Here is a 67,459-nt window from a genome sequence, read left to right as displayed (position 1 = left end):
ATCATGATTACATCTCTCTCTCTCTCTCTCTCTCTCTCTCTCTCTCTCTCCAGAATTGTTCCCTCACTCTCTCTCCCCTCTCTTTCTCCTAAAATCCCTGTTTACCCTTATTTTTATAAAATTTCCTTAATTCCCTAATTTTTTTCTTATATCAGTCCCCCTAAGTTCCCTTATTTTCTCCCTCTTAAGTTTCCCTACTTTTTCCTATTTTCCCTTATTTTCCTAAATTTTCCTTAATTCCCTAATTTTTTTCTTATTTTCTGTCCCCCCCCCAACCCCAACCCCCTCTTCCTATCTTTTCTATTATTTTATTACAATATTTCCTTTTTTCCCTTTTTCCAAAATTTTCTAATATTTCCCTTTTATTCAATATTTTTCCCTAATATTTTTCCGTTATCTCCCTATTTTGGCACTAATTTTTTCTCTCGTTATTTACCCCCCATCTTGTATCTTAGTTCTCCTTATTTTTTGAAAAAAATTGTTTATTATTTTGTCTTAATTTGTCTTCTTTTTTTCTTTATTTGCCAAATTCTTCCATTGTGGTTTCTTATTTTCCTGACTTATTCCTACTACACCTAATTTTCCCTCAATTTCCCCTTTGCTTTCCACTAAATGTTCCCTTTTGTTTCTCTTTTTCCTAATTTAAACCTCTTTAAAAAATTCCCTTTTTTCTAGTTTTCCTAAATACTTTTTCCTGTTACCCGCTATTCTCTTCAAATTTAATTAATACTTCCTTAAATTTTCATTTTTTATTTTATCTTTATTTTATTTACCTTTTCCAAACTTCGCTCTCACTAACTAAACCCCCCTTCTCTCCCTAACCAACTCTCACTCTAACCTTTCCCTAACTACCCCAAATGAATTCCTATCCCGCCAACTTAACCCTTTTTAAATTTTAAAAATTTCCCCCTTAACTTTTTAATTACCCCCCCTCAGCCCTTTTCCCTCCATGCACCAGTGGCATTATCAAATGCCCTTGTCTTCCCAAAATAATCCCCAGCTTCCCTACTCCCCTCCCCGACTACCCCTCCCTTCTCCTATATATATAGCCTACCTTACCCACCTCAAACTCCACAAACGAAATCCCCTCTACGCTCGCAATCTTCATTGCCCACTGCCTACGCTCTCTCCGTGCTTCGTGCCCCGTACTTCGCCTCTACCATCTACTACTAGTTCCACCCTTGCAATCATTGTTTGCCTTTCCCTCGTGGCCCTTTCGCCATCACTCTATGGACTCGTTCTTTGTGCCACCCCCAGATCAATAAACTCCCTCCTCTAATTACTCCCGCATGGTCTCTATGATTGTGCCTTCACAGTCTCTGTGTTGCACAGTCTCGACGGTCTATGTGCCGCGCACTGTCTCTATTTATTTCTAATTTCCCTCTTCAACCTCCCCTCCCAAAGTTTTAATAACTATGAACAATCCCCCCCCCCTTAAACCTCTTAATTTTGTTTTACCTCTCTAAACCTTACATTTATTAAGGTAGACCTCTTTATTAGCAATTTTTAAATTTCTTGACCTTTTTATTAGTTCTTTCTTATCATTCCCCCCACCTTCTTTTTTCCCTCCCCTCTTTATCTCTAAATTTTACCCGTATATTTTTCCCCTTTTATTTTCTCTTCTTGTTTTCATAATCTCCCTTTACAGCATTCCCTTATCATTTCCCCAAAAAATTAATCCCTTTGTAATCCACCTCACTATATTCACATTCCCTTACATTGCCCAGATATTCTATCTTTCCTTTTCACTTTTTGATTTAACTTTAAACCTTAAAAAATTCATTACGCTTTCTCCCTAGCCCTACATAGATTGTCTTCCCATCCTTCTCTTATTCATTTATGACTCTACGCTCCCCCCCCCCCCCATCTCTCATTTTTCCATTTATTCTTATTTGGGGAAAGTTTTAAAAAATGGCAAGGACTCCAACCCTTGCTATTAAGAATAAAATTTGTACACAATCCTTTTATATACCCATCCCTAATATACTTCATTTCATGATGCTGGCACTGCTCTAAATTATTTTATATACCCATCCCCAAATTTTTTGTATACCCATCCCTAAGGAGATGGGTATAGATACAATAGTCAAATAAAAAATTTTGTGGGAAAGGGACGTTGGAGAGAGAAAAATGGAAAAAGTCAGAGAGAGAGAGAGAGAGAGAGAGAGAGAGAGAGAGAGAGAGAGAGAGAGAGAGAGAGAGAGAGAGAGAGAGAGAGAGAGAGAGGGCGGGGGGGGGGGGCATGTATTGTTTTTGCATGCACTTGCCCCAAAAAATTCTCACCAAATATTTTCATCTGAAATGAATCGATGGGGTGAGGAGGATGTTTGTGCTAGTGTCTACTTGGAACGTAATTGGGAACATAGTCTGTAGTCCTTATGACAAACAAATGGAAGGGCACTACAAACCCTCACAATGGAAATTTGTGTTGGAATACTATCCTCAAAATTTTGATATGATAGTTCATTGCATGTAGCACATGAAAGAGAAAGTTAATGCCATCTTTACCTTCATGGTTAGTCATGATGCTCCATAATGATAAGGAATGAATACAAGAAGATTATGAGATATTCCCTTCGTGCCTTCTACTGGCAAGTTGGAGCCATGAAGTACACCAGTGGACTAGATTCATAGGTAAACTACATTTAAATGTTATGTTGTACTATTCTCTTCCACATGGTTTGATCAATGGATGGGCTTCGAACCAATGCTATAAGCAACAACTTGTAATTATGTTTTTGCCTATGTAGATGGCTTTAGAATTTTATGAGAAGGTCTATTGCAAAAGCTTTATCTCTAATGGTGCAGCCATTGATGCACGTAGATTTATAGATGTCATTGAGAATCATAGATGTGGAAGAGAAACTCCAAAATAATTTTTATCATCCTCAATTATGTGAGAAGATTTATGTGAATGTGCATGATGAATGGGTGCCATAAGTAGACAACTTCACATAACTAATAAGCATATTCAAGGCTATGGGTTGTTGAACCACAAATATATGTATAAAACAATGAGGAGGTATGTGGATGAGGATTTGTACTTGCCTAAGTCATCAGGCCTTGTCTAAGATTTGAAATTTATGTCAACATGGACATATTCTATTTTAGGTGGAGAAGAGGAATGAGATGAAAGGAAATCAAGAGGAACTAGATGCAAGGTGACATGATGCATTACCTTATCAACCTCATGAATTATAATTGAATTCGAACTATCAACATTCGCTAAAAGAAGCATGAGGGATTCCCAAGAATATGAATATGTACCTACACAAAGTGATCACCACAGTATGATGATGCAAATGACATTATACATACATATCTTCATCAATCTAAGGAATGAGCATGAAGATTACAATATTTTGTCCAAGAGATGGAGAGCATCTAGAATTGTAGCCCATGAGTCTTGAGGAGTCTCTATAAAGAGATGAGGCAAATACTACACAGCATATTGCGCATCTGATCTCATAGCAATTCTTATCTTATTGAATCTACATGATACCTATGCGTGGCTTGACATAATTGTCACCTCTCTATTTTGATAAGAAACCTTGTTTTACTATAATAAGAGACTTTTTGAGACATAGACCCAATGCATTCCTACATAGGTTCTTGTTTACATTACTTCCAAAGGGTATCACAATCCCAAAGTCCATGAAAGAGGGAAAGCAATCTAACAACATTTTGTATGGACAACGAATCTGTCTATGCTTGTCCAAATGATTTTATTATTTACAAGGATGTCTATAAGCATGCCTCGATCTTCTGCAATGTGAAGCAATAGTATGGGTAAGATACGCAAGGAGGTAAGATACCAAAGAAGGTATTATGACATATTGCTATTATCTCTAGGTTAAAAAACATGTTTTGATGCACTTCATTGGGCCAACTAATGGACTAGGATGCTCAAAATTGTTTAATAAATTTCATATTAAGAATATCTGGTGGGAAAGCATGGTGCCACACAGAGTACAAGTAGCCTAGATGAGCCTCACCATTTATATATTGGATTGGCTATGGAAGGTGTTACTCTCTTTGGATGCCAATTCATATGTCAGTCTGCATGGCCATTGATAGTTGTAGGGTTTCAATATTTTTGTAAACTACAATATTCTTCGGTGGCTTACTATAAAGATGCTAGCCCTAACAATTGCAAGTCAAGAACGTGGGTGTGTATCTTGCAGCGTTCGTGAATAAATTTCAAGCTTCTTAGCATGGGACTTAGGTGTGTGATATCTCATGAACCATTTGCAGGGAAGACATAATGTTATAGGGGATTTGATTGTGGACCATGCATGAATGTCATGGGTTAACATGATAAAATTGCAAGGATATTATGCTTACCCATTTTGGCTCATCCCTACCACATCCTACTTTATTTGTTGAGCCTAATATGGCTGAAGCATCTTTAATATTGAAGGTGAGGGATTGATTGGTGGAATGGATAAAGCATGACACTCTTGTACCCACCACATGGCATGGAAGGGCTTTCTATTTTCTACTCTTTCTTATCAAAAACATTCAAAGATAGGCTATCTTTTGGAGCCTATGAACATATTTAAAAATGTCTCTAAAAGCACATGGAGGCATAGGATAGGAGATAAAGATAATTTGAAGTGATTAGAGGACTTGAGGCTCATTAGAATAAAGATTTTTTTAGTAGGTAGGGGACTGACATAGGGACCCACTATTTGACAATTGCTCTCAAGACTTTTAGCTCATGCTTCACTTCTGACCACAAACTTGTTCTTTCTAAGATGAAATTGGGATGGGAAAGAATCCAAAGAGCGTGTGTTTTAAAGCAAATATAAACTTTTTTTGGTTGAAATCCATAGAACAAAATGTCCAGATAATTTGGGTAGAGATTTGGTCTAGGTATAAAATTATCTTAGTACACGAGTTATCCATAAAAAGAACACAAAGATCCCTAAGCAAAGCATAAAAACCTATACCTTTGGCAGGAGCATGGAGATAAAATACATGGAAGAGGAAATCAATGTATTAGAGGGAGAGGCATGATAAGGTGATATCTCTATTAAATAGTTTAGCCATGAAAAGAGCACAAATATTCCTAAGAGAAGCTCAAAAACTTGTAGCTTGAGGCAAAAAGAGAAGGAGAAAAGTTGAGGGAATGGAGACGGGTGACAATGGTGATGGGGAGACAGAGGGGGTGGTGCTTTTGAGGGTGACATTCAGTTTGGTCACCTTCACCTCTCAACTCCCATCAGTCTCAAGGATATTTCTTTTCATTTGCATACGTCGCACATGATCTCTTGACAAAACTTTCGTGAGCCTTTTTGGATCAAGCGCCTTTTCACCAGACATGCAATTTCGAGTTCACAGATGAGCTTCGATTTCCTTCTTCGAAGCCAAAAAATCCGAATGTGCGCTCTACTCTCCCACCAAGATATGGAGCTCTTGCCAATACCCGAGGAGGTCAATGAGGAAGAGAAGGAGCTATTGTACGCCCCTCTTATGTGCATGCAACTCATAATCCATGCGGGGGCTTCTTTAGCTTCCCCCCCCGGATCATGTTTTGCTCCTAGCACTGCCGGTGCAGATGGGCCCATGGCCGTGGGAGACTTACACAAAGCCCCAACCGCTCCCTCTCCCTAGAGCAAATACGAATGTGGAATCTCTAGTGAAGAATGACTACTCACAGGAGCCCCTGGGAAGTTAGCTAGAACTATTCAACTAGCCGAGGGGCACATGGAATGGAGGGGTGATGTCTCTGAACACACTCCTACTAGTGAAGCAGGAACCATACATGGAGATAAAGATGGAGCCCTAGGAGGACATGCAAATAAGAGCAGAGCCAAACCTTTCACAATTAGCGAAAATACTTCAAGAAAAGACGGATGAGCAAATAACAACTATCCTAAGAAGACTTCGAGTGAGTCGGGGCTCTCCGGGCCCATCCAAGAGAAAATTAGAGGTTTCACGCCACCCCGATAGTCACAGAGTCCAAACATGCTACACAATAAGATGCTGTTAGAGCAGCACAACTTGATGGAGAGAGTGAAGCTGCTGGAACATGTAAGACAATAATGGCCTTCTTGGATGACACTTTGTTGCATGACTCTGTGCTGTGGTTGTGCACACATGCTCTAGTTGGCTTTCTACTAGGTGTTAAACCCCCATTGGCTTTTATAGAATCTTGGATAAGAACCAATTGGGTCAGAAAGGGTATGAATCTTCTAAATGTGAGGTTCTTTAAAAAAGGCTGCTTTCTCTTTCTTTTGTAGAAGTCTGAGATGGCTGCAAGAGCCATGCAACATGGTCTTTGGACCATTAGAAATCAACCCTTATATCTAGAGTGGTGGACTGAAGAATTCTCCCCTAATGCCCCTAGGTCTACTAGAATCCCTATGTGGGTAGAACTCCCAGACCTACCCTTGTATCTGTGCCATCAATTGCCCTTTCTCTGTTGTGGTTTGGGTGAAGTTCTGGGAGTAGAACATGAACATTTCATTAATCCCAAAGGTAATCCTCATATTTGCCTTAAGATGGATATAGCTGAGGAGATGCCTTACCATTATCAATAGAAATGATAGCATCTATAGGGAGCAACCTTTAACTTACAAGAATCTTCCTCATTCTTGTTTTTCTATGTGGTCTTTCCACTCATGTGGTCAAAAATTGTCCCTTAAAGAGGGGCAAGTCCAAAGAGTTAGAGCCCCCTATGGGCAAGCAAGCTGTCCCCACTGAAAGGTGGGTTCAAGCACCTCCATTGAACAATCAACATGAAGATCAGGTTGTCAACAGGAATAGTGGAAAAGATGAGGGTGCTAGTATTCCAGAATCAGCAAACAAAAATCCTTTTGAACCTTTCATGGTGGATAAAGAAGATGCCATTGAAAGTAGCTGCAGTAAGAATGGGAGACCTTTAAATGATAAATTGCAACTACAAGATTTTTGTGAAGGCTCTAGCTATTAGAATACAAAGCAAGATGAAAGAGTGGATTCTTCTTGAACAAAAAGGGTTCATTAAAGGATGTCATCTTCTTGAAGCCATCATTAACGTCTGGGAAGGGTGTGAGAATGCCAAAGAATCTAGCCAGAATATATGCTTTCTTAAGGTTGATTTTGATAAGGCATATGATAGGCTGGAATGGGATTTCTTAATTCACTTGTTACTAGACATGGGTTTGGGTCCATCTTTTGTTTCTAATGTCAAGCTCCTTCTCACTAATGCCTCAACTAAAGTGAATGTCAATGGGAAGATGAGTGAACCTTTCTTTTTGAAAAGATCAATCAGACAAGGTTGCCCTTTGGCTCCTTTGCTTTTTTCTATAGCAGAGCAGATGCTCTTGGTTGGGTCCTCAGAAGTCAAATTCAAGAGGACAGTCTCCAAGGGATTGAGCTTATGAATGGTAACCAACTTGTCTATCAACAATTTGCAGATGACACTACTCTTACCCCTAGAAACAATGAGCAAGATGTAGGTTGTGTGATGGATTGTCTTGATGTTTTTTGTAAAACTTCAGGATCTTTAATTAATCATTTCAAAATAGGGTATGGTACGCTAAGTGGCAAAGAACAAGGGGTTCCACAGTAGCAGCTGTGGTGTCTCAAAATCCAAAAGGGCATAGAGTTTAGACTTTTGGACATCTTAATGGGCTTTGAGATAACAATGAAGCAAAGGTGGGACTAGGTCTTAGTCATATTTCAGAAAAAATTGGATAAGTGGAGAAGCTTCCAGGAAAACTTGGTAGGGACGAGATTGGCACTCAACCACTTTTTGTACCCTATATCTATTTTTTATCTTTCTTGCTCATCTCCCTATAAAACTAGGTTAGACATATTTATCAGAATGTGTAGATCCTTTTTGTGGGGAGTGTACCAAGGTGGAGCGCAAGAAGCCACCCAAAAAGGCTCTTTAGAACTGTAGGCGATGGGCCCATACTCCGAGAGCATAGGAGAGTAGAGAGTGACTTTGCTCCCCCTCCACAGGGGAGCAGCATGCGGAGACCCTAGAGGAGGAGACCTCCTCTGATGCAGTCCACCCAGTGATAGGAGAATAGAGCACCCAGGGTTCGGCACTACAAAGGGCTCTGGAGTCCACCCTTAGGGGAGGCTGCCCTAGCTTCTCCTCCGCCTCCCCCACTTCCTCTAGATCTCCCCCCCTCCCCCCCACGCCTATCTCTTCCCCTACCCCCCCACTCCTTGCCTGCTCCCCCTGATGCAGTGTCTCCTCTTGACTCCTCTGCTTGGGACCAGCCCCTACCTCAATAGTTATGGAGGCTTGGGCCCTAGAACTACCTAGAGATTCCTCATGCATACCTCCTTTTGCTCAAGATGATTATCATGAACCTACAGCCATGCAAAGGGGATACCATCGGAGTGGTGGGTTCTTGTAGCGTAGATCTTTTGCACGATGTTGGAGTGGATGGCCCCCTAGGGTTTTGACATTTTGCTCACGTATGGTGAGACAGCTATCTATCAGCTTGGCTTCTCTCTAGAGAGGCCCGACATTGGCATGGGCATGACAATAAACAACAAAATCTCCAAGGCAAGTTGGAGCTACTGCATTAAGCCCAGGGAAGAAGGGGGGCTAGGTGTTATAGACATTTCAGATGTTGCAAAAAACCTTTCTGCCAGTTGGATAATCAAAGCTTTACTAAATCCAGAAGATGGTTGGGCTCAGCTCTTATTGAGAAACATGAGACACATCAGACCTTGCAAGGCTCCTAAATGGAAAAATTATCCTCATATTTTAGCTATATTCAACTGTGAACCCCACAAGGCCAAAGGAATTTCACTATGGAAATCTATTTGGGGTACATTTGAAGAGATAAAAGCCTTTCTTCAATACTCTAGTAAAAGTGCCTTCATGGCCATTGACTCAGTTTGGGTTTCAACTATATTAAGAAGTTCTATACTAAGAGAGGAACAATTTGCTTTGCCATCTTGTCTTTTTAAAAAGGGGTTACAATCTTGGGGGCAGTTATGGAATAGAGAGCTCTTCAGATGGAAGACATGGCCATAAATTAGAAGGGAATTCTCTCTCACCATCTAGAGTCAAGGACTTGTCATGGGGAGGTCAGAATTATGGAAGGGAGAAACTAGTTGGAAAGGAGGCTTTGTCTTGTGTATACATAAAGAATTTAGTTGGGTAGGATGCTCTTCAACTCCAACCTTTGACATGGATGACCTTTTTAGAACCCTTAATGTTAAATGGAAACCTAAAGGATAGTAGAGTTGCTTGGTATGCCAGGTTTGACAGAATTTGGGCTAAAACATTTCCAAAGAAGATGTCTTGTCTTGCTTGGCTTCCATAAAGCAGTTTGAACTAATGCTAGAGGATTCATAATAGGAAAGCAAGATGGCAAATGTCAAAGATGTCTTGACTCTATGGAATATATTTTTCATCTTTTTGTTGCTTGTCCTCATGCCAGAAGAGTTTGGAAACTAATTCACATTGAGTGTGGAGAACCTATGAATTGGAAAGCTATTCTATTTGGAGATGCTTGCAAAGTAAGGCATGAGCCTTGGTTCCAAATAAGGGCTCGCGCTCGATCTCTAGAAATAACTTCTAGTTTAACCATAAAGAGCTTTGTACTGATGTCTTGTTTGCTTCATGGTGGGACAGGAAAAAAGACGCCTTGATTTCCATATAAGTGCCTACAATCTGGAACACTCCAGATTGAATGTTAATATCCCAAGACACAACCACTACTACTTTATATTTGATGAACGTACAAAGTTGCCTAACTTCTTACAGAGGAGGACTACTATAGCTGGCCCCTGACCTCTGAGACTCTGACCTGAGACTATACCCCAAGAAGCACCTACAAAACTGTCCTTCTGTGCTTGCACCAACCTATTGAAGATCTCAGACTGAGGAATTCTAACCTACAAATCACATAGTACTATGTCTTGCCATGGTTCTTTATTTCCAATAGGTCCATTTTTACCAATCCAAAATCTTGCCAATTTGGCCCAAGGTTGTCTACATCCATGTTTTATAAACCATTTTGGCACACAACACCCTACACTTTTGAGCCATTTCTTCAATATGCAATTCCCCAGCCTTCTTTTATGTAGTAATAAGGTTCCAATGAAATGCATGCCACTACTTTCTCCACAGAAAATCCTTGACAATAGGGGTCAAGGCCTTTGATGAGCAAGTCGTTCTAGCTATTCCAAAACCATATATCTATTCCTTAGCTTTGCCTTTTTAGTCTCTATTCCACTTACTTCATTTGTGTTTGTTGCCCTTCTCCATCCCATTTTCTTCTTGCTAGAATTAGCCCTCGCCATTCTCGTTGGATCTCTCAATTGAGCTGCCTTGTTTGATGCTCTCCTCCATATTCTTTGCTTTAACTTGTGCATGATCCTCTATCGATCTATACTCCTAATTCATTTACTCACCTCTTGTAAGATGACATTCTTTGACTAGATGGCCTAGTCATTAGGAAGATTCTTGTGCACAATCAGTAGTGCCTTGGGATTATACTTGGCTTGAAATAGATAAATCCGATGGAATGCCCATCTCAATATAGATCCTAGGGTGAGCCTTGGGATTTCAAGAAGGGTTCTTTTTGCATTTCTAGTACTTTTCCCCTATAGAGCTACTCAAATTAATTGCAAAAAGCTCACAATAGATCCAATATTTCCACCCAAATTGGGTGTTCTCATTGAGCATGGAGCATTTGGCTAAAAGGTTGATGACCAATTTCAAATAATCTAGAGCCTTTGGCTCTTAATAATGGTTGTCATCTTTGCTTAGTTGCTAGTGGCATGTCCTCTACTACCATTGGTTACACCATTACTACTAGAAGGACACATGTCGTTTGTGCACCCTCGGTCCATGCAAACTTTTGGGAGGGATCCTACCCCTTTCATTGATGTACTTGCTTGGTCTTCTATGTGTGAAATACGAGTTGGGCATGGTGTTTTTCTTTCCCTTCTTGAAAGAAGTGAAAGTCCTTGGCTTTCTAAAGTGGCCACTTGCTCTCTTGAGAGAAAGTCTCCTTTCTATCTTAATGAGCATGCCTACATATGTGTTTGTGTTGACAATGGGGGATTTTGGTAGGTTTGATAGAAAAACATATGCACTCTTTTCCCCCTCCTTTGATGTCCACAAGTCACCATCATCCATGGCTACCTATCCTTGTCTTGCTCTCTATATTTTGTTCAAAGAGATATCCAAATTACTAGAAGGAGCTTCATGCACTATGGCAAAATAACCTAATTTACCTATAGAAGAACCTCCAATGTGATCTATCTCCTTCACCACCCTTGTTTGAAGAAATCAACTTTTCAACTCCTGGTAGCTATAGCCACCAATAAGGACACTTTTCATCCCTTCTGCTCACAAGTCTCTTGTTGTTGGCATTTACCTTTTTGAGAGCTAAGCAAGGTGCTCATGGAAGTTGTTCTATAAGAGGAGTTAGGAGATAGTTTAAATCCACATTTATAGAAGCTTTATGAGAGATAGTTTAAATCCACATTTATAGAAGCTTTATGATTTGTGAGTGCTATTTTATTCATGGATTCAATACTATAATCTCATGTGCAGAAACATTCAGTTAATTCCATTCTTTTCCAAACCAAGATTACCAATGAGTGTCCATATGTGCCAATATGCCATTGAAAAATAGGAGCAATAGACTTAATCATAAATAAGCATAAGCATAAATATGGTATACCCATCCATTTGTTTGGAGGGAGGCTTCAACATAGCCTCATATACAGCCTAATCTTTTTCAATTGCCAGGGCATGACATCCGTCTCAATCACCATAAAAGAAAGTCTATTGTAGTAGCTAAAACATCCACAATGGTTTCATCCTTCCCTATGTACAAAGACAAAATGTGCTTTGCAATAGACGTGATGTCTTTGGTATCCCCCTTACTAAGGCTTGATGCCTACTTCCTTCTTCCTTTAGCTCACAACTCTTCTATACCAACTTTACAATGACCAATGAAGACAATATAATAAGAAAGTCTATCATTTGGGTTTTTAGAGATCTGTCAAGCTTTTGAGCATTCAAATTATTGTTATTGCATGGAATATTGTGCATCTCCAATGCTTGGTACGTTTTCTTTAGGTGGGCTAGTTGCTTCTTTTAATATTTCGTATTGTATTGTATTGTATTGCATTGTATTGCCTAGCATTATTCTTTGCATCTCCTCCATGGCTATGCACTCCTTTTGATTGGGAAGTGGAGGGAAGTTGATAGGAGAGCTCAACTCCTTGGAGTAGTCGACCCTAGCTTTTCCACACTATTTTTCTTAACCTTCATCTCCTCGAGAGGGAGAGAGAGAGGGGGAGGAGAGTGAGGTGTAGCAACCTAACCTATAAATGTGTCTCTTTATGTTAAGACTTTGCCCAAAGTTTATTCACAAGTACTTAATTCTAAGGTCACCCTAAGACCCATGTTCACCCCAACTATAAAAATGATTCTTTTAAGGCCCCACTGAATCGAGTCTTTGTTAAGACTTCAAGCACATGAGGTTTACAAATTTAATAAAATTTTGGCACGTTGGACGTACTTTGGAGCCATCATCAACTATTTGCACACCATTAGGGTGTTGTATTTAGGCAATTAAGTCATCTAGTTCAAATAGCATGTTTAAAAGTCGTCATTAGACACATTCTTGTCTTACATCAAAGATTGGATTTTTAAAGTTTTTGGGCAAAAGCTAAGGTAAGGGTTCCATGGGTGAACATAAATAAAGGTACAAGAGGGAAGGATACTAGATGAGCAATAGTTAGTAAACATACATAAATTCATATCTTGATTGCCCTATCATTATGAGAATGAGATGACAATTGTGGCAACTAAAGTTCAAAGATACAAAGCTTGCTTGGCATGAAGAAGATGTTGGGTATAGTTTGTAATAAATTATTCAATCTGGCAAATAAGGATCTGAATAGTCAAGGCGAATTGGCGAGAAAGCAAGTGAAGCACGTAGCATGGTAAACCTCAATATTGTCCTTAGGGCCTCTCACAACCAATTTCAGGGAGGTAATGTATTGGCCTATGATCCTTTGTGCACATGTTCATGAAAAGTGCTCGATTGTGGCTTATGGATCAATGATTTCCTTGGACTATGCAAAGACACTCTTTACGGGAGACAACAGCTCCTAGGTTGGCAATGAAAATAAAAAGCATCTATGTGCAACAATTAGGGATATGGATCGCGGCTCTCAGCCAATTCCTCCATTAGTTTTTTCATTTATATAACCCATCCACTTATTCCGAAGGCCCTTAATCTGAACAAGTTATCCCATACATACAACTTGGCCCAAGGAGAAAATTTGAAAAGCTTCAAAATTCCATAAAAAGGAGGAACGTGAACTCAACTCATAAGGGCCTTTCTACTAAGCTACATGAAGATGTATGAAAAAAATTCAAGTAAGGGCGTTTCAAAAGGGTTTTGAAGTGAAAGAGTCCACTAAAAGGGATTTAAATTCTTAGCCTCATAAATAAGAAGGGAGGGTCCCCTCCCCTTATAGATAGAGGAATGTCATTATTAACTCTCCTCTTTACCTCTCTCCTTTCCTTTAGCATGCCATTAATTTAGTACACTTTTGAAACTTTTTTTATTTGGGGGGACCTAAGCAATGATGTTGCAAAATACCAATATAAGCGGGCTCATATTGGAGCCATTTCGTATTAGAAAAGCAAGAAAAGCTTTCACATTACTTGTTCATGGGCCTCAATATTTTTGGAAATTTGAGGATATATATAAATCAATGAAGAATACAAAAGAGAATATTATCATGGCATTGCATAAAAATTAGATGCTATAATTTGGAGCTATGGCATCACAAAGATGCTTCACATTGTTAACCTTTGGTAAAAACATATATAGAACTACGTATGAAGATTATTTCTCTAGGTCTATGTGTGGGGAAAGTTGTGTGCTAGGAAGTAGTGCAATGTTTTTACAAGAGGGTTATTTCACATTGGGAAACTCAACGCAATTTTTTTTGCCTTTAGAAGTGTCTAGATATTAAGGTAACAAGTAATAGACCCTCAAACCTCCATATTATCCTTATCAGTTATAAATGTGACATTTGCTAAACCGACGGCATACCATATTTACAAGTTGATTAGACACTTTGTTAAGAACGGTTGTACTAGCCAAAGGCTATCATTTTTATACATAGGACTCTTAATGGGGACTCTAAAGCTGCCAAAAAATGGCCAAACCATATAGGCCTGTGCTTCAAGAGCAACTAGATCAAGGCCATGTGACCTAATTAATCAACATAAGATTTGAGGCACCAAACTAGTTAAGTCCAAGAATGAAAGCGTTTTTGGAGGTGAAAAAAAAAGAACTAAAATAAGAGTTGTGAAGTCAAATAATCATTTGCCAATGAAAGCGGGCTCATTTTAGAGCCATTTTGTATTAGAAAAGCAAGAAAAGCTTTCACATTACTTGTTCATGGGCCTCAATATGCTTTACATTATCTATGCGGTTTTGGGAATTTGAGAATATAAATACATCAAATGGAAGAATACAAATTATGATGGCATTGCATCAAAATTAGATGCTATAATTTGGAGCTATGACATCACACATGCACTAAGATTCCTCGCATTGTTTTGCTCATGTAACCCTTGGCAAGAACATATAAAGATAATAGGAAAGTGTGTCTGAAGAACATTTCTCTAGGGTCCATGTGTGGGGAAAATTGTTGTGCGCTAGGAAGTAGTGCAAAATTTTTGCATATAAAGACTATTGTTAACATTTGTAGTAGAGGGTTATTTCACGTTGGGAAACTCGACGCAAAATTTTTGAAGTGTCTAGACATTAAGGTCACAAGTAATAGCATACCATATTTACAAATTGATGAGACACTTTGTTAAAAATTGTTGTATATGCCAAAGACTATCATTTTTATACATAGGACTTTTTTTTCTTGGGAACGCTAAAGCTGAAAACAATGGCCAAACCATATAGGCCTGCGCTTCAAGAGCACTTAGGTCAAGGCCATGTGACCTTATTAATCAACATAAGATTTCAGGCACCTCTGAATGGACTAGTTAAGTCCAAGAAATGAAAGCGTTTTGGGTGGTGAAAAAAAAACACTAAAATATGAGTTGTTAAGTCAAATAATCATTTGCCATGAGCTCAGACAACTTACAAGAGATATGGCATAAAAATCGTTGAGGAAGTCAACTCTTAGGCAGGCCACCAACGGTATACAAAACTCACTACTAAATACAAGCCTGGCTTTGATACATTCAATAATCACAAAAAATAGCCTAAACAGAGATTAAAATCCAGGCCAAACATGAAGGCTGCATACTTCTACTTTCCCAAGCATGGAGAAAGTTATGATCACAAGTCCACTACTATCACTTTGAACAGATGGCCTCCAATGCTAATTGGATTGCTCTTCTTCACCCAGAACACAATTGGATTGCTCTTCTTCACCAGTTCCGATCACCCAGAACACATTGCTCTTCTTCACCAGTTCCAATCACTCAGAACACAGAGGAATTTGTCACAAAATGTCTCACAAAATCAACACTCGCTTTTTGACTCTAGACAGTTGATCCACCTTCCTGCAGTACATAATGGGCTTTTAACCTGTACATCACTAGGTTTTAAGTTAAGTCAGTACCAATTTCTCTTCCTTCTCCACTGAATGGAGTTCCTTCCATTGGAAGAAGCAAACACCCAAGATAGACTCCCAAAAAATGGAGTCTGAATCCAACCACCCCTCCCTGGGCAAGAAAGCAGAACCAGCATCAAGGGAGAATTCCACCCATTGTACAGATGCTAGAGCAGAAAAGCATCAACTCTCTGTGTCTAGCAAGCAAACCACCAAGCACTGTTTAACTTCATGACAAGAAAGAATAGTCAGTCTCTGAAGCGAGCCATGTCCATCTCTAAAGTGGGTTTTGTTCGCACAACTGCTGCTGTTGGTGGCCTGCTGATTCCGATCAAAGATGTCTGCAGCGCCTCTTCATTGTCTGCGAAATGGGCCATGATAGCCACCTTCATCTGCTCTGCCAGTCTCACAGTTACACCTGAAATGACAACACAAAGAGCCACGCCTGCAAATGCTACGCAAACACCCCCCACTGCAAGTTTCCAATGTCGAGCGACTTTCCTTCCACGCAACGGAGTTTGTAGAGTCGTAAGTGCAGGGGTTGAGCTCTGTTTGGAAGGCAAATCTTGAGATAGAAAGACCAAAGCAACGTCTCCAAGAGTCGCGGACATGCATACGTTCGGTAAGGAGGTGACATTGCCGAAGGTCACGCTGCCATCGGCAGAGAAGAAAGCACAGAGTGGAACTGCTTGGGCGTATGAAGGATAGAGAGGTACATGAACGCTGATAGAGCTGTTTGGAAAGGTAACAGGTACTTGGGGAAGATTGGGATCGTCGGTGGTAAAGTTGGGAGGTGAGTAGCTGATAATACCCACGACAGGGCCCCCGAATTCGTATTGCAAGGGCAGCGAGTACACGGTGAAGTTGAAGATCTTGCGATAGATCAGGAGGAGAAAGCTATTCGAATCAATTTCAGCCCCCTGTGGTATGGAAAACTCATTGAAAGTGAGGCCTTGTTCCTTGAGAGTATCAGACTCGAGTCGAATTGCTTCGGCCTTGATTCCACTGAGGAAGGGAGTCAAACTGACATCGAATACGGTTCCTGCGTCTACTTGAGAGACGGCAAGAAATGCGTACTTGCGTAGCGAGCTATCCACGCCCTCTCGTCTAACGGAATTCACAACGGAATCGGAGATATCGGTTCTGTCGCCATTGTTGGCAACCTGCACAGATTGTGTGGCATTACTCGAAGCCACAGAGAGGCTTACAAGGTAGAAGAAGCAGCAGGCAAGTAGAAAGAACGAGTAGTGGCCATTCTTATAAGCTTCGCTAAGGGCACCAACACAGCTATCTTGCTCTGCTGAGATGAGAAGCGGAGCAACGGCCTGATCACGGACGCTAGAATCTGTCATGGAACTTGGAGAAAGGAGGAAGGGCCTCTCCTTACCTTCGCCGTGAGTGGCTCCTCCGAAGTGAAGACGGTGTTGCTGAGCTGAGCTACGATGCGCAGCAACAGCGTGAACAAAGAACCTCGAATCCGCCATGGAAACACGTCCTGCTCCACTGAGCAAGCAAGGTGGCACTGCGGGAGTAGTGTGCTAGCTAAGAATGAATGCCCAATTCTTGCCTGGGAGCCAGGACTACAGATTGGCACTGAGGGTGAAGTGTGCTAGCTAAGAAGGAAAGCCCAATTCTTGCCTGCTGAGAGCCAGGACTACAGATTCAGAAACAGGGGTTTTGTAGAAGAAAGAGTAGGAGAAGAAAGGGCAAGGAAAGAGTGATACGTGAGATGAGGGGCAGCTCCTCCCGTGAGCAATCTGACAAAGGAGGGAGGGAGCTGCAACGGACGAGTACCTACTTAGGATGCTCCTCCTCCTCCTCCTCCTCCTCAGGGGAAGGGCACTGGAACACTTCCCGAGTGTGCAAGCTAAGCTGCTCAATCACCTTTCCAAGAAGAAGAAGCAACAGAGAAACATCATCATGTAGCTAGCTAGCTAGCTGCAGTGAGAGGGCCACTATAATTCTGTACTGGAGATGAGGAACTGCAGATACAAGGAGACAACATGTAGCTGCAGGGCAACACTCTCTTTCAGATTGCAAATAGAAAGAAAGACAGTAAGAGAGCGTGTGAGGGAGCTAGCGTGTAGAAGCAACGTCAATAACACTGTCTGTGAAAGGTGCAGGTAGGATTGGACGGATGGCAGATGACAACATAAAAACGCATGTCTTGAAAAGACAGCACTCTACAATACATTTTGTTGGGCTAGCCTCCCCTCCTTTTTTAGTAGGAATTTTGTCTCTTTGGACAAGCTTGAAATATTATCTTATCAATCCCCATTGACAAGGACTTTCCTATGGGCGAAAAAGGGTCGGCATCCATGATGAGATTCATTAGGATGGTAGCTTTTGGGGCTCTTGAGAGACATTGCTCTCATTCATGATGGGACATGGATGGGCAAGGAGGATTTTCTCGAAGATGGAGAATCGATCAGAATCGATCGGGAGTCCTTTTTTTGGCCAACTTTGACCTCGACAACGGGCTCCAATTGTGAGTCCCGGTTATCATTCCTTTGAGAATGTGATTTTCGATGCTCAGGGTATCTCAACAGAGGCTATAGTGAAGAGTGTGGAGGGGGCCATTCAACAATAGATTGGAAGCCTGTCAATATTGATAGCAACCCTAGAATGTTAGGTGAGTAAGCACAAAAACTATATTTCCATTAGGGCATCTATTTGCTCAATTTTCATGAATCTGATGTCACTGGGAGTTGATGTGCAAGAGCGAGGTAAGTTGTATGACAATGGCACTAGCAAACATTACCTCTAAAAGAAATGCGCAACACACCTCATCACGCTCCCAATACAAAATCTAGGCAACCCCACTAAACTCCCACTGTCATTAGACCTAGGCTCCCCCTTTTTAAGAAAGCACCACATGGACAAGTTACAACTAAAAGGAGCAACTTTTTATAAGATTGTGAAAGAGGATGCCTAAAATAAGACCATTATTTCTAGATGCCATTCATGTTCTCTAGGTTGCAAGCACCACATGCACAAGTTATAATTAAAAGGAGCAACTTTTAGTAAGATTGTCAAAGAGGACACCTCAAGTAAGACTTTTACAAGACCATCATTTCTAGATGCCATTTTAAATCATATTCAAGCGAGTAATATGGACCCTCACTTAGTGGACAATGCACTATATGTGAATCATTGTTGCAAAATCAAAACAAATGTATATAATGGATTGATATTTATTAAAAGACCGTACTGAAGAAGTAAGGGCACTATAGAGGTTTTATTATTTGTGAAACAATGTACTATTCCATAGCATTGCTGTACAATGCCTAGATACAAGATTTCTATTAGAGTTGTGAATTTTCAATCTCATGCAACGATTGGCAATTGGATATGACAATAGAATGAGCAAGATTTTAATCTTTGAATCCATGCACCATAAATCTAGGACTTATTGTTGCCGGTAATCCATTTTGCAACATGCAAAGTTCGCATTTTCATCTACTTATACCACCTAGACGAGAGGAGATCCATGCTAGCTCGGTTGAATCGGATTGGTGTCTTGTCCCTAGGATTATAGTTTTGAGTGGTTTGCAACTGAACCATTCGACAAATCCAATGGATTGTCTGTTGTCTAGCAATCTGTGGAGCCAAAAGAGATTACGCGGGATACTCTAGTTTTAGGCACCTTGGATCCTTCTTTCTTGCATCTTCGTCTGGAACACTTCTCGTGGACACCTCACCTAAATCCATAGTGTCTAGCACGGTCCATCCTTTGCCTTGCAAAGTTTTGCATTCAATAAGTGTGCTGCTTACACCATGACCAATCGGGGCTGGTAGAGGCTTGACTTGCCGATGTGAGATCACAACCCATTTGCTTTTAAGCTGCTTTGGCCGATTTGCTTATTGCAGAGGTTATCTGTCTTTTATTTGCTGCTACTGCCAATTGGTACAAGTTGTACAACTGCTTCAAGTCATGAAGAAATGGAGGAATGCACTGAGAATAGTAGGATAGGTATCTCTCTCTCACCTCAATAATGGATCTCTCACAATGAAGAACTCTCGAGATCTAAAACTAATCTTACATTCTGAAACTAATCTAGGAATGTGAGCAATTCTAGTGAACTACTAATGAGCTAAACTAGGAGAGTTGAACCTATGCTCTGATACCATGAGAAAACATGTGTGTCTCAGGATCTATGGAGCGCTCTAAGGTGGATGGAACCTATGTGGAAACATAATGAAGAGAGTGCTCATGACATGTACCTCAAGTCAATTAGGTTCCAAGATAGATTAGCTTGGATTCATTAACAGAATCTTGAGTGTGTGTGCATTTCTCTCTTCAAAAATACATGATAGGCCTCTTATACAGAGAGTGCCCTTAGAATAGTCAACACTTGTGGGATCCTCTCATCCACATCTCTCCTTGTGGATGTCCTCGATCCACATCCTCACATCTTGTAGTCCACATCCTAGGGTGGCTACTTTAATACATTCCTATACCATACCTTAGCCACTAATTATGTGCTCATAGCACCATATCTCAACAGTGGGTCTTATGTAGAGGCTCAAAATTTAAGCTGCTGCAAGTGTCAAAATTTGCACATGATGTAATGAGTGTAGACAAATTGAAAGCCCAATTACTTTTCCTTTTTGATTCTATCATTGCCTCAAAAAGTCTGTCTACGATTCTCATCATTGCTATGTAGCCTTCAATCATGGTGGGTTGCTGAAGTGTCCAGTCTTCCATTTGTGCATCACCCACTCGCGCTTGTTGCTTGTTGTAGTTGTTTCCTGTGTGTCCTCATGTGGATGCTGCATGTTGCGCTTTAGTTGCTTTGTTGGTTGTCACTGAGTAGTTTGTTGAGTTGTTGTTGGTTTGATTTGCACTGTTTGTTGCTCAATTGGGTTGTGTGCCTTCAAGTTGTTGCACCTATTGATGCTTTTGCTTGAGTTTCCAGTGATTAGGTGATGTTGTTGTGTCAATCTCTATAGTTGTAGCTATGTGTTATTAAGTCTTTTGCTTATTCTTGTGATTGCTTTGCTTGAAGTCAAGCTCGTTGAAGGAGGTTCGCTTGAGGTTGCTACTAGTAGATGTTGTCAATCTCGCTGTCTTGAGCCTCCATGTTGCTATCAGCTTGTGTATAGTAGCTATCGAGTCTTATTGCCCTACTACATATGTGTTTTGTTGCTTGCCATATCTCATGGGTGCTGCTAGCTGTTGCAGTTTGGTTCCTTTCATGTCACGTCATAGCCAGAGCTCAGGTAGTTGTAGGTTGTATGTTGCCAAGTTCTCTGTGTAGTCACTGTAGACGTTGAGTTGCTTGTTGGTCAATTCTTTGAAGTGTCGCTTGTATGTAGGCATCCTACTCGTTAGTTGTTGATGGCTTGTGTCGAAGCAATCTTCCATGTAGCTCTTACAGTCTAATCTCGATAAGATAGGCTTTCCAAGGTAAGAAATAGATAGTTTTTTCTCTCAAAGTAGACTCAGATCTCTCTCTCTTTTTAATGGATCTCTCAAGGATGTGAGACTCTTCTTAGAGTAGAATAGAACACGTATCTCACACAAGCAAAAAATGTCTCTATCTCATGGCAGAAGTCTCTCAAAGAAATAGAAGACACTGCCTCTCTCTCTCTCTCTCTCTCAATCAATCCATAAATCTCTCACAAAAGCTCTTAATCAAATGAATAGGAATCATCACTCTAACATAGAGAAAAGGATGAATGGATTATCTTCAAAGGAATGAACTCTTAATGAGCAAAAATCTCTCACATGAACAAAATTTCTCTCACCGAAAGAGAACTCTCATGAAGAAAATTCAAGAACTCCCAATCTTTCAATCTCTCAATAGGACGACGTCTCAACAGAGGGTACAACCATGCTCTAATACCATGAACAAATATGAAGAGGGAGAGGAGAAGAGTGGAGATGAGGAGAGAGGGCATAGCTAGAGAGCACACCACAAATGACTAACTGTACAATATATTAGTTGAAAAGAATCAATACCTTTAGGTTAGGATTAGGGTTTCCAACCCTGTGCCTTTTTAGCACTCTTTGTGCTAGTGCTATGCACATATCATAACATGAAGTTTGAGATGAATCCTCAACACCCGTAACACATTAAAATGAACTAAGAAACATAAATAATTTCTTGCTTTTCATTGCTATGATGGTTGGTGTAGTGTATATTAAGTTATCTAAGAGGGGATTCAACTCCACAACTACTAATTGAGGCCTTTCTCTGACCCGACTATATCTTATCAGAGTCAGTCCCTTTGCTCACATGCGGTCTCGCACTCATTATGTTTCTTGAGACCTTATCATCCATAGTATAGTGACCAGAGTTCACACTTTTCATCTACATTGGCATTTTATCAATGGGCAAATTGTACACGTTATCTAATTTTGCACTTCACATGCCTTCATTGTAAATCGTTATTAGCTATTTTTTCCTTACCATCTATTTTTTGGCATCTGTACACACATTCAACCTTGTAAAGGTTGTTTCTAGAATAAGTTTCCACATCAAACCTTGTAATAGGTTGGATACATTGCAGTTTCTATCTTCACTAGTAGAGCATGTTATAGTTCACATAGACAATATTTTCTTCATTTTCCCCTACATTTTTGCATTATGTCTACATCTGGTGGCAAGCTCTATCTAGAGACATCTGCTAACATGACAACTCCAAATATGCTACATGGAAGTCTCGGATGGAGGCAATAATTGTTTGATAAGACAAGTGAGAGTATGTAGACGGGACTAAACCTAGAGCGTCTAGCAACCTTGTTTCTTACTTGAGCATAGGTAGAATGGGTACAATAGAATGAGGAAGTCATAAGGGTGTATCTCCAAGAATAGAAGGCTCACCCTATGCCTAGGAAACTATTCATAGTGGAGTCTGACACTACTCAATTGATGACATCAATTAATGATTCCAAGCATGTAATGAGAGGAGTGAGGGTGAGGATTGAGACAATCATTGGAATGCTCCATTCCTGGAACCTGAATTTTCTCACAATTGGATGCATTTACTTGCAACCATAGACATATTAGAGAAGAGGGGAGCATAGATTGCTAACCCTAATTAGAAGGTGCAAGACATAACCATACCACTCAATATGATGAATAGGCTCAAGGCACTCTTGTAGATGATGATATCTTTGATGAGCGATTGATCCTACCAAGTTGCTTGTAAGTTTATAGGTTTGTGATAAAATTTTGAATACAATGATTGCATTAGTTTATCAAGGTGCAACTCACAACTTCACCACACATGAGGTATGGGAAAAACATGTAACTCTTACCCCTACTACTATAAGAATTACAACCGTTAATTGCTAGGTCTGAATTCCATGGGTTATTTTACACTTCAAGTTTCAATTTTAATAACCATGTGGTGGAAAGTCAATTCTTTATCATGCCCACCAAAACAATTGAAGAAAAGGTCATCTTGGGTAGGGTATGGTGCTTGAGTGTTAATTGTCAAATTGATTGAAGAATAGCCATACTAAAATGAAGAACGATGGTCGAACCTCAATAATGTCTCTTTGCAAGGAGGCTAAAATGGCCGTATCTCTAGTATAAGTAAAATTCATGCAATCAACCTTGAATCCCACATTGAGTTCAACAAAACTGTCCTCATCACAAACACAGGACAGACAAAGTACAAGAAGATTTGGGTGAGGGACGATCTACCACAAGCTCAATATTACTTTGAAGGAGAGCAACTATAGATTCCACGAATTTCCCTTTATTGGTGTCTCAATACTCAAGACCTACATTTTTATTTCAAGAAGGGCCATTTATAGAAACAGGTGCTGCCCATGCAAAGGTGGCAACCTTGATGGATACCTAAAGCATAACTATAGTCCAAGGGTACTACGATAGCAACACTAATATTTGGGTACCAAAGCTTTGGCAACGCAACACCCAACCTTCCCTTTCCTACTTCAAGGATGAGTATGAACCTCTACAATTACGATAACATGTGTGGACAACCAAACGGATTGAGTATGCAACAACAACGACAATTGTACATGTACTAGTAGTAGTAGTTACACAAGAACCTACTATAGGGTCTACAAAGGGAGAGGCTATTCTACTTCAAGTATCTTTGATCCAATCGATTGCTCAAGATATCACTACATAGATGATTACAAGGTTATCCCTTCTATCTACTTCCATAGCACTAGAACCACAAGACCTGCTCCTAGAACCTACTATGTTGGAAGAACCTAAAGATCTTAAGGCAATGTTGCTGCAAATGTAGACAAAATCTGCACATTTGTTGGAAAGTCTTCATTGATTTCTTAATGACATTTGTTTCCAACAATCACCAAATTATGATGAAGACCCAGATAGTGGAGACATTCGACTCATTCTCCTCATGGTTGTCAAGAAGTTATGCAACCTTACTACAATCTTGACCAATTTACTAGGTCTAGGACAAGCCAGCATCACATCCACTCTTTCTATCCCAAGGATCTCACTTATTGAAAGAACCTTACATGCATTAAGTCAATCTATCCCAAGGTCTACATAAAACTTAGTTAGTCTACTAGGTCTATGCATGTATAGATCTTGAGTCTAGGAGTCTTAATGTCCAAGTCATCTATCTCAGCTTACCCCCTAGTCAGTCCATTCATTTGATGATTCTTCCAGTGTCTACTAACATCAAAAATTCACACCCTTATGACAATGTATGAGCACTAGTCCACCTTGATTAGTGCACTAGGGTCCCAAAAGTAACATCACGCTGGAATAGGCCTATCCTAGTGCCACTATCAATCGCCACACTCTTACTACACTATAATGTCATAGGGTCACAAGGTCTAGCAATTCATGTCATAGGGTCCCCACTGTCAATACCCACACTCTTACTAAATCCTAGAATATACATTTGGAACTTTACATTACTCACTCACTATTCTCTGGTTGTGTCCCATGCACATCATCATGTTGGGATAGTCCTATCCTAGTGCCCTAGGGTGAAACTCTAGAAGGTCAGGTCATAAGGTACCATCTGTCAATCCCCACACTCTTTATACAACCTAAGAAGTATCCTTAGCACTTAACTTTCAGATATTGGTACAACCTAGGGTCCTCAACACATAATCGGATGGTAGCTAACCTAGCTTGGCTCAAGGAAACCCATTGCCCTCTCCTAATTACTCCCTACTCAAGTGTGACAAGCTAGACTTGCCACTGGAAGTAAGTACATAAGTTCAAGTCAACAATAGATAAAGCAAAATAAAAAACAAGTCATGCACAAGAATAGCCTATCAGGCTGTTAACTTTGCATCGTAGGGCATTGGGATAGAATGGAGCCCAAAATGTTCATATGATGTCATCATATGAATTGCACAGTTAGGGATGCCCCAGGTCATACCACCTTGGATGAAACATCCTTTAGGAGGGCTTCCATCTAGATAGGATGTTGACTTAGCTTGTTAAGACGCTGGGCTAGCTAAGTCAGTGGGGGATGTGTATTGGCCACCACATGATGCAATTATTTGAATCTCAGTGCTTGGGGGGTATGAATACATCTAATAAAGTGTTCCACAACCCTAAAAAAACATTGGCACTTGTCAGGGTGATTGCATCAAATAGGGCACTAACTTAGCATGCTAGGATGGCTAAATCAGTGGGGTGGTGTGAATTGGTCACCTCATGACGCAAGGATTTGGATCTCATTGCTTGGGGGATATCAATATGTCTAAAAAAGAGGTGCTCAACTATGAATCAATACTTTGGTCATCTAGAGTATCAATCTAGGTGAGCGATATGTTCGGGTCCTAAAGCTTCTAACAACACAGAATACACAAACTCACACCACTGGAATTTGTAAGGTAGTAACACAAGGACCTGCATCAACTCTTGAGGCAATCCCACAAGAACCTACCCTCAAACCCAATGCGATGGACCATTTTGAGAGCCCAAGGAGTATCACGATCCCATGTATAGTACAACTCAAGGAGAAAGTCTTCAAGCTCATCAAGGGAGCAACAAAAGAACTGACCCCTAAAAGTGGGGTAGTTACACAAGAACCTTCCTCCATGCCCATGTGAGCACCATCAGAAGTCATTGTACCAAGCGTAGCACCTGTAGTGTTGCCTAGACCTAGTTCTCCTGTCAAGTCAAAAGCCCATAGTACCACAAGAACCTGCCCCCCTTCCCTTGCTAATCCTACCCTCAAGGATTACCAACCTGCTCAAACCATTTTCTCAGTTCTTCCCTCCCTCCCCTCTGATTCCCCTCCCACAACTAACACTCTTCCATATTTATTCCCCATGTCGTCCCTAGATTCTCTTCTTGCCTCGCCATCGCCTCCGACCTACTTGTGCTGCCATCAGCAAAAAATGACCCAATATTTGATTTTGAATATCAAGATCCAGATAATCCAATTCGTACTCCCATGCCAAATTCCAATTATTGGTATGATTTTGATGCGATACCACTTCCTAGTAACCCCATCAAGGATTTTTGGAGCAAATATCCTAATATGAAAACTCGAGGTGGATGGACCTTAGACAGGACCTTGGACAACTTCCCTACCAACCTTCGTCAACATCAAATTAGTGAAGCTTGGGTCAGCAAATTGGATCCCCAACCTTATTGTTGCCGCTCCAAACTCCTTGATGTAATTTTCTTAAAAGAGTACGTGCAGGCACCTCCATGTCTCAGAACCCATCCCAACCTCTTTGCAATTCCACGACGTCACATATGGGAGGCCAACATACACACTTTGGGTGAGAATTGCACCATCAATTGGCCAATGATCGAGCCATACTTTGGTGTAGAATGAAACATTCAAGGCACATTGATCCAAGCACTTCAATGGCATGAGAATCGGGAACATTGACCGCATCCTTAGCCAAAGTGCTATCTTCAGCAAAACATTGGAATACATTCTGGAGGACCTAGCCACGTTGACCACCATTTGCCTCCACTCAATTTCAATCCTAATGAATGGATCAATGGTCAGACTATGAGCCAACTCTATCAAAGAAATCTTCTTAGAAGCAAGCCACATATCTCAGTTTGAACAAATGGTGGATACAAGCTTCTTGAAAACAAAGCAAAAATTATATATTGCTAAGGCTTTATAGCAGGATTGACTAGCATGCCAGAAGTTTCATAGCCACCACTGGGTTACGCGCATGGCATCCCAATTCCACGATCACAATAAGCCATAACCCGAGGATGGGTAATAAAATGGATCCGCGGATATGTTGTCTAAGTGCCAACATGGACTTAGGTAGCACAGAATGTGTGTGTAGAGAAGCGGCAAAGCTCCGCTTGTACTTGCATAATGCTAGGAATAGTCTCTCTTAGGAATCCTCAACATGCAAGTCCTACATGCAACTCCTACTTGCATGTTCTACATGCATGTTCTACATACGATTCCTACATGTAAGTCCTACATGCGACTCCTACTTGCATGTTCTACATACGATTCCTACATGCAACTCCTACTTGCATGTTCTACATGCAAGTTCTACATACGATTCCTACATGCAATTTCTACATGCAACATGAGGGCAACATGCAACTCCTACATGCAATCCCTACATGCATGTTCTACATGCAAGTTCTACATGCAACTCCTACATGCAAGTTCTACATATATCGAGAGAATGTCTTACAATTCCTACATGTAGAGAGAGAAGCTCTCCAACTTGTATAAATACCCCATAACGGAATGAAGCCCACACTCTTTGGGGCATTGTGTTGAGTTCTACTTTGGTATTCCAAGCAATTGTCTCCAAGTGTCCATGCTTCCTTGCACTCCACGTCCAAAAGCATGTTCTAACCTTGTAACTCCTCCTCCCCTCTCCTCCAACCTTGCAACCCATCCTCTCCCTCTCCTCCTCCCTCCTCCTCCTCTCCTCCCTTCTCTTCCCTTCGTTCTGCTAACTCTCCTCCTCCCTTCTCCTCCTTCTCCTCCCCCCCTCTCCTCCTCCTCCCTCTCCTCCCTCCTCCTCCTCCCTTCTCCACCCTCTCCTCCTCCCTCCTACTCTTACACCTTCTTCCTCTTCCACTCCTATGCTCCCCCTAAACCCTTAGTCCCTCAACCCTTAACCTCCATGATCTACAAGGAAGACGAGTTCTCCGCCATGTACTCTACCTTGAACCTTGGATCCTCCTTCTGAACCTTGAACCTCTTCTAAACCTTGGAACCTCCTTGTAAACCTTGGAACTTCCTTTTGAACCGTAAAGCTCCCTCTAACCCTTAAACTCTTGCTAAACCCTTCAACCCCCGATGAAGGCAAAATACATCATTACCCCAATCATGATGATGCATGATCCTTTCACACATGCTGGCACTATGTTTGCTTACCACACTTAAGCCTACGTCTCTTATTGAAATATGACCCGAGGTCCTAAGCTACACTTATACTACAAATGACGACACTGATATATTTATAGGTGACAAAAAGCCTAAGAACCCTGCATATTGAGAATACCATGCTCTTCCCATGGAAGCCGTGGGAAAGAGCCAACACGATGAATATAAAGCCTTTGACATGCACTTGCATAGTAGTATTACTCTATCAAAAAGATGTTTCAAAACAATGAAAAAAATATAACAATGCGAAAGATCTAAGATTGGGCTTATTAAATTTCACGAGCATTAAATTATTCAATCTTATCAAATCAAGTGTTTCTTCTTTAAATATAATTTGAGAGAAAATAATTTTTAAATTCTTAGTATATTAGTTGAAAGAAGACATGAAAATAATAAATTCCACTACTAAAACTTGGGGGGAATAATTCTTATCGAGTTTCATTCCTTTTTTATTAGAGAAATAGCTTTCAATTGATTGCAATAGTGGTTTCTGCAATTCCTTAGATCCTTGGATGACATGACCAATCATCTCATCTAATGGATTGCGAGGGGAATCCAATATCCAAAAGATCCAAACCTTGTAGCCACTAACATTGGGCAAGGTGCACACTATCTTCTACATCTCTCTTCAATATGTAAGTAGTCTAATGAGTGGAAGGCAACATCATGACTCAAAAGCAACTCTAAGTATGCAGGTGCATCAACCAACTGGAGATTCTAGGGGTGATTTCAATTTTCCTCATCGCTTGATATATGGGCCCTGTTAAGGTAAATGGGTACCTAGATTGATGAATGTTTGAGATCCATGGCTTGAAATTGCCAGTTGGCTTAGTAAAATGGGGGTGGTCAAGGTGATTAGTGTATGAAATTAATTATCATGGTATGTTAAGCTATTTTTGTTTTTCCCATTGAAGATGAAGGGGTTGAATTTGATGTTTAGTTTGGTAGCTGCCTAGAAGTTAATGGCAGGCTCTCTACAATGGAGAGATTAGGTCTTAGAGGGGATGCTAACTTGTGGGAAAACTTATGGTAGAGCAATTTTTACACCACAATTGAACATCTATGGTGGTTATGGATTCAATTAGAGCTATGGGTCTATAAAGTAGAAAGGACTCGTGTGAAGTGGTAGACTCGGCTCGACAATCTCACCAGTTTGAATGACTCCTAGAGAGTGAGACAATGGAAAATGGAAAATCTAGCCAAGTGCTTGATCAAGGCAATCTATGGTTGCTTACTGGGCAAGTAATCAACAAGTGAGATATTGAACAATGAGTGGAGTATACATAGGAGCTCCAAGTGGTGTGGAAAAAGCACTCCTCCAATATTTGGAGGGGATGTTGAAGCTCCTTTAATGAGATCGAGCGTCGAAAAATGGTTAAACATTGATGTGAGGTGTGCCCTATATGCAAGCTGACCAGGGAGGACTTATTCCGCCTTTTTTGGAAATGTGAAGTGGTGAGGGTGGTATGGGTTGGAATTGAGAGAGAAATTAGGGTTGTTGGCATGATGCATGGCCTTAACTTGAAGAAGAATTGGAGGTCCATATTAGTGGGGGTGCCTAAAGGATTCTCATCCATTCTATTGTTTATCTAGCTGCTCCTAGGGGGCCGTGTCTTATATGTGAGCTAGTTAGTTTGCAATAATCATGTTTTAGGTAAGAATTGGGATATGGTTATTGTGTTGAAGCCATCCGGGCTCTTACTATAGTATTGGTTTGGGATGTAGCTATGTTAGTCAAAGGAAAGGGTAAAGTGATAGCCTCTTTTCGTTTGAAGGGGATCCCATCTAAATGTAATGAGTACTATCATCATGCTAGTGTAGGACAGGGCAATTCACCATCCTTGTATTTTTAGCCACAATTTAATAATATTAGTCTCTTTTCTTAGGCTTACCACCTAGCAGTAAATAAATCTAATTTTGGAGGAAAAGAAAGAAGGTTTGCCACAATGAAAGGAAGCAATCTTCTCACGTAAAATTGTTCCATAGTACATTGCTAAAGAAACAATCCCTTGAAATATTCGTTTTTAGTTTGAATGGCACTTATGATACGATCTCCTATAACATCATAAAAGCCATTGCTCAAAGGAATATGGAGGGATTTTGAGGTGCAAAGAAGAATTATAGTACAAGTAGATAAAAAAGATCACATTGCATACTTAAAAACTTGAGTGTGGTTTTAAGTAAACACTACGAACTTTATGTCATGCTTGTAGTATAGTTATTATTTGCATAGCATCTATGAACACTTAAAGTAATGGATGCATTTGAGATTGTGGGGGATTTCACACCAAGTGGGATGCCTAACCAGAATTGTTGTTTGAGCAAGCAATCCTCAAGAGCAAGAGCATTGCCTACCCTTAGAGACCAAGAGTGCAATCAATATTTTAAGGGAGCATTTTCCTATCAATGCACTGTGGAAAACTTTATGAGTTACACAAGGAGATTTATTACTTTTGTTAAAGGTGGCAAGTTATTGTTGAAGAAAGTATATATTCACAAACTAATTGGAGGAGACTTTAGAGACTTCTACAACGATTGTTTCATCTAAGACATCCTCTCTCTTGGCATGGTGAATTGTAGACCAGATGGCACAATTTAGAATCGAGATAACCGTAGCCTCTCATTCAGGTGGTCAATGAAAAATTCTATTCAAGCAAGTGATCCTCATGATGAAATTTTATCGAGTTAGAGTATGTTTTTAAAATCAATGCATCATGGACAAGTTTACGAGTCACATGGAGAGATAGCGAGCTATACCAGAGATAGCTTTTTGTTAAAGTTATAATTTTCATGAATAAGACTTTGAGAGACTCCTTTAGAAATTCTATAACAAATGTTTCATTGGGCGAAGGTGTTAGCTCTTTTGGCACGGTGAATTGTAGCTCGGCTTAACAAGTAAATTGAATCAAGGGATCCATTTGAACTTTCTCTTTATACATTATCAAAGTGGAACATAGGGAGAGGGAGAGAGAGGGCTCGTGAAAGGAAATGGCAAGCAAGGGGGAGGCAGATCGTTGGAAAGGGGGAGGGAGATTGTAGGAGAGGGAGAAATTATTTTTGGGAGAGGAGATTAACACTTAGCTTAATTATTTCATAGGGCCATTAACTTAGGTTAATCACGTTACGATGACTGGTGAATTATCACTAATGAGATTTTTTATTTTTGAAACTCCTTTGTGAATTTCCATTTGTACTTAAAAAAAATCAAGTCACGTGTTTCAAATTATCATGTGTGGAGATCATCTTACAATTTAATAACCCAATGCCCTTAAAAAAATCTTTTGCTTTCTCTTTTGCATCCAAAAGTGCTTGTGTTATCACTATACTAGGAGGCAGTGCCCGTATGTTTCAAATTGTCATGTGTGGAGATCATCTTGCAAAAATCTCCTTTTAATAACCCAACGCCCTTTAGAAAATCTTTTGCTTTCTCTTTTGCATCCAAAAGTGCTTGCTTTATCACTATACTAGTCACTATACTAGGAGGCAGTGCCCATATGCAGTTGTACACTATTGTTTATTTATGTTTTCCCACTCACATACCCACACACAAACATTGCCATCTACAAGGAGCACAACTGTGTATTGCTTACAGTGATAGGTTACAGAGGTCATCTTCATGAGAGAATCGGATGTGCGCAACTACCTCAAATGGGCAAATGCCCAAAAGCTGCTCCCTTATTTAAGGGCATTCTCAAAAATATCATTATAACCCCATCAATACCGCCACAGGCAACCTAGGGGGACGTTTAAGGTTTTTGAGCTCTCCTTGAGCCACTTGTCACAATAATGGGCATTGATTTCAAGCAAATCTAATAGTGTGAAAAGCAAGGTGCAAAAGCATAGTTAAGCTTTTGTCAAAAGGATGGGAGAAAAGCATAGATATAAATCTATATAATTCGTAGCCAACACATGATTGTCAACAGTGTCTTTGTCTTCAAGCAACAGTAGAGAGGTCTGGTTGCTTACAGTGTCTTCAACCAAGATTCCAAGTAAGATTCTCTCTTAGTCGATGTGCGTTCGGTATTCTTTGTTTATAGATTTGAGGTTGCGAGACAATTGAATGATTAGAGCTCTATGGGAATATGCTAATCCATCTATCTATCTGTCTATCACTTTGTGCATCATGTGGAGACACTGCGGTGAGGTTGTTGGAAGCCGACCAGCCTCTAGGATTTGGTGTTAAGCAGCTGCAAGTAGCCAAGATGGATTTGTGTTTAAGCAGGTGCTAGCACATAAGTGTAACAAGGGCCTTGAAGAGATGAAGGCGAGCGTGGCATAGCCTTGGCATGTGAAGCTTTGGAGAGCCTCACCATCGATGACCTTATGCTCTCCTCTCACAAGCCTAAAAGTCCGACCTACTACAGTGTTCAAAACCCATTTTGGAGAGGCACGTAAACGCTGGCTAAGTGGAGAGTGAGAATGTTATGTGCTCTACTTCGGTCTTCCTCTAATGATAGTTGTCTTTTAGTGTTGTCCAGAGTCTACTGAACGATCTGAGAATGTTTGAATCATCCCGCTCAAGGACACATGCAGATCCTCTCAGACTCACATTGGCAAGTTTTTGGGATATTGTCTCTAAGATCAACGAAATCACCAAAAGATGACGAGAATCTGAATTTTGCCTATCATGTAGCTCATAGTGATTTTACTGACGTTCGACTACTATTACGACTATTGACATTCACGTAATATGCCAGTTTCTTATACATTCGTAAGACTTATCCTCGGGGCTAATATTCTTGGCACTATCTTAGCACCCTAGGAAGGGCCCATTCCCTCGGATTATAACTCTTTGGGAAAGAAAGCACGCCGCCTCCCTGCCCATTCTATGTGTGGTTATAATAATTATATATGCTATATTATAATATAGATATTTTCAATTACTCGTCCATTCAAAATTTCTTGTTTTCAATCAGAATTCTTACAACATTCTTCTCGTTTAATGCATGTTATCGATGCGAGGGAGCAATGAAATCCAAGATGGATGTAAGGTTGAAGGATGACTACACCTTTATTCATACGGTCCTAGTCCATGCGACAATATTGTATAAATTGCAACGAGGAAGAGTTATTGTCTTGCCTTATTCATATATTTGTTGGACTTAAGCTTCCAAAATATGGACATCACAAAATCCCTAACATTTGGAGGGAGTATGGAGTCCTAACGGACTGTGTGTCAAGTCTCATGTCCACCATATTTACTCATTCGCTTTAAAATTGATAAAATAGTAGGAATCATGATGGAAAGGCAGCCTGGGGTAAATCTAGTTATCATTAAAATGTTTTCCCCCCTATGTCTCGCTCATAGACAAAAGTCAAGACCATAAGCCACTTCGGTGAAGTTGCAAGAAATGTCCGAAAGACACGCTATGAATTGAAAGGAAATAGCCACAGAGATGGAGAGGCACAGCAGCAGACCCTCTTAAGGTGCAGGGTCTTCCAGGATAGAAGGCTTACTAACGTGAGTTATGATCTCTTTGCTTCAAGAGAAGATTTCTTGCCAGATTATGTTTTGAGAGCATTTCTAGTGTGTGCTCTCATAGTGCTACAGATCCAACTTTGTAGGCTGGGCACTGCGCATCGATGCTTCGTCGAGTTGGCATTGGGTGAAATGAAAGTGGGTCACATTACGATGACTGCTTTGGAGTACCAGGCATGAGGATCTGAACACCTGGACTAAAAAATGGCTGCTTGTTGAAGCGGGTTTGCCTGGGTACTGAGTTGGGTGTCAGCACATTTTGCGAAGATGGTGTTCTGATTTTGTATGCGAGCTTTTGGACCTCTTTATGACATGAGCAAATCATGTACATACCAACGGCTGGACGAGGCTCTTCAAGCTGTGGAACTTATGTTCCAGCGAGGGATACCTATAACAAGAGATATCATTTATTGCCTTTTGCAAGGATGCACTAAAAAGAAGGACCTGGCGGCTAGCCTACGGGTCCATTCTCTTATGATTGGCACGGGATTGGATTCGATTGCAGTTTTGGGAGACCACCTTATCCGCCTGTTTGCATCATGCGGACGTTTGCACGAAGCAAACCAGGTATTTTTAAAGATTTCAAAACCAACCATATATACATGGAATGCGATTATTTCAGCGCATGCCAAGCTTGGAGGAAGTGAGAGGGCACTTGAATTATACCACAAATTACAGGAGGAGAGCATAAAACCAGACATAGTCACATTTCTGTCCATTTTGAAAGCATGTGCGAGCATAGGAGCCATAGGGCAGGGCCGGTTGATACATGACCACATTATCAGAACTGGACTCGATTTGGATGTGGTTGTTGGGAATACCCTTGTTGATATGTATGCGAAATGTGGGAATTTAGAAGAGGCGCACAAAGTTTTCAACAAATTGCCAAAACGGAGTTTGGTTTCATGGGGTGCAATTATATCTGGATGTGCCAAGCTAGGGCAAGGTCTGTCTGCCATTGAACTTTATAAGAAAATGCAACAGGAAGGCATACAGCCGGACAAAGTAACATTTCTGGGCATCTTGAAAGCATGTGGCAACATAGGAGTTATGGAACAGATCAGGTTAATACATGACCAGATCATAAGCACTGGCCTTGATGCAGATGTAGTCATTGGAAATATTATAGTTAATGTGTATGCCGAGAATGGTAAGCTGCAGGAGTCCCGCAGAGTGTTTGACAAATTGTCAGAGCGGACCATGGTGTCCTGGGGTGCAATGATGGCTGGATATGCCCAGCACGGGCATGGTCTTTCTGCTCTTGGTCTTTTTCAGAAACTACAAGAGGGGGGGAAGGAGCCAGACAAAGCTATATTTTTGTGCATCTTAAAAGCTTGTGGCAGCATAAGAGCCATAGAACAGGGCAGGCTGATAAATGACCAGATTATCAAGTCTGAATTCAATTCAGATACTGCTATTGGAAATGCTCTTGTTGACATGTATGCAAAGTGTGGGAGCCTGGATGAGGCATTTAAAGTGTTTGATGAATTATCAGAACGAGATGTTGTCTCGTGGGGTGCAATAATTGCAGGATACACCATGCATGGGGATGGTGGTCTTGCGCTTGAACTTTTTGAGAGAATGCAACAAGAGGGCACAACACCAAGCGAGGTAACATTTTCGTGTGCGTTGAAAGCATGCACCACGATTGGAGCCATATGGCAGGGCAGGTTGATACATGATAAGGTCAGTAGAAATGGATTTGCTTCACATTCTGTCATTGGGAACACGCTGATTGACATGTATGCCAAATGTGGGAGCCTGGAAGAAGCGCACAGAGTATTTGAGAAACTGCCCAATCGAAATAGGGTTTCATGGGGTTCAATTATTGCAGGGTATGTCCAGCAAGGAGATGGCATATGTGCCCTTGGGCTGTTCCAGAAAATGCAAGCTGAGGGAATGGTGCCTAGCAAAGAGACTTTCTCGTGCATCTTGAAAGCTTGTAGCAGCATAGGAGCAATATGCCAGGGCAGATTGGTACATGAACAGATTGTCAGTCTCGGACTTGAGCTGGATGTAGTCATTGGGAGCTGTATTGTTGATCTGTATGCAAAATGTAAGTGCCTGGAGGAGGCACGGGATGTGTTCGATGAATTGCCTAATCGGGATGTGGTTTTATGGGCTTCAATGATTGCAAGCTATGCACAGCAGGGGCTTGGTGTTGCTGCTCTTGAGCTCTATGTGAGGATGCAAGATGATGGTATGAACCCAGACAAAGTCACATTTTTGTGCATTTTGAAAGCTTGTGGGAGCATAGGAGTCATCAAGCAGGGTTGGCTCATACATGATCAGATCATCAGAAGTGGATTTGAAACTGACATGAACGTTGGAAATGCTATTATTGACATGTATGCCAAATGCGGTGACCTTGATAGTGCACGCAAAGTGTTTGATGTATTGCCATTTCAAAATGTGGTATCGTGGGGTGCAATTATTTCTGGATATGCTCAGTTTGGCAACTTCAAGCTGGCCCGTCAATGTTTGGATGACATGCAAAACCTAGGACTGAAGCCAGATGATGTGATATTCACCAGTATTCTTGCATCTTGTAGCCATGCTGGCCAACTGGAGGAAGGACGGTGGTTTTTTAATTGTATGAGGAAAGTCCATGGCATAGCTCCTAATGTGGAGCATTATAGCTGCATGATTGATCTTCTTGGCCGTAACGGATGTTTGAGTGAGGCTTTAGATTACCTTCAGAGTATGCCAGGTTTTCCAGATTTTATTGTGTGGATGTCTCTGCTATCCAGCTGCCAGACATATGGCAATGTTGAGCTTGCAAGACGATGCTTCAATGAAGTCCTTCAGTTGGATTCAGTTGATGCTTCTGGGTATGTGCTCATGTCCAACATTTATGCAGATTCTCAAATCTGGGAGGAAATTCAAAAAATTCAAGAGCTTAGAAATAGTGCAGGTGCATGGAAGAAACCTGGGATGGCCTGGATTGAGGTTGACAACAATGTGCATGAGTTCATTGTTGGAGGCAACAGCCACGCACAGATTTATGAGATCTGTTTTAAGCTGAAGAGTTTGAATAAGCTATTGAAAAAGGTAGGGTATTGGCCACGGTTGGACTCTGTGATCAAGCCAATGTCAGATGAGTACATCGAACATGCAGTGTGGGGATTATGATGAGTTACAGTAAGCTTTTGGACCACGAGCAGATCCAAAAATACCATATGTATAGCACAGATGTCCTTTACTTCTTCTATGGTACAATATGACAATCATTACGTTGGCAAGTGTTAGATTGTCATTAAAAAAATCCCTTCGGTGGAGGGGAAGTGTGGAGAGTATTGATAGGTGCATGAGAGTTGCGGGGAGTGGCATGGGCATGTTACTTGCTTACGAGGTATATATTCTGCTACCATGCCATTGCTGCATATTTGAATATTTTGTCTGCTATATACTTCTGCATGGATTCAAGCATCTGCTGCTACTTGAATGCGGAGTCTAATTGTTTATTACTTACTATGTTTTATAATGTACACTTCATGATCAGCTGTGTGGTGGGCAAATTTTTCCAATCACTCAACAGAGGAGGTCCTCTGCAGACACAAAGGCCTTGTAGGTGAGGTATTGAAAGCATCTATCAATTCTGTTGTGATATAGCATAGCAGCATCGTAATTTGAACTCAAGGCTCACGTTCTGCTTCTTTCAAATCCTTCGCTGTCAGCCTCTTCTACCTGTTCTGGCCGCACGAATTGAATTATTTGAGGGTTTCCTATCACCACAGAGAGGTCCTAGAGGCCTTTGCAGGTCAGTCATCAGAATCTTTAATCAGTTGTGTTCATACACTATTGTAGATTGTACGGTGGCTCCCTCTAGTAGTTTATTTTGAACTCTTTTGCTGTCAGGCTCTGTATTTTTGACGGATCCGGTGTTTTCAAGTTAAAACTATGCTTGGGGTTACTTTTGACATACATAGTGGTGTGAAGTTTGCTATACACTGGCAAATGTTATCTGCATGTCATCCTTTGTTGATGGCATTCCACAGCATTTGCAAGTCCTGAAGAATTTTTGTAATCTGAGAGATTTGAAGCAGTTAGGTAAAACCAAGGTTAAGATCATCAATGTTTACCAGGTTTTGTACAACATGGAGAGCACGAATTATAGTCTTGTCCCAACTATATGTGAGAAGTGCAGCAGAAATGAACAGAAGAGAGAGAGAGAGAGATAGCATGCCTCACACACCCACACTGAGAAGGAGAGAAAGGAGAGAGAGGCACAGGAGAACTGCAAGTGATCTCTGAAGAAAACCCTTGGCGAAAACCACGGAAACAACGGGTTGCTTGAGAGCTCGGAACACACAGCTCAACAACCAAGTGAATGGAGCACTAGGGAGTGGATGAACTGCTCCACTACCCTGCTCCTCAGATGCACAAGAGGGCTGGCTCTGCTCCTCTGCCAGGCCCTCCAAGAGATGATGATCTGCTCCACAAGATGCACTACTGGAAGAACTGCTCCAGCTCAGAACATGATGCAAAGAGGGCTGAGGGGGGCCCTATATATAGCCCCCCAGCCCCTCCCTAATCGGGTACAGCAGGCTGGACGACCAGCCTGCATAGAGGCCGACCCACCTGCCTGGAACCAGCCGATTGGAGGCCTCTAGGGGGCCGACCCCCAGGTTTATAACTAGGGCTGCACAAGGCCCTTGTATGAGCTGCAGCCCTCCCAGAAAGGGCCGACTGCCACGTCCCTAGAGGGCCCCCTGCCGTCCCCCATGGCTGACCAGCTCATCAGGGAGCGGACTCCCTAGGCGCCTCAGAAGGGGCTGCCATGCGGCAGCACAGCATGCCTCAAGAAGGCCCTGAACAGCCCCGCACTTGGGCAGCAACCCCTCCAGCATTGGGTGTCTTGCCAACCCTACTCTACCTAAGCCTCACAAGAGGGGTGGGGGCACATCCACATCGGTCCTCACTCATCTACCCTAGCCTCACTCACTGGGCGGGCACACCCACAAACAAGGCCCTCTCTCTAGGTGACATCAGGAGAAGTGGACCTCTGACACCCCCTCTCAGCTCCTGGATGGAATAGAAACGTCAGGGAGCTGGGTGTGCTGCTGGAACAACTAGAGGAATCCATCGTGTGATGATCCACCGCTGAAGACCGCCACATGTATTGTCGAAGAAGTCCCCTCGTGGCTCGAACCGCCTCAGCACGATCACTGGAAACCTGGAACAGTTGCTTCCAGGCCACAGGTGCTAGGTATACTCCTCTGGTCTGTTGGTATTGCAATAATTCTTTCTATCTTAAATGGTGCGTTGCCCTACCAGCTAGATTTAGATTTAGATGCTCGTTTGGGAGAGACTAAAACGAAATCGTTTAGACTTCACAAGCAGTTGGAGCTTGAACGAAGAGATTTGGACTACCTTTTGATTAGCCTTCTCCTTCAGTGCTAGCCTTCGTCATGGCTGAGTTTGCCCTTCACCTCCGGAGTGCCGACAGAAACTCAGTACGAAGACTTTGTATAAATGGATGCTCAAGTATGTGTGGGTGTGTGGATTTGTATGTGTGAGAGCATACTTTTATACTATGGTCTACACCCACTGTTGGGCGCTGATGACGTCAGTGGGGATGTCATAGTAGCTAGTCCCTGCTATGCATGATGGAGTTTATGGTTCTCAATCTTATGAGTGACTCTCATGAGATTGAAACTGCACTATGTTCCTGGATTCATCTAGGTATATGGTACTGATACACTGGGTCAAATGGTACAACAATCCAACTGCTGGTACTCGTACATGACTCCAACAGACCCTCCACACAGATGTCTCATTCCAAATAATCACCTATCTAGACTGAGTCAAACAACTAGGCTGGACTCATGTGGGCTGCCAGAGATAGACTAGGAGGGCCCTCTTTTCCCAAGGCAATATACTAGAGCCAAATCACCAAAAAGAGCTGAACGCCTGCGAAAAGCCAGAACAGCCTCATGATGCACCATAAAGTCTTAAAAATGTCCAGGTGTCTTTTGCAATAGAGTCAAGCTGCTCCAAAGATCTCCAAACTGTCTGCAGACTCAAAATTGAAGGAAGTCTACATACCAGAAAGCACCTGCAAGAAGTTGACGATCCACCCAGCAAGGGGCCAAGTCCAATAACTAAAACCAGCCACCCACTAAGGGTCAGACCAGGAGAAAAAAATGTAGATGTAATGGAAGTGAAAATGCCCAATCATAATTTGAATTCTCGCCTGCAATTGCAACAAAATACACTGCCATCAGGCAAGCTACCATACCTTTGATATCATAATAAGGGCCAGAGAGTAACATTTGAAACGTATGACTTTCCTGTGTCACTCTGATTCACTGCTGCATGATAATTACCGCTTCTTTCTCCCTTGTTTGCTGAAAATCGATTCATGAATCCCCTGTAGTCACGCCGATTTGGTGATGCAAGACAAACTTTTCACAATCTGCAGATTTCTCCTTCGATTCCTACTTAAAACTTGGACAAACTCTCTTCTAGACTTTCGAAAGATTTTTAAAACCTCACGCTCAAACTAATCCTCAACACCTCACCGAGTGCTCTCTTCAAAGTCTCTCAAGTCCACTATTACCAACCGCTCTGATACCATATGTTGGAATTTGGAGCATACAACGTATGTTACCACTGAGAATTTGAACTTAAAGTATGCAATTCTCTCAGCTCGAAACAATCACTATAAAATATCACAAGAAACAAAAAGAATCAGGGATATTTGACACTGTATTGTCATGGACTAAAGACCCTAGACCAACAGCCGCACCCCTACTTTAGATTTGTAGTCTTTACAAAAGACTCAGAAGACTCAAAGTCTCAGCTACCGACCCTATCAAGCAGTTGGACGGTGTACTACGTGATAAAGTGAATGAATTCACACACACACACACACACACACGCATACATACCTTCATTATAGTACCAAAACAATTTAGTATCACACTAAGAGGGCCGACTCTAATGGAAGAGTCCAACAAATACAGAGAGGAGGAACAATCATCTAAGCACTGGACAAAGAGAGTGAGCTAGAAGCGCAGAACCCATATATCATTGATGCGTCAGACCACCTCAGAGATTTGCTTCATTGGTTGGTTGTCCACGTTGGAGCCACATGGTAGCGCCATGTACCAAAGATTAGTTGCTCATGCACTAGAGAACCGATAATTGCCACATGAATCCACCACATGCTGGGATCTTGTCAATACTTCACGAGCCTCATATTTCGTTCAATCACAAGCATTACTCTCTCAAACACCAATCACAAGTTACCATAAAAATATGTGTTGTATACCAAAGGTTTCCACTAGCCCTCCATGAGGTTTTTGCCAACAATGATGAAGAAGAGATGTACTAGGGAGAAGACTGGCTTACTCTCTCTCCTACAAACTGCTGACTGAAGTAGAGATATAATTGAGAGAAGGAATTATAGGAATCCCCATGGGCACTAATTGTGCCGTCTTTTTAGCAAACTTTTATCTTTTCACTTATGAATTTGAGTTTATGCAATGTCTTATTTCTATCAATACTTGCCCTATCATTTTACGTAAGCTTAGCCAAGTTAGGTGTTTTATAGATGATTTATTTCTAAGCCAAGTTAGGTGTTTTATAAATGATTTATTTGTACGAGATGTTCCTAACTTTCAAGACTTTATGTACAAAGACGCTAGTGCTTTTGGAAAAGGAATCTATCTCGTGACTCTTGTGAACTGAACTGCACTTCAAGAGGGGATTCTTGTGTTTTCTTAGATCTTAGAATTTCTCAATCTACCATAGGATTAGAGGTTGATATATACGATAAACGTGAACAACCTGAATATAGTGGTTTACACATTATAAAAATGCCTCACATTGACTCAAACATTTTTGATTTGGCAAAATATGGAGTCATTTCTTCCCAATTCCATAGATTTTCCCGCCTTTGTACAACTAAGGAGTCTTTTATCACTCAATGTAGTAATTTGATCACTTAACTATTACACAAGAGGTATAATCCAAGGAAAATAATGAAAAAAGTACGCACAATCTTAGATATGAAGTCTTTTATCTATGGTGTATCGGCCTTAGGTATGTTTAGAATGATTGAACATAAGCTGAAAACAAAAAGCGGGGAGCTGAATAGCCCATTTTTCTTTTAGTTTCAAAAGAGAGTTTGTTTGAGTATGCGTGTGCTTTCTAAGTTAGAAATGTATTTTTGCCTCTTTATAGGAAACGATACATAAGTGTAAAGGACTATTTAGCTTTTTATGTTTTAAATAAGAGTGAGAGTGAGAGTGAGAGTGAGCGTGAGAGAGAGAGAGAGAGCGATATTCCAGTTTTTTGGAAGATTTTGTTTCTTGACTTGCTTGTTTATTTTTGCTTAGTCACTTGCTTCCTTTCTTCTTTTTTTCTTGTTTTCTTTCTCTTTTGTTTATTTGACGTATTTTAGTAAGCACTGGGTTTGCCCAAGAGACTCCGCGGGTCTTTAGAAACCCAATATAGTTGTGTATGCTTGGGCACTGATGACGACATAAGTGTTGCTTTGCTTGCTAAGTATGTCTTCCTTTTGTTTTTCATAAAAGTTTTTGTTTACCTCTTTTTTCTTCTCTTTCATATTCTCTTTTATTTTCTGTGTAGATTTTTGATCTTTAGAACAACAATATGATTGGACTTATTCTAGTCTTACAAAGGTATATATAATTGAGTCATAAACCTACGTGGAAGTGGTGGGGTGAGTGTAAGAATTGAGGAGGAATATAGGGGGCCTCCGAAGCGGAAAAATATGTCTTTCTGGTTTCCCAAAGGGCTGAGTACAACTAAATGAATGGAGAAATAAGTACTGTATGGAAGCAAAAGAATGGAGAAAGTATTGTATGGAGGAAACTGATCCCTCACGTAGAAGACTGTGAGCTGATGGAGAAAAGGGGCTGTGATGAAGCCGCCCTATTGCTGTTGTCAGGCATTGATGCATGGACTTGACTATAGAGCTGTAGGTGGGAGCTGATCTGCTGCTGCCCTGTCCCAGCCTGATCTGCAATGATCTGTTGTTGCTAGCTGAGGGGAGAACTGCCCAACTCCAGCCTCTGATGTGGATGGAATGAGAGCCCCCAAGGGCTGCCTTTATAGGCCCCCAAGGGTTCTGAAACACACCAGACCAGGCTAGGAACCGTCCGGAGCCCCTGTCTATCCCGACCCAGCGTCAGGTTTGTCTGTCAACTGACCCTGCCACGTGGCGGTTGTCTGGCACTGCACCTGATATTGCCATGTGGCACTGTCACGGCAGTCGCAGGTTGCCAGGCGCTGTGGATGCCCATGACATCCCCTTCTGCTGAGATTAGAAGTAGTGTAGGTGAAAAGCCTCTTTATATGCTGAAGGGAGGTGGGGAATAATCTGCAGAAAAAGTTGTCTTCGACCCATGATGCCTCGTGGGAGCCCCTATTCTTTTTTTTTTGGGCAAATAAGAGTCTGATTATATTATGATCATAAGCTTTGTGCACATAAGTTCCATATGTACAAAAGACCCCTCTCTAGAGAGCAATAACTAGCATAGTTGTAAGACACGTTAAGACACGACACGTTAGACACGCTTTAGACACGAGTGTCTAAAGTGTCTTAAAGATAAGACACGTAAGACACGTTTTCCAGTTATAAGAATATTAAATAAATATTAAATTTAAAAATATAAGTATGTATAAGTACAACTTGGTAGCAATGTAGCATGCTGCATGACTAGCTGCTAGTTTTAAGTTTTAACATTTTAGAAGTACAATGTAGTTAAGAGTCAATCATCATAGTCTTCAATAAAGTTTAAACATATGTCATAAATAACTCGGCCAATGCCACATGAAATTTGAATGAAATCTGAATCCTCATACATATAACTGAATGGAAAACTTTTGAATCTCAAGACTCATCCTAGTCTGAATCTGAGTCAAGAGTCAAGTCTCTCAAGACTCATCCTAGTCTGGACTCTGAATCTGCTAGGTCAGTGCCACTGCTGGATCCAAAGTCACCATCAGTGATAGTGTTACCCTCACTATCATACTGTGGCTCCTCGGGCACCTCATCCTCCTCCTCCTCCTCCTCATCCTCCCCCTCCTCCTCGTCCAAGGCAGACCGCATAGGAGTATCTGACGAGGTACTGGCCATAGCCACGGCTCTCCCATGGCCACGTCGGATGGCACAACCACGACCTCGTGCTCCTCTTCCACCACTCCTGCCTCTGACTCTGCCTCTGCCTCTGCCCCTGCCCTCTGATGTGTCCCTCTGTGCTGGAATAGCAATGGCTGATGCTGCTGATCTACGACGTGAACGAGTGACTCGTCTATCTATGGTCTCTAGCTCTCTATGTAGCTGTGCATATATCTCCTCCTCATCAGCTTCAACTCTAGCATAAGTAGGCAACTCGGTTATGTCAATGGTTGTAGGATCCACCTGCAACAACATTTAGAAGCAATGAAGCATATGTTATTATGTTCAATGTTCATTGTTATGATTTCAATTTCCTAGATATATTTAAAATCGAAATCATAGATGATAGAACTGTGAACATGTTACAATAGACTCAAGCTAGTAGCTACCAATGTTACCTGCATTGGACCTGCCAAGTTTTTAAGCTTTCTTATAAGCCTCAAGTTTGCACGGCAGTATACTAAGCGCTCGAGTTGCCTTGTGCTTAACTTGTTCCTTATTTTCGTATGGATCAAAGAGTAGGAGCTCCAGTTCCTCTCGCATGCTCCTGCTGCACATTCCTTTTGCCATTTGGTTCCAAATCCCGATTGGCATTTAGTATTTACAAATCGAGATTAAAGGAGTGAGAATCAAGATCACTCATCATCTACATTTACAGTTTAAACTTTACCTAACCAGGAATAGCAAATGCCAAACTTCAAAGATATATGTCTCAGCTCTCACCTGAGATAAAATCCGGAGAGCCAACTTCCGCACTCGAGGAGTGGAGTAGCCATATGTCTCCCACCACTCAATTGGCTTCACACAAATCTCTTTCCTTCTAGACGTGGGTCTAGAGAAGGAAGCACCCACACTATTCTGATACTGAGAAAGCTCCAAGTCCAGCTCCAATTGCTCATCCTCTGAAAAAACCCTCCCTATGTAGGCATCTCTATCCGCCAATAACTCTGGCTTATTGAATAAATCAGCTGACTTAAACAGTGGATGCAAAAGTGTTGCAAGTCCATGGATGGGCCTACACATGAACTGCCATCTCGTATCCACTAGAGACCTTATTTCTTCCAATCTACATATCAACATAATTTGTAAATTATAATAAACACTTGTCACTGATAATGGATTTATGATAAGTGATGATTCATTACTTATTAATATAATGGACATAGACCAACCTTACCTCTCAGGTGCGAGGGAGCTACATGTACTCAGCGAAACACGCAACTGCTCCATGAAATGATGGACCAAGCCAAGAGTACTTCCCTCCATATCAGTCACCCGCAAGACAGCGAATAAAGGATGGAGAGCTTTCACTATGGACTCCATGTCAGTCCAAAGTGAGTGATCCAAGCACATCCTCTGTACCGTCATGCTCTCTGCCCTGGTAGAGTCAGGCCACTCTAACCACATCCGAGACACCACTGTCTGTCGAAGAGCTGCATGCACTGCAAGAAGGCGCTCCAAAACAATGTGCATGTATGCAAAGCGTGTCTTCGATGGCCGGACAATTTCCAAGTTGCTATGCTCCCTGAATATGGCCAAGGCCTTGGGCTTCTTCTTAAAGAAGGCTGCAATGGTACTAGCAGTCTGCATCACACTAGCAATCCAAGGGAGCCGACCGATGTCCTCCATGAGAAGGTCTAGGCAATGTGAAGCACAAGGAGTCCATACAATGGAAGGAAACTCTGCCTCCACAAGCTCTCCCATCCTCACACAATTACTTGCATTGTCTGTAACAACTTGGACCACATTCTCAGGCCCTATCTCAATGATAGCTGCTCGGATATGCTGAAAAATGACTTCACCTGTAGTGCTAGCACCTCCTCGACCTGTATCAACAGCTTTCAAAAAGTACGTACCAAGGCATGAGGATACCAATATATTAATGATGCCCCTCCTCCTAACATCACTCCAACCATCAGACAGAATGCTGCAACCAAATTTCTTCCATCCCTCCTTGATAGGATCAAGAGCTTTGTTAATTCTGCCTATCTCCTCCTCCAACACAGATGTCCTCATCGCACCATATGTCACACCTGTCCATGTATCTGTAGCTCCCACAGCTGCCACTGCCTTGATCATCCTCTTCCACTGTGGTGTTTGTAGGACATTGAAAGCAAAATTGCATTCAATCACAGTCCTCCCAATTTCAATATCTGCCAAATGCTGCCGCTCTTTTTGCCAAGACTGTGTGGACAATGCACCTGATAAAGTCCCCTGGTGCTTTTTCGAAGTAGCCATAGTGGTGGATGGTTGTGAGGATGTAGCAAAAGCAATGCCCTCTTTCCTGGCCCTCTTCTTTGCATGAGAGGAACCAATAGCACTAGAGTCACTATCCATAGCATCATCAAGGTTGATAGTGTGAGACTCAGGCCCCAACAAATCCTCATCTTGCAAGGCAGCAGGCATGGTACTAGGTCCACCACAAAGTTTTGGATGATCTCTGATAACTTTCTGCGCAATCTCAAAAGGAACAGAAGTACATCCACCAATTCCCCTACCACCAAGTCCAGACACATGGAGAATAAGACGTGTCGCTGAGCTCACAAAAGGCTCACCACAATAATTGCATTTCCACTCTTTGTTTCCTGACCCCGTTGCCACAGCGGGGTTAATCATAGTGGTATGGATCCCCCAAAGTGGATTTGGAGGTTTAGGCATGGTAAATCTCTGCTGCAGCCTGCTATGCTGTAATTCTCTGTTGCTATGCTGTAATTCTCTGCTGCTATGACCTGCGACCTGTCATGTTGGCATGCACACGAGCATAATTCAATATAAATTTTGGGAGAAGTAGAACAAGCAAGTGAACTGCAATCTATAGACTAATTGTGTTGAGAAATGCACATGCCAAGCTTGAAGCAAGCTGCAATAGAAGCTTGAAGGCTCAAGCATTAAGCAGTGACAAGTCTAATGCATAAGGTGCTATCATCTATGCAGCCCTAAGGAGGCCAAATTAATTAGGGCTTTCAGCCCATACTTTGCCCCCTTTAAATTTACTGTTATTCTAGCAGGCTCTTATATGAAACAAACCCAGAAGAGGGCCAACTTTCTTAGGGATTTCAGGATTCAGGAATCAGCCCATAATTGGCCCAATTTTTTGGGAAAGGAGAAAGCAAGATGCAGAGTGGAGCCAGCACTATATAACAAGCTAAAAGAAGGCTGAAGAAAACGATGCAGTGTGTACAATGTGAACCTGAAGGCAGGCTGAGCTCCAGCCTCCAACGTCGATGGTCGTCACCGAAACCAGCAGGTGCAGAAGGTAACGTACAGACCTGAGACTACAGTAAATCCGTACAGTGTACGGCGGATCCGTACAGTGTACGGCGGATCCGTACGATGTACGGCGGATTTGTACGGGGTGTCACGTGTGTACGTCGAGACTCGAGTCCGTACGGTACGTACGTGAAGTTTGTACGGCAAATCGTCAGCGTACGTGAAGTTTGCTGCAGCGGGAGAGGCGAAACAGCGTACGGAACCGGACGGCTTGTACGGCGAAACGAAAATGCAAAGTCTAAGGTTCCATTGTCCAAAACGTAGGGTTTTTTTAATTTTATAAAAAAAATTTGGAGCGTGTCTAAACGTGTCTTAAGGTAAGACACGTGTCTTAAGTGTCTTAAGTGTCTTACCATAAGACACGAGTGTCTTAACAACCATGATATTAACTAGCATGTAAGCAAAATACTTCCTGCTTAGAGGAAAAAGGCCAAAATCTGCTTCCCATAGTGACATGACAGCATCGAGATAACTCCTAGGCAGAAGGGAAAAGTGTACAGTCAGCTTGCAGGTTCATCTTTGATAGAGAATAAGGAAGGTAAGAACTGAGCTTGTAGGTCCATGTTGGAGTTGGTACATCTCCCAACATCTCTGATGTGATCATCCAATTCAACCTGTAATTGAGAGATCTGTTCATTATGTTTCCGTGAAGGAGGTCTACTTTTGTTTGCTATCCTAATCTTATTTTATTGATCATGTCAATGTACGGTATGGTGTTCTGCCTCATTGGTTGAATCAATTCATAGTACAAGACGTTTTCTCGCCATATGGATGGCATTATTGCAAAGGATGTGTTTTTTTGAGAGAAAATCCAGCTATCCTTTGTCGGGCTTCCTTGGCAAAGATCTCCACACAAGAGCACATCGATCCCTCCATATGGTTTTGAGTGGTTATGCCTAATTTCTCTCATGCGCATGTCAATGACAATGAAGGTGTTTAATCCAATCAGTTAAATTTCATCGAGAACTATTAATTCTAGGTTTTGATATAGCATTGAAACATATTGCAATGTGACCGTTGTTGAAAGGCATGTGTAGTTGGACATGAGAAGAGGTAGGTGCAATGTAGAGTGAATTGTTGTTCCACCAATGTTGAAAGTTGCTTTACTTGTGTATGCTAGTAGAAGTACTCGGGGGAGTTCAACGTTTGTGTTGGCTTTATGGGAGTAATGTCGTCATGACGCTTGTACTATCACATGTAGAGTGTAAGTCTTGCTTGTTCTTGCATTTTTGGACAAAAGAATAATGTATTGGTTATTGCTATCTTTTCTTTTTTCCAACATAATGTCTTGTATTATTATACTTTTTTCTTTGTTTAGCACTGCCTTGCAGGGAGTGCTCTTTTGACACTTTTTCAGAAACTGTCCCTCTATTAGTTTTATCACACATTGCTGGCTAGTTTTATTACATGTTGCTGACTCAACTTGTCTATCTGTCAACTTGCTCGTGCTTCTCCTGCCCATTTGTTGCTATTTTCGTTCCTTCGTGTGTTCTTTTGATGCTATGTTGGTCTGCCTTGTGAATTCGTGTTTTGTTGTGGTCATTGTTCTTTGGAGTCGCGTAGATAGATTTCGTTCGCAAACTTTGGGAGCAAGGAGTTCGATTTGAGAAGAGATCTGTTTGCGCTTGTTCTAGCTGTCTCCGAACAAACTCCAAGGTCGCCCTTTCTTCCCGAATTGCTCCATTAGAAGCCTGCAGTTGTAATTCTACCTCGGCTATTGCAAATATTATGAATATGACGGTCAGTGCATGCTTTCTTCAATGCTTCAGCTCTAGATATTCATTTTGCCCTACCAAATGGTTGTGCTTATAGTCTAGGTAAATTAGCATGTCATAGTGCAACAAAACAAAGAAATGCCGTGATCCATACACTCTTAGCTGCTGCAAAGATTTCAAACGATGAAGAAATCTTAAAGCTGTGTTCCGCCTCGTATAAAAATTATAGTGTCTTATTTTCCTTCAGATATTTTAGAACTTTCGTTCTTCGAAAACAAGTCATCAATCTGCATTTTCAGCCTTCTTTTGAAACCACGGTCCGTCGCCCGGCCTCTTGAGATGCTAAGTCAAATTTATCCCTCAAACTCAGTGTTTCTTGTGTTGTCTCTCTGAATCAGTAGCCTTGCCTGACTGCCTTTGCTTTGCAACAGCCTATGCTTTTCTTCATCAAAAGCAAGCAGAATGTTAACTCATGATACACCTTTCAAATCAATCAAATAGTAGGCCTCAAAAGGAGACCCCTGGAACACCTACAGAAAAAAAAATACTTCTTTCGGGTAGGAAGCACTTTTGAGCTATGGTTAAAGGCTCGTTTTGTGAAGGAAATAGAACATGGCCTTACGTCCATTAAACAACAGAGAAGACATGTAATGTGACGAACAACATGCGTTGTAAACTCGAAATGCTTGTGTATCAGCAAGGGGATGGATTTGAGCTCCGAATTTTGTACCCATTCGGCGCAGTTGGTTGATCGTCTGAAGGTTGGTGTCGAGAAGCATGATCGTCAAGAGGTCACTCTTGTGAGCGAGGTGGTTCTACTCCTGGGGTTTGATCTGCCATAGCCATGAAGGGTGGTCAAAGCTCTTTCTCTTTCGTTCTCTCGGGATATTGTTTTCTTGACGATGGTTGCTTCACATGATGACTCCTATGCTCCATATTTCTTGAATCCCTGCTTGGAGAAATCTCACCATCCTTCCTCTTTGTGCAAGTTGAGCTCTGGCACTTCTTGGAACAATTCAACGGCGCACACTACCCATCTACATTTTATTCTATTCTTCAGTTGCTCCTTTCGAGGATTGCAAGGAAAAATGCCCTAGCTTTTCATCCATCACTTTTGAGGAAAGCTCTACCTCAGAATTACAATCTCTCAATTCCCTGTCCTGATTCTTCCCCTTCTCCTTGAAAGAGGATGTCAAATTTACATCGATGTAGCAATTTGACCTAGGTTTTTCAATTGTTGGGCTTCCCGATTCCAATTGACCTTTAAACAAGGTGAATTTTTTCAGTGGGCTTGCCCTGTTGAGATTGAGGAATTGCGGGACAAATTGGCCCGCAATACTAACTCAAGACATGAAAGTAGGTTTGATGTCGTCGGTGGGCCAACTGATTTTCGTAATAGGGAGTTGTAATATTTAGCAATCAATGTCAGGAGGCCCCTATACCCCTCTCCCCCTCATCTTTCGTTTCCCCTTTTTCCTTAATTTTTCCACTCCCTAGAAAAATTTCCTCCTCGGTGATTAATTCATTCTATTTATGGATGCAAGGCTATGCATCCTCCACCTGCCTGTGATCTTTGGTATAGATATGGATTTGGGGAAAACGCTTTGATTCAAATTGATGTCTCTGCATGGAGTAGCATGTGGTTAGACCAATATGCGAATGTCCGTCCCGTGTGTGTGCTGATTTTTATGTTGTTGCACCTGATATGGTCTATTCCGGATCCGGAGATTGTCGTAGGTCCTTTATTGAGCAGGCGCATGCCGTGGTGGACCATGAAGCCTTGCAGTTGTGCCATCATTGTGGAGGGCGGGTGATGTCAATGTTGAAGTCACCGAGTGCAAATGTAGTGCAGACTGCGGGAGTAGTTGCATGAGGTTGTGCATGTTTTGCAGCAGCGTTGGCAATTTTGTTTGTGGTGACTTGTACGTGTGAAGTATTCCTGTTCTTTTGTTTTCATGACTTTTGAACATTGCAAGAAGGATTTGGTACCCGTCAACCTGGACTTGAGTCTGTTGGATAAGTTGTAGATTTGGTCTAAAGTAAGTTGCAACACCCAAACCTCCGTGACTCTGCATGTCTTGTGACAAATGTCCTTTGTAAGTAGCACGCGTGGTTCTGTTTGCAGGGTGTTGAAAAAATTTTCGTTGTGGTCGTCCTTTGCGGCGTTTGTGTAGAAGAGCTGAGGAATGTTGTGCTTAACTGGTGGGTTTTTGAAATGTTCATTGTTTAAGAGGTCAAGGTCGGCATTTGTTTGGCATCCTATCCTGATTTTGTTGAGCAATGCAAGGAAATGGGGGCCTTTTTGCTGCACGGGCTGTCGTAGCTCGTAGTAAAAAAGTTTGCTTGTCCAAAAGGAACCTAGCATGTTCGAAGGAGGATGTTTGCTATAGAAAATCCAGGAGTCCTTGGTTGGGCTTGCATGGTACAGGTCTCCACATAGGAGAACATTGACGCCCCCAAAAGGTTGGTCGTGGTTGTGCTTGATTTCTCTCGTGCGGGAGTTTGCGGCAATGAAGGTATTGATGCCGACCAGGGAAATTTTGTCAATGACCAGTAGCTGTACTTCCTTGAATGCTTCTGACAGCTATTGTAGTTTCTCTGCTGAAAGCGACGTGTAGGCCGATGAAAGTAGTGGAAGGTGGAAAGCTCCATGTATAGTCATCCCACCAATAGCGTGAGTGGCTCTTCCAGTGTATGCGACCAAGATTGCCTTGGGCAAGTCTACATTTGATGTGTCTTTGTGCGAGTAGAAGCGGAGCTGTGCTTGCACTAAGAGCATGAGTGTGAAGGTTTTACTTGTACTTGCCTCTCGAGAGAGCAGGAGGTGGAATTGTTGACTAGGTTCGCTAATCTTTTTGAGCATGATGTTGTTGATGATTGCTCGCTGCTCATTGTTAAGCTTTCTCAATAGTCCATAGAATTGGTGGTTAGGCATTAAAGCCTGTGAGGGTTGTTGCTGGTCGCGTCGTGTTGTGTTTGCCTCGTGCATGTTCATTTCCAATCCCAAGTCAAAATTTTCCTCGCTCGCGTAGCTGTGGTTTGTAGATTCGTTGTTGGTTGTAGAGATTGATGGCTCAAGCCTGTTGTGCAACGCTCTGCACATTGAGGTTTTGTTAAATTGAGCATCAATGACCTCAGCATTCGAGTGGTACATGTCATGCCATGTTGGAAATTCATATGATATTGTGTGCTCGCTGTGAAGGAAAGGAAGGTATAACAGGCACAATTCTTTGTAATGATTCTTCGGATCTTGGTCTTATTGTAGTTGTTGAAGCGTATTATTTTTCCTCTTTTCCTTGGTTGTTTTTGGGTCGTTGGTACGCTGCGTTTATTGGCGTAAGTAGCGAGGCAAATGTCCAAGTGCCTCTTTGCATGGTGCACATACTTTTTGATAACATCATCGAAGAAAATGTTTGTGCTAGAAGGATCAATTGCTTGAAGCTGGGTGCGTCTCTTAAGTAGGAGTGTCCGCTCCTTGGGAGGGATTGTGTTAATGTAGTAGAATTCTTTGGTGGCACTTGTCAGAGGGAGCAACAAGCAAAGGTACGCAGCTTGTTGTGAGCTTATGTGTTGTGTGTTGAGTATTGCGTTCCCGACATTTCTTATGCGCTCGTTCGTTGGTGAGTCGTCGGCCATGCTTGCCTTGAGAGCGCTCCTCACTGCCTCCGTGGTTTCCCTGTCCATCTTCATCATGTATGATATGTAATAAGATGCCACTGTGCATGGGGGTTCAAGACAAATTGTATATCAGCGTTCACACTGTACCAAAATTTGGATATTGTTGGGTTGAAATTGTTTGTGAAGTTATCCTTCGACTGCCACTTGAGTAGAATTGTTGGCTGGTAGAGTTTACTCCTTAGCGCATTGACGTAGTCATCGTAAGAGAATCCAAGTTTCTGTAAGAACATATCGAAACCTAGTTGTAGTGAGCCCTCCTCCAGCATTAGGTTGGTAATCTTCTTCATGTTAGCTTTTGCTGCCTGCATTCCACTGTCCTCTGGATGAGGGTACAAAATCATTGTTTCAATCATGGGTGGCCTCGGGAAATCGAACCTGCAAGCCTTACCCCGTTGCTTGCATGTCTTTGTATGCTTGTGCGTTTGTATTTCTTTCTTTGGGAGGTCAAACAAAGAGAGATCTGTTGTGATATATTTGTCAATGTATGCTATGACCTCATTCTTAGCATGACCAATAATTGGGGCGTTGTCATACCATAGAAGCCGGTGGTCATGTTGGCTATCTCTATTCTGGAACTCTGTTAATAAGAAGTCAATGAATGGTCCTAGGATGGAGTGGTCTTTCTTGAGTAAATTCTTGAGGGCCTTGAATTTGTGAATGTGGTACCTAGCTATATTGATGGGGTCGTTACGTATCATGTTGTGTATGCCATTCTTAGTCAAGTCTTGAAGGACAAGCTGTTGCAAGTCAGCAAGGCATTGCAGGAGGGGGATCCACAATCGTTCCATAGCCGATAAAGCGATGAAGGCCAAGATGGCGCAGCATGCCGAATAAGTTTTTCTTTAAGCGATGCTTATAATTTGCCGAAGTGCGAAGGCATGTAAAGTCACAGTACCCAATGTTTAAATGGAGCAATTTTTCTATGTTCGTGTGAGTGAGCGTGTCCCTAGCTTGTATAGTTCTCCCTCTAAGTTGCCCTTCTCGTTTTCAAACTCATGTGGACGATAGAACGTGACGTACAAGAACTTTCATTGTCTTGAAGAAAATATTATCTACGCAGGTTGCAAAACGTCTGTCCTGGCTTGTCAACTCCCACTTCACGATCCTTTGGTAGCTTGTACGCTCAGGGAGTTTGTAAGAACGCATGTGGTTATAAAACATCTAGGGAACGCCATCTCCTTGTAATGCTTGTCTTTAAAAACGCTCAGTGGTGGAGAGAACCCTTTTGATGGTGCAACGACTATTGGTTTATCCTGGAAGTCAACTACCTATTGTGCTGTGTATATGCCATCACGAGCGTGTTTGTCTCGACATTGTTCTCTTGGCAGGTTTGTTCTCCCATGGTGGTTGTGCTTTCAGAAGCCTTTGCGTCGCTCTGCATGCTCTCTATGTGCTCTATCCAAACATGATTTATCTTTACTCCACTCTCTCTGTATAGCGGTGTCTGTATAAGTTTATGCATTGCTTGCATGGTTTTTGTAGGCCGCACGACACCACTCATGTAGTTGTCCGTGTATTCCAACTTGCACTTAATCGCAACCAAGATTGTCGTGTTGTCTGCTAGGAACCTCGGTAGTACTTGCTGTGCCCTGTCAGTGTCTGCGAACACGTTGACGACACTCCCATGCAATCCATATTGGCCCTCATATGACAGCTCACGAATCTGCGCAAATGGCAGCCTTATAGCCACGAGTCTTTGCTCAACCCTATTGAGAGTAGATACATGTAGTGCTGGAGGTTGGATTGGCATGTTTTTCAAATAAAAAGTTGGTGTTTTGTCTTTCACAATTCCTGCAACAAGCATAGGGTGCAAATGTATGGTTTTGTGCATGTTAGTTCGACAGGTGCATCCTCAAGCAATATCGAAACACCCATGAACTAGACAGGGAGCTTCTTCAAATTTGCAGCAAATTTGAGGGTCTTATAGCTTGCGCAAGGATACCTAGGTGTGTCTTGTATGTTGGTGTTGTATGTTGGGCACTTCTGGTAGCTTCTTTGCATTTCCTCCTCGGATGTCCAAGTTCAAGATCTGTGGTACGTTGGTCTCCCACCTATAACTCTAGTTGGAGGGAGCACCTTGCATGGGAGTTGCACAATCTCGAAACCATTACAGGGATAAAATTGTTGGCGCATGTAGACTTGATCTTATAGATCTTGCTGCAAACGCTAGAGATGGCGTATTGGCAGTTGCTCTGTTGCTTCATTGAACAGCAAAGCAACCTTGCTTGCAGGCAATTGAGCCAGGCTACTCACAAGTGTTTACAAGCGCAGCTCATCTTCTGTGCACCAGTGCATGTAGGCCCTTTTCCCCCAGTCCACATACCATGGGGTGACGAAAGGGGAGCAAGCCCAATCATTCATTAGTATGTTGTGATTTGCGGTTGCATGTCCACTATCGATTGCAGCCCGATGAATGACTGATTCACTGTCACGCAAGACAAGAGTGAAAGACGTACTAATCGCCTCAACCAAGCGTAGCAAGAAATCGTGGACAAGAGACCTGGATGTGGAGGAACCTTGCAAAAGGTACATGACCTCATCCTTCGTTGGCGCAACAATTTCCTCGTACTGTGGTGTAGGCCTCGGCTGGCACTAAGGGGATGTGGCTTTGCAAGTTGTTGTGGAGATGTGACCGTGTAAGATGCCCAGTAAATATTTGTATGAATGTTTTCCATTAAGCGCTACGACACAGTCCAGTATGTTTGTTGTTTTTCGCTTGCAAACCATACGGTTTCCATCGCATACGATATTGTCGGAGGTTGTCTCGATGCAACCATGTATCGTTTCCTTGCAAACACTATCCATGGGCCTAGCTAAAAATTTAAGCGAATTCTGGGTGCATGGTGTGGAAATACAAGAGAAACATATTATTGTTGGAAGCATATATAGCTTGTTGGTGTGCTCGGATTTATACGCAACATAAAAATAGGGGTTTTGCTTTTACGCCAAGGAGGTGGTAAGGGGGGGGTTGTGTCTTGCAAAAAAAAAGACACAGTACGGTGAAGTTTTGAAAGTAACGGCACAATCATGTGGCACGAGACATTTTATTTCCTCCCCAACGACAACCTTGTACCAGATCAGCAATAACTATGTACAAAGGTTGAGCGCATGTTTATGTATAGCAAGGACATGTCGAGTACCGAGACTGCATATGCGTCTCGCACAAATGCAGTGACGAACTCGGAGCTGTTGATTGTGAATTGGCTTGAAGGATGATGGTCCATTAGCAAATTTTGTGTCGCGACCATGCTTTGGCTATGGTACTCCATGAATGATTGGTGTAGGCCTGAAACGTCCTCTGCAGTGGAGCCATGAAGCTTTACATCAACCTCGAAACCATCGTATAGCACAATTCGGCCCTTCAGCAAGGCAAGTGTGAAGACGTCCTGTGTGCTCGCGCATGAGTAGGAGAATGGTTTGGCTGGGTCACGGCTTACGCGGGAGCTTGAGCACTTACCACACTGGAATTCGACGAGAGGTCCATTCAGCTCAGTGAATTGCAAAACTCCATTGACTTGTCCACATGTATGGACCACAGTTAGAGACTATAGTTGTGCATATACATACATGAGAATAGATGCATGCAATCAAACTCAGAACAGTTTCACCTGCTGATCGTAGCCAAGGTTAGATACTTGATGTGCAAATGCTTCTTGTAAGGTGTATCGAAGCCTTCCTTTTGGCAGATCTGCTAGAATGGTAAAGTCGAATATAGCCACACATGTATGAAATAGTTTGTGTGATGTACATGACAATAGATTCCTCGTTGAACTCTTGGATGATGCGCGTTAAATTTGGCCTCTGATCATTGAAACGAATGACAATTGTGTAAACGTGGAAAAAGCGTGTTAGCAATTAATCGCAAAAAAAGGGGGGGGGTGGATTCATAGACAATTGAAGACGTACTGTTGCGCGATCTTTTGGGTTTGGTCCATCTGCAATAATAATCTGGTCAGATAGAGGGCCCTCAAGGTCAACCTTCACCACCACGAAAGCAATTGTCTTCATTACAGTTGTGAAGGGAACCTTTGCATTTGTTGGAAAACCCATGGCACATGAACTGATTGTGGTGTCCAGAATGAAGGATGGAGACCATCAAAAGGCTTGCCTTTAATTACAGTGGTGGTTGCATCAACACGTAGGGAGATCAAGGATGTCCCACCTTCACCTGGTGACTTTGCAGCAATGGCTGGGCCCTCTATTCTATAGAAGCCATCTACCTCTAGAACATCCCTCAGTTGGGGCACATATATGTGTGGAACATGAAGGGTTACTATTTGCTAGTAGTCGCGATCGGTCAGATCAACTCGCATATATGTTGCATAGGGAGCGTCCTCGGCCTTGAACATGCCATACTTCGATAGCACTCTTCCCTCAAATGCGAATCGGTAATCAATGTACTCAGAAAGGGCGTTGACCTTCACTATGGGCAGTGAGTTCGAATTGCATGGCTTGGCGACATTGGAAACGAGGGCTTTGCATGATGCATGGATGCTGGGGGGAGCATCTTGTGACACTAGCTTGTTTTCCAAGGAGTATCGAGCCATCCTCCCTTCCATTGGTGGGGCATTTAGCACAGTGCTCAAGTCCCTGCCAGAGTCGGCCGCCTCAGTTTTAGCAGATTATGGAGTCACTAGGATCAGACTGGTGGTTGAGAGCCCAGAGTCCCTCCATCCCAGAGTTGATCCTTCTCGAGACCCTTGAAGGTGGCACACTTCGCCAGAGGGTGGAGATTTCTGGGTTACCATGTAGTGTCTTCGGTGCAGACAGATGGGTCACCTCGCCAGAGATTGCCCCCGTGGCCTCCCTCATGCGCCTCCCCTCCCCCTCTGTACAGTAGACGCAGTCAGTAGGTCCGAGCCAACGTCCTCTCAGGCAGGAGCAACAAGAGTCTAAGACCCCTTGGGTTACCCCCTCAGAAGGGGACTCGACCCAAGTTAAAAAGAACCCAAGCAAACAGGCCTGCAAGCATCACAGGCAGAGGGCCAATTGCAAAGAGAGGTTGACCAAGTGGCCCCAAAGGAGGAACAGCACGAGCCACCTCCTCCAGCAGGAGGGGCCACACTACTATATCAGTGGCGATCAGCCCCTACAGCGGCAGGGGCCACTACTATATCAGTGGCAGTCACCTCCTCCAGTGGCAGGGGCCACTACTATATCAGTGGCAATCAGTGCACTCCCTGTGAAAGGAAGGAATGATAGCACATACACTAGAAATAACTGCATAGTATGTTTGGCGACTATTAGTCTTTTAGCAAGAGGTAGTTTCTTAGATGCCCACTTACTAAACATTCCCTCATATTTTAAAAAGCAATAGTCAGGTATGTCTTTAAAAAAGATTCCCTTTATAGAAGCCATAAAAACAATCAGATGAAGAATTAAAACCTTAGCCACCGAATTTGAATTCCATAGGCAATGCAACATAACCAGCACTAATTATGAGCATCACATGTAACCCGTGCACCTGTGTCAAGGTATGAAATTTTTCTTGGTCGACCCCCCTTTATAATAGCGCCTTGGCAACCCCCTGAAGCCCCTTTCTCTTGGTCATAGTTGTAGGCAACGCAATCGTGAAGGAGCAAACTACTGTGCACGAAGCGAAGTGTAACCAGGAAACGTGGAACATGGTGTGTCTTATCCATGTCCTCCACTGTGAACCCATGATACCAAGGAAAGAGGTAAACAAGATGTGGACCGAGGAGGATGGGGCTTTGCTCCACAAGTGTCGAGGTAGTGTCGGGGGAGCTTAGCTAGATGAGGAAAACGCCTCGTCCATAGTCGGTGACCTCTTGGATGTGGTCTCCTTCTAATGCCAAGCTCGTCTGGATCCACTCTCGCTTTTATGGCTGGGAATCTTTTTCAAAGACATACCTGACTACTGCTTTTGAAAATATGAGGGAATGTTTAGTAAGTGGGCATCTAAGAAGCTATCTCTTGCTAAAAGACTAATAGTTGCCAAACATATTATCCCATTATTTCTAGTGTATGTGCTATCATTCCTTGCATTTGGAATTGTCAAGAACGCATAGTTTTAGTAGATTACATACATCTGGAAAATGGTCTTTTATGGGTGAGCGGTGCACATGAAAATTTCCCTTGAATGTGGCGATTTGACAACAAACATTCGCAGTGATTGAAACCTTTATAATATATAATTTTCGTTGGGTGCCATTAGAAAAAGTGGATTGCAAACGAAGGAGGGATTTAATGCTTGAATATTATTAACGAGCAGGAATTCAAAACATGGATGGAAGGGAAGCAGGCTGACTTTGGCAATGTGTTTTATGACAAGTAAACTCCCTCGTTTATTTTTTTGGTTGGAAATATGCACAATGATGATACAAAAGATGGTATCCTTAATGACAGAGTTAACCCTCGTTCGGTCTCTACACGATGACACTTGAGTCAAACATAGTTGTGGGTGTTTCTTCTTAATATAAATATTCATAGCGCACTTTATCGTGCCTTTTATGTGCTCGTGCTTAAGTAGCTTTCGAACTGCAAAAAAAAGGCTCGTTGCGATCATTCAAATTTTTTTCTATAAGGAAACCAAACAAAATGCTACACCTTACCCTCGTGTATGCCTGCTCAGCCACAGCCTCGAAGCCTCTCCTCAGCGAGATGACTTCTTCTTCTTCACGCCAACCAATTTGTTGAAAGCAGCACCCTTCTCAGAAACACTCTTCACGTTCAGCACGTCCACTCGCACATCTATGGTAGTGCATGGCAAAGAAGAAGTAATCATGCATGTAGCAGCGCAATTGACTAGTATTACTGCTTCGCAATGATCAAGGTTAGGAAGAGTGACTTCAACGAAACGAACTGCTATTGCGATGGAGCACATACTCGTTAGTACTTGTATCTACTTCGGTGCCCACGCTAGCCTTGTGAACCTCGGATGAATCGCCATCATCAGCGTAGCAGGACCCTCCGTTCGTGTCATATTTCTTCAGCTCTCGACAAGCGAACAAAAAACAGAGCGTCTCAATGGAATTTGAATTGAGAATTGCGAATCACTAATTTATTCGTGGAACTGAGCCTGCTTGTGGCGATAGTAAACTATACGGGAGCCGCCTTAGAGATGACATATATATGCGTCTGCTTCTTTTATGCCGACAGAAAAGAAAGGGTATGCTTCCTTATCATGTTACGCCTGAGATTTATTATTACTCCTCATGGTACGAGTCCGGGGTGTACGCATACTCCTGCTCCAAAGGGCTAATCTCGGACACGTTGAAAGGATTTCCAGAACAGTGTGGAAATTGCTCAAAACCACTGGACGGGTCACAACTGTATATGATAGATTTCACTGTTTCTCAACATCAGTTAGAGATGACGCGTTATCCCCTTGTTCAATTTATAGGCATAGTACTGCAGGAGATCTCAGATAGGCGCCATTGTTCTGAAGGTGAGTTTTTCGTTTTCCCCACGATATGCTCTGTTTTCCTCTCTATGCTAATTCTACCAAATGAATTCTAACCAAGATAGTCTCTACCAGGTCACGACAAAGATCGAGTGTTGTCAATTCTGGGATTGCTAGAAGTGGACATGCCTCAATTGAGAGTCAATAGAACGCGAAACGAGCAGCTCTTGGAGTTGACCAATTCTCTCATCCAGGCTCAACAGAGAGCCCTAATGGAAGCCTCACAAAAGAGGCAGAGAGAAAAGGAAATGGAAGCCTCACAAGAGAGCCAGAGAGACAAGGAAATAGAAGTTCCTCAGTCGTCTCTGTTTTTGCTATCGTCGTAATTTTAACTTCAATATTAGCGCACACATGAAAAGAGAACGTCGCATCGCCTTTAACAATTATGGTGTACACATGCAGATAGAGTTTATGAAAAGAGAACGTCGCATCGCCTTGAACAATGATGGTATACACAGGCAGACAGAGTCTATTCGAGCGGAATTCTAGAGTTCATCGAAAGACCAACTTTGCTATTCGCTAGTTTGAGAGAACGAAGAACGTTACGAGTAGTTTAGGTACATCTACCAAACGTTTCGCTCCCGGTATTCATAGACTCCACAACTCGCTGCGCTCCAGACATTCGCAAGGTTGAAGACACACGCCACAGAATGGAAGATTGAACGGAACGCGCAACTAGAAATGGAGAGGATGGATACCTCTACTCGCCTCCACGCACGCACAATCCAAGCGTCGGTTCCCCAAAATGGACTGATAGTCAATTGCCCACAGTGGACGCTCTCCAAAAGGGTCACTCACTTCTCATAGACACATGGCTTGGTATTTCGCCCCCCGCCAATACCTTAACGCCACCTAATAAACCTTCAATAAAATAATGCGGTTCGTGACTTTCCATTCTTAGGCTTTGAATCGTTACTATGACCTACCCACTTACCAGGGTAGGCAAAAAATGAGCAAATCGATTTTGCCCTGCTTTGTAGTTGCAGAAACCAACAGGTAGGTATCCCGAGCCGAGTACGTCCACAGTGTGAGCGCTTCTTTATCCATATCTATTGCACACATTTTGCAAGGAAACTTTTGCCTCGAAGGTTCAGTTCTATGAGGTGGCCAAGTTGGTAAAGAAGGCTCAGTTCGATAGTTGGTTCGAGCATAGGAAGTAGTCTCGGGGATATGGTCTTGGGAAGCCAGTGGCACAAACCATGTGTCCGTGTCTAATCTCGTCATCTTGCATTTGGCACTTCAAAGAGATGACTGCATTGGCCCGTAGAAAATTTTATTCGCAGGCTGATAGCGTTGGCTGTGTGTCAGTCGAACTTGATGAGAGAATTAAGTTCTCTTAGTAGCAAATGATTTTGTTCGTGGACTATAGGTAATACCAAGATGTAGGCTACACATGATCCAACGACGGTAGCTGGCAGCGTGTAAAGAACCATTGCCTTGGTGATTACTTTGACGAAAACTGACAGATTTGTTTGTGGCTGCTAGCATCCTAGAGGAGAGTAGATAGTATAATTACGATAATGTGGCTATACAAAGGCGGCTCGCAATTTAATTGATGGTGAAAGCTGTGTAAATAGGTATTAGGCTAGCTACTTGGTGGGTTCTCACGCATACATGGGTTGAGCATATGTTACCCGAGTTACTAGAGGTGGTGAAAGGACAATTTGACCATAAGATGACCAACTCAGCGTGCTATAGTAAACGATTAAGGCAACATCGACCGAAATGTACGAGAGAATTGAGCTCAGAATCATGTCTCAATCAAGCTCAACAAGAGAATCTATGATGAAAAATTCAAGTGGAGAATAATGTGTGCGGCGCAAAATGGATAGAAGAAGAAGAATAAAGTTCTACACCAAAGGTAGGAGAGGAGCTAGGTGACATAGGGGGTAGAGACTAGCAACATTATGGCTTGCCCTTGCATCGATCAATGCGGGTGTAGGGTTGAGTTTTGATTTCGAGTTCTACCATGTTTTTCAAGCCTTTTTGTTTTCTAGGTCAATGTAGGTTTGCCTCTCTTTTCCTTTAGGTTTGTTGTGTTGTTGGCATAACATAAACAACATCATTAGGCATGGTCTCTCAGTTGTCAACACAACATAGACAATATCATTAGACATGGCCTCACATTGCCCACCCACTTATAATTGCTGTTGGCTTGCTCGGTATAGTTCTACAATAGTTGCGTACAAATAGTTGCGTACACAAGCATGGTATTACAACCCACAATGTGAGGCTCCCTTGATAAGTTTGTTGTAGTACAAATACTGCACCGTCCTAGTGATTCTTGGTTAAAAGCAAATGCTGAAGTAGTGTAGTTATCACTATTGAAGGTTTTCTAATTAGAGATCAAACTCCTATACACAACGTTGCTATGCATTTGGTATTGCGTTTAGAGTCCAACTATACAATTGTGTTGAGAAAATAGAGAATAACCCATCAACATTTTGTGACCAATGCTTGTTGTATGGGTATTTTTTTCCCTTTACATTTTCAATGTTTGTTATTTTTCTTTTATATATTAATATGGCTTAGTGTACCTATTTTGTTCTACATGTCTACTATATATGTCTTTCAAAATTCAATATATATACTTCATACTTTACTGTGCTTTCGATTAACATTTTGTTCTACATGTCTATTGTATATGTCTTTCAAAATTCAATATATATACTTCATACTTTACTGTGCTTTTGATTAACATCTTGATGTAGTGTAGTGTGTCCATTCTATTCTACAATGAAATAGTGTGGACATTGTAAGACTCACTATGCTTAGTGTGCACATTCTATTTCGTAATGGAATAGTGTGGGCATTCTAAGATTCATTTTACCTTTGTGTACATGCAATATATATGTTCAAAATACATTTTCAATGTGTGATGTTATTATTCTTTTATATATTTAGTGTGCCTATTCTATTCTATAATGGAATAGTGTAGACATTCTAAGTCTCATTATGCTTGCTGCATATATTTTGTTTTATAATGAAATAGTGTGAATATTGTGATATTGGTTGTACTTATATGTCTACTGTATATGTTTTTCAAAATGCAATATGCATATTTCAAGCTTTATTGTACTTTCGTTTAACATCTTGATGTAGTGTGCCCATTATATTCTACAATGCTTAGAGTGCACATTCTATTTCGTAATGGAATAGTGTGGACATTCTAAGGTTGATTTTACCGCCGTGTCTATTATATGTGCAATATAAAATGCAATGTGCATGTTTTAGGCTTCAATGTATTTTCATTGAACATATTTACTTACCTTGGTGTATGCATTCTATTTCGTAATGGAATAGTGTGACCATTGTAAGAGTTATTATGTTTAGTGTCCGCATTCTATTCTTTAGTGGAATAGTGTGAACACGAGCTACAAGGTCTGCATTTCAAGCTTTTTTGTATCTTCGTTTAACATATTGATGTAACTTAGTGTGTACATTCTATTTCTACAATGGAATAGTGTGCGCATTCTAAGAGTTGTTATGCTTAGTATCTATACTCTATTCCTTAATGGAATACTCTAGACAGTGTAGGACTGGTTCTATTTACATGTACATGTACATGTACACTGTTTTATGAACCTGTTACTAACCAATATGTATGTTGTTTCCATATTATGCCTATGCATATTGATAAAAATATGTTTTCACATTCAAATTTTGCTTACATTTCTTTAGTATTGATTTTATCATTTTCTAAAAAAAATTCATGCATAACAATGTTTCAATTCATGGCAAATTCATGAGAAAAGAGAAAAGGATTGGATTTCGATACTATTCATAGTGTGTGGTTCTAACACTAGCTAATATGCATTAAGAGCAGCTAAGGAATGCTTTTGTGAATAGTAAGAACGTCCCTCCTTTCGTGGAACAACTAGTAGACATTGCATTTAGAAAACTATGTTGCTAATGGCCAAAGTTTGAGAGTCAAACTTGGCTATTAACAAACGGATATTTGCGAGGAGAATGCTTGAGGATAATCGGGCAAGTTAATGTATCTATACAATTAGTAGATCGTCAGCTTTCTAGTGATCCTCATTTTCAAAGCAAGATTGCTTTAATTGAGCAACTATATAAAGGTAAAGGTAGTTGCACAAAAGATCAAATGGATATCCAACAGGGTCACAATGTTTGTATCCATAGCAATGCTACCCGAAGCACCTTTCGTCAAATTGCTTCATCGCGAGCAAATTATTTTCTTGCCACAAGCACATATAGGAATTGGTAAATTTACACAGATCAGCAAGGTTAGGGTTTCAGAGGAAAGGTTCAAGGATGATGTGTTCGCTTCAAAGTGCTTGTAAGAAACAAATGATTAAATTAATAAGAAAATGCATGCATTGCTAGAAGCTACATGTTTGTGTATTTCTCATCCAGGCATCATCAGCTCAATAGGGTTGGTTAGGGATGAAAATGAGCCAATGGTCATTTACAAATACTAGAATGGTAGCCACTTGGATAGGTGGCTATATCTAATGAACACAAACGCTTGCAGGTATGTACCTAAAGATTTTTTAGACATACCAAAAGAGGTGGGCACTTTGGAACATTTCAAATGCCTTATATTTGACATTATTAACGGTTTAGTTGAGACTGTCAAATATATAGACAACAAAGGTGTTTTGCATAACAACTTGTCTTCCAAAAAAATGATGGTTCATTTCTCACAAGAAATGAGCGATGTTTTTGTTGGCTTGGTTGGATGGAGTATGAGCACTAGAGCTGACTATTTCCGGCTCTTCCTAAATGGCAATAAAGGAAACAACTACCATAGTGGCATATATATGCGAACCATAAGGTTCACATCAGCGCAACAGAGCTGTTCAATTCACCGTACTTGCAGATGTAGGCTATGTTGAAGGACAATATGCTAAACAACATTACCTAAAAGTTGCTAATGGGACAAATTTTGAGGATGTTACAACGGTAACTAAACTACATTGCATTTTATTAATCACAGAAGCTAGTGAATATATATGGTAAAAATCACTAACACATTTAGTGCATGAGTTCAGTTTATTCAAATTGTTCGTTCACTTTATTTTATAGCTTGCTTTTTGGGATGACTTTGAAGATGTCAAAAACAACATGCTAGAAGAATTGTTTAACGGTCATGTAGCAGCATATGTGGTGAAAAATCTAGGGCTCACAAACGACAATTCAACAACAAGGAAATTATTGTTTACATACTCTTTTGTAGTTCCTGTTACATATGAAGAAGATGTTAAGAAATTAGTAGAGGTAGCTACGTTTCATAAATTAGCAAAAAGTTCAATAAAAAAGTTATGTTAATTTTATACCTCTTACAACATCTTCCTTATGTCTAACACATATGTCCATAACTTCAAGGTTATGCTACAACTTCTTATATGGATGTTTCAATAGGTCATTGGGGAATTCAATTTAAAAAACACTGGGGCACCATACTTTAATACTTGTGCCCAATGCAACATCACAACATCGTTAGTCAAAATAGCACAGAAATCTTGTTTTGTGAACGATGCAAGAAAGAAGTTGATCCTATACACATTGCACAGATCCATAAACAAATATGAACTTCGGACAGAGAAATTGTTAATGTGATCGTGCAGGAACCGTGGCTTCTTACTTTGACACAAATTGATGAAGGAGTGGACTTTCTTTATGAGAAATGAAGTTGCATTCTGTTGAGAAATCTCAAGAACAAGAAAATTTGCGAACCATTCACTGACAAACAACAAGACTTTCTTTTTCTGTTAACATCTACAGTGTTACTTGCTTGCAAAAGTTACTGTATAAGAAAAAATAACCAAGGCACTATTCTTTGTATAGTTTCAAGTTCTTGTTCAATTTCTAGTTCTTTGTAAAGTTCCGAGTTCTTGTACAGTGAAAAAAATAAATGCTCGAGGTATGAATAATAGTTTGGCTTTGTGAGAAAAACATTTCCAGTAACGATGGAAGGGAGGTAATGATGGCTAAACGAGGGTGTGGTAAAGCAAAAGTAGAAGAAGGAAGTGAGGAGGAACTAGATGAGGGACATTAGGAAGAGGAACACTGTAGTAAGAAAAAGAAGGCATCTAGAAGGAGAAATAGCGAGTCAGACTTTCCTTTAGGACAAGGCATTGGAAGCTATGACTTGTTGACCGACCCCTTTGGTCAGCTACTTGCTTTGTCTCTAAAACTACCAGTAGAGAATGGGGAAAGCTAGCAAGCACAAGGGTATTTTCAAAAGGTAGGTATAGATGTTGGTGATGATGTGCTTGTGGTTGATGTGATCATTGATGGTCAAGTGGTTTCTAATGTTTACATTGATGGAGGTGCATCGATTAATGTCATGAGTGAGAAGACAATGAAAGATGCTGATTTAAAATACTCTAGTACTACCTCTCCTTATTGCATCAAATTGGCTAACAACACTAAGGTAAAGACCTTGGGAGTTGTGAAGAATCTAAGGGTGTACCAAGATCTAAGGGAGAGAGAGAGAGAGAGAGAGAGAGAGAGAGAGAGAGAGAGGGGGGGGGGGGAGGCAGGGGAGATGGCCGGGGGGAAAGGGGAGGCGGAGTTGGAATTTGGGTATGCAGCTCACATTTTCCAGCTTGATCATTTTGACCCAATAATTTAGTTTTTATTTCATATAGATATATCGAGTAGATCTCAGTTTATATCTAAGAATGTGGCTCCCATATCTATATGGTGACATGTATCAACCTAATATTAGCCTTTCCAACTAGATGTCTGATTGGGAAAGCTAATGTAGATATTGGTTTTGTACTATTGTTTTATCTTTAAAGTCTTATTTTAAATAAGGTTAAGGGTCTTGGTAGTGATTTGATACTTGTGATAACCAGTTCACTATAATCATTGTGTCACGTACATTTGTGAGCTCGGTTGATATTTAGAGTTGAGGCTCCCATATCTATATGGTGGCATGTATTACCCCAATAACAATCTTGCAAATAAAATGTGTGATTAGCAAAGCCAATGTATATGTCGGTTTCATTCTACTATTTTATCTTTAAAGTTAAAAAAAAAAAAGGTCTTAGGTCTTGATAGCAATTTCATATGTGATAGCTAGACCACTGTAATTTATTATGTATTATGTATGCTATAATAATTGTGTCATGTAATTTTTGTGAGTTTAATAGTTTACATTCTATACTAGTTGAGTCTCTTACATTTGTAGTTCTTGGCATTCTTCTTTTTTTTAGCATTTGATGCATCATCTTTCTTTACAATAGTTTCTTGGCCGGTGTTTCATTGTTTCGATGTGTTTTTCTTTCTTGTAATATAATGATTGTTTCATGCTTTAGATTTCATGGCACTCAATCTAATATGGAAGACCGAGCTTCACATGCTCCTTCATATTCTTACCTTGCAACATTCAAACATTTAAAAATATAATCTGGAATGGAGATGTCCAAAGTGCAAGATATAGTACTCTATTCTTGTTTGCTCGTGGATGTAATAGCTTAATGGGATTTATTCAATAAAATGTTACTTTGCCTTCCAATGAAGGGGAATATTTTACCATGTGATTATCAGATTGGATGGACTAGTAAAGAAAAGAGACTAATAGGAGACATGGCATCTAGAACCTTGAAACATTTGGTTGACTAGTGAGGTGCAAGGTGATTTAAATGCTATTTTAGAAGAAGGGAGGGTAGAGTTACAAGTTTGCATTCAATATGCCCAACATGTGTGCTTTTTAATGTACATTTTCAGTAAAAATGTTGTAAATTTATGAGCAGTAAGGAGTGGAAGGAAAGGTGCATCAAGTAAAAGTTGTGGGTGTACCAAGATTGTCTTAGTCTTACTTGTTTTCTTGTTTTGATGTCATTGAATTGTATCCAGAGTACTGGTTGCATCTT

At 41.5% G+C, this 67,459-nt stretch overlaps 3 protein-coding genes across 4 annotated transcripts; 1 reads left to right on the top strand and 2 right to left on the bottom strand.

The window, feature by feature from the left end:
- Window positions 1-15,043: 15,043 nt before the first annotated feature.
- On the bottom strand, window positions 15,044-25,865 carry LOC147905587 (uncharacterized). The gene is made up of 3 exons (XM_087399690.1): window positions 25,811-25,865; window positions 16,967-17,172; window positions 15,044-16,742 (listed from the first exon to the last, which is right to left on the bottom strand). The coding sequence occupies exons 1-3, from the start codon at window positions 25,863-25,865 to the stop codon at window positions 15,828-15,830; spliced, it is 1,176 nt and encodes a 391-aa protein (XP_087255816.1). The 3' UTR covers window positions 15,044-15,827.
- Window positions 25,866-33,205: 7,340 nt separating this feature from the next.
- On the top strand, window positions 33,206-48,428 carry LOC147905585 (pentatricopeptide repeat-containing protein At5g27110-like). 2 transcript variants are annotated; one of them, XM_087373530.1, is made up of 4 exons: window positions 33,206-36,722; window positions 36,873-36,941; window positions 37,048-37,130; window positions 48,357-48,428. In XM_087373530.1, exon 1 carries the CDS (start codon window positions 33,656-33,658, stop codon window positions 36,500-36,502), a length of 2,847 nt encoding a protein of 948 aa, XP_087229656.1. In that variant the 5' UTR covers window positions 33,206-33,655; the 3' UTR covers window positions 36,503-36,722; window positions 36,873-36,941; window positions 37,048-37,130; window positions 48,357-48,428. The 2 variants fall into 2 exon arrangements, with proteins under 2 accessions (XP_087229656.1, XP_087229665.1); XM_087373539.1 differs by lacking the exon at window positions 48,357-48,428 and adding an exon at window positions 37,229-37,316.
- LOC147905586 (uncharacterized) lies at window positions 43,287-45,626 on the bottom strand. The gene is made up of 4 exons (XM_087398696.1): window positions 44,701-45,626; window positions 44,247-44,589; window positions 43,922-44,083; window positions 43,287-43,766 (listed from the first exon to the last, which is right to left on the bottom strand). Exons 1-4 carry the CDS (start codon window positions 45,600-45,602, stop codon window positions 43,287-43,289), a joined length of 1,887 nt encoding a protein of 628 aa, XP_087254822.1. The 5' UTR covers window positions 45,603-45,626.
- Window positions 48,429-67,459: the final 19,031 nt, after the last annotated feature.

Source organism: Dipteris shenzhenensis, chromosome 1 (genome assembly GCF_047967505.1).
Source record: "Dipteris shenzhenensis isolate YYH24624 ecotype China chromosome 1, Dip_SZ_1.0, whole genome shotgun sequence".
Lineage (NCBI taxonomy): Eukaryota > Viridiplantae > Streptophyta > Polypodiopsida > Gleicheniales > Dipteridaceae > Dipteris > Dipteris shenzhenensis.
This window is presented reverse-complemented; position numbering and strand designations above follow the sequence as displayed.

Bases quoted from the DNA above. Each gene is read 5' to 3' on its own strand.
- LOC147905586 (XM_087398696.1), bottom strand. From the start codon at position 45,602: ATGATCAAGGCAGTGGCAGCTGTGGGAGCTACAGATACATGGACAGGT. The intron at 44,590-44,700 runs GTAAGGTTGGTC...GTTGATATGTAG, and splicing joins AGCTCCCTCGCACCTGAGAG to ATTGGAAGAAATAAGGTCTC. The intron at 43,767-43,921 runs GTAACATTGGTA...ATGTTGTTGCAG, and splicing joins ACTTGGCAGGTCCAATGCAG to GTGGATCCTACAACCATTGA.
- LOC147905587 (XM_087399690.1), bottom strand. From the start codon at position 25,865: ATGGCGAGGCAAGAAGAGAATCTAGGGACGACATGGGGAATAAATATG. The intron at 17,173-25,810 runs GTTAGTTGTGGG...CTTCACCCTCAG, and splicing joins GGGAATAAATATGGAAGAGT to TGCCAATCTGTAGTCCTGGC. The intron at 16,743-16,966 runs GTAAGGAGAGGC...CAATCTGTGCAG, and splicing joins AGGAGCCACTCACGGCGAAG to GTTGCCAACAATGGCGACAG.
- LOC147905585 (XM_087373530.1), top strand. From the start codon at position 33,656: ATGCGAGCTTTTGGACCTCTTTATGACATGAGCAAATCATGTACATAC.